The sequence below is a fragment of the Mirounga angustirostris genome, unplaced genomic scaffold (assembly GCF_029215605.1).
Source record: "Mirounga angustirostris isolate CCGP_5_RB_7025 unplaced genomic scaffold, mMirAng1.0.hap1 SCAF_6, whole genome shotgun sequence".
NCBI lineage: Eukaryota > Metazoa > Chordata > Mammalia > Carnivora > Phocidae > Mirounga > Mirounga angustirostris.
Genome location: NW_026991714.1, coordinates 7,212,544 through 7,284,632, shown reverse-complemented (window position 1 = coordinate 7,284,632; position 72,089 = coordinate 7,212,544). Strand labels below are relative to the sequence as shown.

General features: G+C 41.3%; 1 protein-coding gene and 2 long non-coding RNA genes across 4 annotated transcripts; 2 read left to right on the top strand and 1 right to left on the bottom strand.

The window, feature by feature from the left end:
- Positions 1–20,118: 20,118 nt before the first annotated feature.
- Positions 20,119–27,299, bottom strand: RGS4 (regulator of G protein signaling 4). Of its 2 annotated transcripts, XM_045876807.3 has the most exons (5): positions 27,126–27,294; positions 23,950–24,054; positions 23,578–23,639; positions 22,833–22,999; positions 20,119–22,409 (listed from the first exon to the last, which is right to left on the bottom strand). In XM_045876807.3, the coding sequence occupies exons 1-5, from the start codon at positions 27,167–27,169 to the stop codon at positions 22,170–22,172; spliced, it is 618 nt and encodes a 205-aa protein (XP_045732763.2). In that variant the 5' UTR covers positions 27,170–27,294; the 3' UTR covers positions 20,119–22,169. The 2 variants fall into 2 exon arrangements, with proteins under 2 accessions (XP_045732763.2, XP_045732764.2); XM_045876808.3 differs by lacking the exon at positions 22,833–22,999 and having other exon boundaries at positions 22,203–22,409; positions 27,126–27,299.
- Positions 27,300–38,450: 11,151 nt separating this feature from the next.
- On the top strand, positions 38,451–42,136 carry LOC135364634 (uncharacterized). Its single transcript, XR_010412074.1, has 3 exons — positions 38,451–38,693; positions 38,926–39,038; positions 42,013–42,136. It is a non-coding gene; the product is annotated as an uncharacterized LOC135364634 (long non-coding RNA).
- Positions 42,137–45,976: 3,840 nt separating this feature from the next.
- Positions 45,977–46,495, top strand: LOC135364633 (uncharacterized). The gene is made up of 2 exons (XR_010412073.1): positions 45,977–46,282; positions 46,376–46,495. It is a non-coding gene; the product is annotated as an uncharacterized LOC135364633 (long non-coding RNA).
- Positions 46,496–72,089: the final 25,594 nt, after the last annotated feature.

Sequence of the window (72,089 nt, the reverse complement as noted above, 5' to 3'; positions counted from 1 at the left end):
CACACACAAAAATAGACTCCAAATGGCTGAAAGACCTCAATGTGAGACAGGAGTCCATCAAAATCCTAAAGGAGAACACAGGCAACAACCGCTTTGACCTCAGCCGAAGCAACTTCTTCCTAGAAACATCACCAAAGGCAAGGGAAGCAAGGGCAAAAATGAACTATTGGGACTTCATCAAGATAAAAAGCTTTTGCAAAGCAAAGGAAACAGTTAAGAAAACCAAAAGACAACCGACAGAATGGGAGAAGATATTTGCAAATGACATATCAGATAAAGGGCTAGTATCCAAAATCTATAAAGAACTCATCAAACTCAACACCCAAAGAACAAAGAATCCAATTAAGAAATGGGCAGAAGACATGAACAGACATTTTTCCAAAGAAGACATCCAAATGGCCAACAGACACATGAAAAAGTGCTCAATATCGCTCGGCATCAGGGAAATCCAAATCAAAACCTCAATGAGGTATCACCTCACACCAGTCAGAATGGCTAAAATTAACAAGTCAGGAAACGACAGATGTTGGCGGGGATGCGGAGAAAGGGGAACCCTCCTACACTGTTGGTGGGAATGCAAACTGGTGCAGCCACTCTGGAAAACTGTATGGAGGTTCCTCAAAAAGTTGAAAATAGAGCTACCATATGATCCAGCAATTGCACTACTGGGTATTTACCCCAAAGATACAAAAGTAGGGATCCGAAGGGGTACGTGCACCCCGATGTTTATAGCAGCAATGTCCACAATAGCCAAACTGTGGAAAGAGCCAAGATGTCCATCGACAGATGAATGGATAAAGAAGATGTGGTATATATATACAATGGAATATTATGCAGCCATCAAAAGGAATGAGATATTGCCATTTGCAACAACGTGGATGGAACTGGAGGGTATTATTTTGAGTGAAATAAGTCAAACAGAGAAAGACATGTATCATATGATCTCACTGATATGAGGAATTCTTAATCGCAGGAAACAAACTGAGTGTTGTTGGAGTGGGGGGTGGGGTGGGAGGGATGGGGTGACTGGGTGATAGACACTCAGGAGGGTATGTGCTCTGGTAAGCGCTGTGAATTGTGCAAGACTGTTGAATCTCAGATCTGTACCTCTGAAACAAATAATGCAATATATGTTAAGAAAAAAAAAAGAAGAAGAAGAAGAAGAAGGTAGCAGGAGGGGAAGAATGAAGCGGGGGAAATCGGAGGGGTAGACGAACCATGAGAGACGATGGACTCTGAAAAACAAACAGGGTTCTAGAGGGGAGGGGGGTGGGAGGATGGGTTAGCCTGGTGGTGGGTATTTAGGAGGGCACATTCTGCATGGAGCACTGGGTGTTGTGCACAAACAATGAATCATGGAACACTTCATCTAAAACTAATGTTGTAATGTAAGGGGATTAACATAAGAATAAAAAAATTAAAAAAAATATATAAAAAAAAAAAAAAAAAAGAAATATTCTTGGTTGGAGAAATGACTATAATTTCTTATTTAAAAAAAAAACATAACACCAAATGTTTAGTAGGACCTAATAAATTAAGATAGCTACAAGTATGTGATGCTATTTTTCATTTATTTATTGAGATACATGCAAACGTTTTCTTATCACAAACAAAGCAATTCATCTGAAGGCAGGAAAAATGGTCTAATTTCAGAATAGATGAAATTCAAAAGTGATGAGTGACTGGTATGACTAATTAATGCATTATGCAGATTATCATTAAGACATTGTTTCATAGCTTAGAGTGGCTGTGCTTTTTCTTTCTCAATGGCACATAAATTATGGCGCACTTTCCAACTATGTCATCTTAGATTTGATGAAATAAGGTAACCAGTATTGATACCTGGAAGAGCAAGTTCCCATTCTCTGTTGTTTCCTTAGAACTGTATCGACTAAGAGTGTACAACACGGTATTGTGAACCATACGCACTATGCTGTACTCCAGATCTCTAGGACACATTTATCTTACGTAACTGAAACCTTGTACTCTTTGACGAATGCTTCCCATTTCCTCCTCTCTCCAGGCTATGGCAGCCACATTCTACTGTCTGATTCTATTAGTCTATTTTGGATTCCTCAAATCAGTAATGTCATGCAATATTTGTGTTTCTTTGTCTGGTTTATTTCACTTAGCCTAATGCCCTCAAGATCCATCCATGTTGTTGCAAATGGCAAGATTTCCTTCTTTTTCTGAGGCTGAATATTCCATGGTATGTGTATACCACATTTTCTTTATCCTTTTATCTGTCAGTGGACATTTAGGTTGCTTCAATGTCTTGGCTATTGTGGATAATGTTTCAATGAACATGAGAGTGCAGAGAATCTCTTTTTTGAGATACTGATTTCACTTCCTTTAGATATAGACCCATTAACTATGTTTTATAATTATATGTAGTCTTCATAAAAATAATTTATTGAAATTTGTTGGGATTCACTTTATAGCCTTGCACATAATAAATTTTTGCAGATTTTCCAAGATGGCTTAAAAAGAATGTATATTCCTCCGTTTTGGGCTTTGATATTCTAAGCTTATAAGTGTTCACATGTTTAAATTGTACTTTTTAAATCACCAAATCTTTACTTGTTATTTGTATAATCAATTAATTACTTGGAGAAGAGCCATTTATACATGACAGGGTAACTTGTATCATACTAACCCTTCCTCTGAAAACAACTATAAAATGTGGGAGAAATAAAAATATATGTGAAATCATCAAAGAGAACCCAGAACAATCAGAAATTGAAAGACACAATTCTAGAGTGAAGAAAAATGTATTGAGGTGAAGCCCACCTTCATCCGTTGCTTCCTACCTCCTACCCCTTAGAATTTTCTGGTTCCTGGCATGGCACTTACATTCTCAGAAGAGAGTGGTAGCCTAGAGATTTTAGCAGTGTCACTGGGCTGGAGGATAAAAATTAGAGGCAGCCAGTACATGAGGGTCCAGTATCACTGAGGGGAGAAAAGAACTTCAGAAAGATGAGCCTAAAGTTCAGAATGCAATTTCCCCTGTATCAGTGGTGGATTCCTATATTGCACATGCATGGAATGGAGGCTAAGAAGCCAAGCTAAATGCACCTGCCAAAGCAGAGATTTTTGGCAGTGTTGGGAATTTTTTAAAAAGTGTGTCACATTTAGAAAGACTTTCTAACTTAAAATTATGATCTAATTGTCCAGTGATTTCTTCTCATATTTTTATAGTCCCATTCTTTACCATTAAAACTTGGATTCATTTGGATTTTATCCCAGCATAAGGTTCAAGATAGACTTTATTTTTTGCCATATGGCTCTCCATTTGTTCCCAAAACAATTATTTAATAATCAACTTTCTGCTACCGATTGGAGATGTTGCTTTTCCCTATTGATGTCTTAAAACAAAACCAAAACCAGAGTTAGACATATTTTCTCAAACTCGCCTCTCCTCTCATGTTCCCATTTTGATGAATAACACTACTTACTCGTTGACTTACACCAAAACCTTAGACTCATCTTTTACTCCTTGTTTGTCTACATCTTGCATCCATTTCTTTTACAATCCCACTATGTCGCCTTCAAAAATGTATACAGAATCTGGCTGCCTTTCATCACCTCCATCTTTACCCTCTTGGGTCCAGGCCATCGGAGTCTTCTTGTGAGCTCCTAAAATAGCCTCTTAGTGGCTCCTCTGCTCCCCTTCTCCCCCTGCTTTCTTCACTCATTTTATTCTATTCTCCACACTGCACCTGAAGTGATCCTGTAAAACATAAATCATCTCAGAGCCTTCTGGAGGCTTCCCATCATACCTGGGATGACATCCAAAGTCATTATCATGACCTTACATGACCTAATGTCCACTTTCCAAACTCTCTCTCACCTCTCTTATTCGTTCTTCACTAACCATCCCACTCTTCCTCAAACTGCTCACAATTTTTCTCAAGGCTTTTGTGCTTGCTATTCTTTGCTTTGTTTTTTTTGTGTACTTGATTTTTCCTGCCAGATACTCACTTGGCTCACATCCTCGGACCAATTCAAGTTTTCCATCAGCTATCCCTTTCTCAGATACCCGATCTAAAAGATTCCCCTTGTCACTTTCTGTTCACTTACTCTGCTTCACTTTTCTTCACTACTATAGGAAATTACATGATTATCAGTCAAAGTATTTCATCTTTCTGAGCCTCAGTTTCAACTTCTACAAAGCAGAGATAATACCAACTTCATTAACACCAGTAATTAAATGATATCATACTTGCCAAAGCACTTAGCACTTCTGTAGGTACATAGTAAATGTTTCAAGTCATTCCAGCTTATCTTATTATTTAAGAATTTTAATGAATTTAATCACCAACTAGTTATTTCTCTCTTAGCTTCAGGGTAGCATTTTCCTCTGCTGTGAGATTGCTTTCAAGGCAAAGTGAGAAATTACTAATCCTTCTGCTTCTCTTTGAATGGCACCCCTCTGCCAATTTCTCCTCTGCCTTTACAACCCCTGGCTCAAATCACAGGTCGGTTCTCTCCAAAAATCTCATCATTTATTAATTACAGTAGTGGGAATTATAAGTATCCTGAAGGGAGAAATTTTATCCTCTCCTTTTCACAATTTGTGGAGAATGAGGCTATGGAAAGTGGTTGGATGACATTCATACGAGGCATCAAGTGAGAGCAAGCCAGAGGCAAGAGAAAATAGAACCTTTCATTTTGTAGAAACATCTTATTGATATCTAGATATTACACAGGGTTGAAGCTGTGTCATTATTCTGGATTTGCATTACAAATGCAACTGTATGGAATATTTTAAAATTTAGTTAGTCATTCTTTCCTAAAAAACTATCATGTGTCTTATTATTAAACTTCCACATTTTGGTGTTCAGCTTTTTCTTAGAACTTCCCTTCTCTTTTGGGTCATTTTCATTTTCAAAAATCTGGGCCCTTTGACCATGCCTACCTTTTCCTTCAGTCTTACACAACCTATTCTCTTAAAATCTGACTATGACCAGAGTTCCCCTTTTGGCAGCTTACACCCTGTATAATATTTAGGAATAAATAAAATCTGTTGCTAAAAATTATACAGGTTTGAAAATGAAGGATGTATTACTACAAAACTAATACTTCAAATCAGTGAAAAATGTAGATGCAAAGTAAAGCTCCACAAAGGCCTAAGTGCACTGTTAATAAATATATCCTAAATAAATGGAAAACCTGTTATATTGATATTATTACTGAGTAAATTGAATTTCAGAGAAGTGAAATATTTTGTCTGATGTTCCATGACTCATAGGGCATCTGGATTAGAATACACAATGTCTCCCAACGTGATGATTTTTCCATTAGGCCAAACTTTATTCCCTAAAAAATTGCTTTCTGTGAGACTTATCTTCAGATATAACTAACATATTAATGTGTACTACATTCACCACGGTTCTGAAATGCAGAAACCAAATCCACTGTAGGTGGTTTAGGCAAAAAAAAAAAAAAAAAAATGGGTTTATTCGTGGTTCCAAAGAGTGTACAGACTCATGGGCAGAGCTAAAGAAACAGACTTGAACTGAGCTTCCAGAAATGACTACTGACATGACACCAAAGAGCTGGCCTGCCGAGGAGGTACTGCTCCCTCTCCCACTTTCAAGGAACTGCAGAATCAGAAAAGTAGTTGTCATGGCTTCTAGCTTCAGGGCAAGACCATGTCTGCCATGAACAGGAAGCTGCTGAACCAGGAAAGTCACCACTGTGTTCTAGATCCAGAACCACCATTTGCCACCATCATGCCAGCAACATGACTGCCCTATATCCTGGTTCTCTCTCTGTGTAACTCCTTTCTGTATCAAAGACTCAGACAAGACCATCTATTAGTGGAGCTCAGATCACACTCAGAAATTTTGCTGCAAAGGGAATTAAAGAAGTATAGTTCTTTAGCTTTCCAAGCTAGCACGACTGGAGGGTGAGTTATAAGGGGATCAGAACTGTTGTTGACCGAGCTAGTCCACTGTCCTATTTTGGGCACTGTTAGAGCATGACCTTCTTCAATCTTCACAGCAACTCTGTGAAGTCCACTGAATTGATAAGGAGATGAAAGCTCAGAAAGGGATTTGCCTAGAGTCACTGATGAGGTCATCTATTGAGAGATTCTTGTGCCTTCTTTCTGGAGTTTATCAGTATCCCCTTTTCAGTTGCACAGGAAGCAGCAGCCATTGTTCTGTTCAGAGTTGACACTTTAGGGTTAGGGAGTCCAATGATGCTATTCTCCAGATGAAAAATCAGAGAAGGTACAAAAATGTAAATCTATGAAATTACTCCATAAACATCTTGCTGACTACTACTAGTGTTTTAAAGGATGGGAGGGATAGTTTGGGGCTTTCCTCATGTAAAGGTAGCATCTTGGTATACTTCCATAATAGTGGTCTAGTTCCCAGATCTGCAGATATAAAATTTTAATTTTTATAAATTCTCTTAGGGTGACTAGACTCTCATTCATATTTTACTTGGGGCATATCTGGTAACATTGAACCAAATTAATAAGAGATGGACTTAAAACCAGATGAAAAAAGAATGGACGGCTAAGTAATATTTATGGAGCATCATTGTGTGACATGCGCTGGTAGATATTTACCTATGAATTTTTATTACTTCCCCCTAAAATCTGGCAACCAGGGTTCCATCATTGAAAAGGAGAGCTAGAAAGCTTAACAACATGGTGCCACATCAGTTTGATGTGCCTAAAGTACCATTAATTAAGCCTAGAAATGGGGCATATCTAAAAAGAAGTTGTGAATGTGCTTTTGGCATCATGGAATTGACCAGAATCAAATACATAAAAAACCCATAAAGTTTTGATAGAGTTGTATTGATAAAAGTGCTGCCCACCTAGATGAAAAAGTGGTTCATATTGTTTAATACATAAAACAGTCTCCATGTTCCCAACTATCTACAGGCAGAAAGCAAGTGAGAAAGCTGCTCAGGGCAAGGAGGGCAGATTAACTGATGCCATCTGAAGAAATAGCCAAGGACTATGATGGAAAAGAAGAACCAACTTCCCAGAGGCTGGACTCAAGAGCTGTGGAAAACAGTGGACTAGCATCTAATAAGAGAACTATTCTACCCTCAGTGGAGAGACTTGGCAACATTTGTTCAGCATGTTTTCAGTTTCTCCAGACCAGTGACTATTATGGGTATTCTTTCTTTTTCCAAATAGGAATATTCATTGCAATTGTATGCCCATATCCCTTGCATATTGAGTGCATGAAGGGCAGATTGTCTTGTAAGTTTATAGATCTATGAAATAAGATAAACTTCATCTGAACATGAAGGACATCCAGGGATTCTGAACTTGGAGCTTGAGGCTGGGATTGAATAAGACGTTTGAGGGATCTTAGAATGCAGTGAGTATATTTGGAAGGGATATTAAAATGTGAATGAGAGGTGGAATGTGATAATTTAGATTACTTTTTAGCCAATATTCACTGCTTCCTGTCTACTAAAGGCAAAGTATACTTCCAGAATGGCTTCCCAGCATGGCTTTGGCTATGTGATTTTTTAGCCAATGTGATGTTAGTGGATGAGATGTGAGGAAAGACTTAAAATATATTTGCACAATAGGTCTTGCCATCTTCCACTTCTGCCATCTCCTTGAGAAAAACAGGTTGTGGATTGCCTACTGGCCAATAAAGATATGAGGTAGGTATGTGGAAAAGACCTAGACACAGCCTGCAACCTGAGGATAAGCCCTACTGTGCCTGGTTTAGGTCAGAGGACCCTCCGTCATTCCATAGGTACCTAGAAGAGAAAAAGAAATTCTTGTCTTAAGTAATTGAGTTTCAAGTTTTGGAGTGGTTTGTTATGCAGTAAAAGCTAACTGATATAGAAATAAATAGAAATTTTTAATGTCTTGGGGAGCTATCTCCATGGGTGAAGAAAGAAAAATGAGTAATCAGAAAGGTTGCTTGAAGTACATACATGAAATCTAAATAAAGAGAGTTTGGGAATTTTATATAATATTTCCACCTGCCAGAACACATTTCTGCCAGTGACAGTGTTATCAACAGTGACCTCTGGCTTTAAACAATGGAAATCAACTTTGGTAATTTGAGAAGTCTCAAAAACAATGTATCAAAAGTACTATACAGTTTGCAGAACTGACAGAAGAGCCAAATAATCAAGCTTTGGGAAGTTCAGGACCAGGGAAGATCTCAACAGCAGGAATTCCGGGACATTTTTGTTCTTCAGATTCACATGACCAGAGTCTGATTAGCCTTGCTCATTTCACATGTCCAGTTGCATGGAGGGGAGGAGGGGCCGTGCTCTCGTGACTGGTAGTCCCACCAGAAACACATAGAATGAGGAAGGACAGTTGATCGTTAATAGTCCTCTCACACCCAAATGGCCTAGATAAATTCTTATTCTCTTATTCTCAATATTTTCCACCAGTTAAATACCCCCCAGGATCTCAATATTAAAATATTACATCATGTTCCTGCTTGCATCAAAGTTGCATCCAATCAGGGGATGTCTGATCTTCTTTTAGAAACTATTTCTTAATCATAATGACTGATGACCTATGACTACACAAAGTCATTGTGCACTGAAGGTTGTTAGTGTCTACTCTAGAAATAACACTTTGAGTTTTGTACTTAGACTTCAGAGTGTTTTTTAACTGAGGTAACCCAGCGCTGTATTCATTCCTTATAGGTCTATCAATAGCACCCTACCCCAGGGTATCACCCAGGGCTTTTCACAGGTTTCAGAGCCAATAAGTACTTTCTGGGGCACCCCATTAAGTTCCAGCTCGCCTTCTGTGATGCCAGTAGAGATGGTTACTTTTGAAAAATTCCTTAAAATACTTTTCCTGCCCACCTCTAAATATTTCTCTCAAAAAATTGTGACCAGTCTCTGGAAAATAGGGATGATGTTATCTATTATTTGTTCTTGTTTTCTCAGGCTGCTCGTAAGGGTTTTTTTTTTTATATTTGGGGCAGCGTTGGGGGGGGGATATAAATATCTATGTTGGCCCTCTATAACATTGTCTTCACTTTAATTATTATTTTGTGGATATGAGCTTCAAGAACTCTCTGTCCCTATTTAAAAAACTGAAGGTGAAATTGAGAAATGTTGCTAACAAGAAAGAATGATAATTTGCTCATGGCTAAATGACCGGGTAGCAAGCATTTTTCATAAGCATGACTCATTGGAAATTCAACAAGTTCTGCTTATCTTCATTCCATCACTGGCCCCATCCCTTTCCAAATTAAAACTGATGAACTATAAGCCATAAAAGGGATTTATTAGAGCATAGTTCCAATTTTAGCTTGTAAAGGTAGTAAACTCCCTTTCCCTCCTCACTCTATTTTTCTGGCTCTCATTTCCTCTTGAATGCTGATGGATGGAAAGGAAAGTTTCATTTTAATGCCTCAAGGTCTTAAAGAGAACAGTCTTGGATGATAGATACACCTAGGTCTTCGTGGTAACAATATTGGCTTCATCATTGTCATCTGCTGTTGGGAGGATGAAACCCCATGAGAATGAATTCAGCGGTATTTTGCCGATAAGGACAATGTTCCTGAGTGGGTTTCTCCCCACCCTGGAGTCAGCAGGTTCATATTTCTCCTCATGGAGAAAAAGAACTGATTAAGGGACAACCTGTCACCTGAAAGAATCAATGTAACTGCCCAGTGTTGCCTAAAATTTATCTCGAGCACTCCAGTTCCTGGCAGAAGCTAATCCAAGTAAAGAATGGCTAAATGCAAGAGAGACCAAGGTACATCTGCTTTATTGGAACCACTGGAACAGCTTTCCTCCCAGTGATCTGTGAAAGAGAAATTCAGCTGACCAATTCACCTTTTCCAGTAAAGCTGGCTATTGGACAACACCTCTTAATTGAACTGTGTCTAATGTTCACTTAACTGACTGGGCAATCAGTGTGTTCATTTGAGCACCAAGTGGTTGCCAAGCACATTATGTTTCTGACTTAAATATACCCACCTCATATATTCTTATTTTCTTGTTTTGCTTCCTTATTCCCTGGTTTGCCAGTCTTTTCTCTGAAATTCTATTTTCACAAACCTATAAGGGATAAAATCAATGGACTTTCCTGCCTCCCCTCCCTCCCTCCTTCCTTCCTTTTGTTATTCCCTCTTTTCTTACTTCCTTCTTCCCCTTCTTCCTTCCTTCCCTCCTTCCTTCCTTTTCTCCTCTATTGCTTTTTTTCTTTTTCTCTCATCCTCTCTTTTGTTATTTCTTTTCTTTTCTTTTCTTTTTTTTTTTTTTTGCATTCGGTTCCCTTTATTCAGCAAGCAAACATCACTGAACATCTACTCTGACCCACAGAGCTCCAAGGGTCCTGTAGTAAGACAGATAAGTCCCAGATGAGTTCTAGTATTTGCGTGAGAAACACCTTAATTAAACACTACATTTTCTACTTATATATTTGTGAATAAATGACATATATAAAACATTTGCAGATCACTAGTCTCAATGCCTATGATTCTTCTGGGGTTATGGGATATATTGAAGAAACCTTCCATGTGACATCTGCCTTCTTTAGAGAAAACAAACAAGAATTTAGAAAAATATTGAAGAGTGGCATAAGGTAGTATAGAACTGACTTTTATCGAAGTTGTGCCTATTGGGAATAAAGAAGGGAATCATTGAAAACAGTTGGGGTCATTCCTTTTTTCTAGAAGGGCAAGACTTCATTTGGACTAGAAAATGCAGCTAAGAATTTGAAACAGGAAGGTGACAGAAGCTGTAACCAGGTTAAGAACAGGGAACAGAATGTCCAAGATAACAAGAGAATGAGGTGACTTCCAGTTATCTCCTCCTACCTCTGGGTCTTTCTGGATTTAAAACTTTAGAGTATTCACTAATCTTTATTCAGACCAGAGACTCCTTTATATATTCCTGACGTATATTCACAGCTTTCCTCATTGATATGCTGAGCATATTCAACTGGTGTTAACCTACTCACACTCTACGGCCATCTTTAGCTTACTTTTTGTCCTAATAGTAGGACAAAGACATTAAATGTTCTTTATTAAATGTAATTACATAAACATTTAATAAAGAAAAACCTCAACCCAACATTTCTCACTGCACTAATCTCTTTGCTGCAAACATGGTCTGTTTTACGTCAGTTTCTTGAACTATTTTTGCCTCACCCCCTCCTAAGCCCAGGGCCCCTGTAAAAAAAAAATGTGTGTATTTTCCAATGGTAGACCAGATACCCTGAACAAATCTGCCATAGGAACAATACCAAGTGCTGGATAACATATGAAATAACCCTTAACAATTATGTTAATTGGCATGAAAGTAAGGAACTCCCAAGAGTTCCTTAGTAGAAGTGTGAATTCAGAGAAATATCAGCAAGTATTGAAACTGACTTTCTTTTTGAGAACATTTCCAAACTCTAGAGACCTTGAGTTTCCCTTTGGACTATAAAGTGGATTGCAGAATGAGTAGCCTGCTGTAGCTTCACTATATATTAAAATAATTTTTCTTTTCCCTGTAGAAATGAGATAAAAGCACTATAAATGTTTTTTTCTATAAATGAACTATATATTGGGGGATAATTCAATATTTTATATTATGTTCTTTTGCTCTATCTTTTCACATTTAAAGTTAGATTAATTTTTATTGATATGAATGCAGTCACATCATATCTGGTATTTGGTAGGACAAATCTGTCCTCACTGTTTTTATTTTTCATACTTTTTCTTGGCTACTTTTTTGACATTACTCCTTCCATATGACAGTCGAGAACATTTTATGCAATTCCAAAAACATCTTATTGGGATTGTAATTGGGATTGCATTACATGTATAGATTAATTTAGGGAAAATTTATTTTCAAAATGGCATTGAGTCTCAGCTTCTTGTTTTATATGCTTATTAAGATGTTTATGGTTTTATTCATATATGTGTATTTTCTTATCAAATGTATTCTTATTAAATGTATTCTTAAATATAGTAAATGGGATATTTTTTGATTTCCATTATAGGAACTCATTGGTAGAGGAAAGAAAAGGCTATCAATATTTGAAATACAAAGCAAGTTACTTGACCAAATTTTATTAATTTTAATAATATGTTATTGCATCTTTGGGTTCTGGGTATTCAGTTTTTTCATAGATAAAAGATAAAAAACATTTTTTTCTTATTTTTAATACACTATATACAAAAATAAATTTTGTATGTTAAATGTAAATGCAAAAATATTAAAATAATAAAATTTTAAAGTAAAAATGACCAAACTGGCTTAAACAGATCATTGTACAATTCTGGAAGCAGAAATAATTAGTAAAGTGGAAGACAGATCTTAAGAAATTATTCAGAATGCCAGAGGGAGAGAGGCATAGGACATAAGATGTAAAGATCAACATGTCTAAGGAATTCCTGAAGAATATAAGAGGGATAATGGGGCAATCATCAATAATCAAACACATTGTGTTTGAGCGTTTTCCAAAATTAATTAAAGATTTTTATCCATAGTTGAGCATGTCCAAGTAATTTCTTATAGAATGAATAGACCTATAACTAGGAAAAACTGAAGACAAAGAGAAATCTAAAGGCAGAAAAACAGGTATCTACAAAGGAAAAATTCTTACACTTATAGCTGACTTTCCAACCACAGCACTGGACTCAAAGGCCATGGAATATTACCTTTCATCGGTTGGGGAAAATAAACATCCAATTAAAATTATGTTCACAGTAAAATTTTCTTTGAAGAATGAGAGTAAAATCATTTTTTATTGAAAATTGTCAAAATCAAAATTTTAGACCAAAAGAATTTTTTTTGTTAGAGTATAGCTTTCACAGATTTTCCCTAAAGGAAATCCGAGGGCTTTATAACTAAGCAGAAGGAAAATAATCCTCAAAAAAATGGCGGATAAAAATCCTGGTATGCAATAAATATTGATTGTATAGGAAAGCAATAATATTCAATTTTGGATATTTGAAAAAAAAATAAAGATAAAATAATGGACAGCAAAGCCATGTAAGTTAAGATAGAGATCATCAAAGTCAAAATAATCCAAGGTCTTTGAAATATCTTTTAGTTAAGGGGTAAAATATTGATTAATGTTTGGCTTCATTATGTATGCATGCTAAAGTATACAGAGTAGGGCACCTGGGTGACTCAGTTGGCTAAACTTCTGCCTTCAGCTCAGGTCATGATCCCAGGGTCCTGGGATCGAGTCCCACATTGGGCTCCCTGCTCAGCAGGGAGTCTGTTTCTCCCTCTAACTCTCCCCCCCTGCTCTCTCTCTCTCTCTCTTTCTCTCATGTTATCTATCTCAAATAAATAAAATCTTAAAAAAAAATAAAGTATACAGAGTAACCTCTAAAATAATTCAGACAGAAAATTTAACTTATAAAATAATAAATGAGAAATAATTAAAATGAGAAAAAATAAGCAGGGGGAAAATAGACAGAAAACTCCAAAAAAGTGGTAAATATGAATCCAAACACATCAGCAATAAGAATATGCATATTTTACTAAAATATTTAAAAGAAAAATATTATCAAACTAGGTTTAAAAGTTCTATTTAAATTATATTTTAAACTATAGTATATAGATAAGAAAAAAGTAAGTTAAGAGAACATACAAAAATATAATTTTAATATTTTTGCATTATGCTTAACATACAAAATTAACTTTTGTATATAGTGAAAGAAAAATCAAAACATATTTTTTTAATTTTTATTTTTATAATGATATGTACTTCACAGGTAGTTATGAATATCCAACGAGCTAGTGTGGTTTATGTTTAATATGTTACGCTCGATTGCCGTTATCAATGTAAAATCCTGAGCAGAGGGCCCTTTGCCCTCATCTCTCAAGGACTCCATGCAGGCCACTCTGTCTGCATAGCTTCCATGTCCAGGTCATTCAGTGGGGTTAAGTTCATCTTGCCAATGGGGAATCTAAGATACAGAGAGTGGTAGGAACTGACCTGTTTGATACACAACCTCAGATTTCTGGTTCTGAGCTGGGTCCCCTAGATCAATGGTTTCCAAGCTGATTATGTATCAAGATCATTAAAAGTAGTTTTTTTTTTTTAAGGTATACATCCCCCAAACACCAGATCTTTAGAGTTGGAGCCTAGAATCTGTCATTTATATGAAGCTTCCCCAATTTCTACTTCAGACAAGAGTTTCCTTTTGTCTAGATCAGGTTATCTATAACTGAGTAAAAGTTCACATAAAATCACCCCCAAATGCTGGTATCCCTTTATGAGAGCCATTTTGAGGTGATTATTGAAAGCAGTACAGTTTGGGGGAACAGTCATTATGAGTCATTACGACCCAAAGAGCTCTGGATTCAAACTGACCTTACCTTAGTCCTGAGTTTGTTCTTTATTGGTGGTGAGATCTCAAGCGAATGAGTTGAGTGTACTCAACTCTGAATAGATTTATTAACTGGCAAAGTAGAAATATTGGAAGAGTTGAATGGGGTAACACATGCAAAGCACAAATCCCAGTACCAGGTTAAACATCAGCCCTCAGTAAGTGAAAACTATTAATAGTTTGTCTTCTTCTACAAGAAATAGAAGGGACAAGCAGAAATAGGAGCATACCAAGAAATAAGTGAAATTAGCAGAAGAAACTTTCAGAGAAACATTTTTTTTTGAGGGAAGAGTGGTCAATTAATCCACTTTTTCTGAGTTCTAGTGGACAGTAGACCAAGTAGACAGAGTTCTAGGCTTGTGTGAGAGAGAGTGTAGCAAAGAGCATGGGTTCTGGGGTCACACTGCCCTGGGACCAACTCTTGGCTCCTCAGCTTATGAGCTGTGTGATCTTGGGCAAGATACTTATCTTTCTGTGCCTCAGTTTATCACCTCTAAAAGGAGAGTGATAAATTTTAGTGCCTCTTCACCATAGGGTTGTTACATGCAATAAATAAGTTCATACACATAAAGAGTTATATTAGCAGAGAGTAAACAATAAATGTTAGCTATTTTCTGCTAACATTTATTGCTATTTTCTGCTATGGATATAAACGAGAAGGTTGTTTATGTCAAGGGGCATACTAATTTTAATTGTATGTAAACTCATACAAAATATATGTAAGTTTTCACTGTATGTATAGAATAGAGAAACACACTGTTCGTACTCTACCAACTTCTTTTTTAAATCTTCTATTCTCTGTAAGGTGGTTCTAAACAGCTCTTCCTTACTCTGGTTATTTCATCCCCAACCCCTAGCACAAGGCTGGGAGAAATATCCCTGCATTTTCTAAGAGGAAAGTGGTGAGATTACAGTAAAGCCTGAGAGGCTCATGTGAACACTCAGTGTATGGTAAGTGTTCAGGACATGGGAAGGGCCTGATGGATCACTTACCTATTTGCATCCAGGGGTATGTAAAACCGAAGGTGGTCACTCAGTCAACAAATAGTCACCTTCCATGGATTAAGCTCATTACTTGGTGCAGGGATTATAAAATCAAATGAGACATGGTTGGTAACCTTGAGGAATTGGCCGTGTAGTTTGGGAGACACACTCATAAATCGATGGTTACATTGTGCTAGTAGCAATGAAAACATGACAGAATACCAAGGGAAGCCTTGACATCAGAGAAACAATGAAGTTCTGTCAAAGAAGGGGAGAAGTCTTCTCACTGTGGATTGGTCTTGAGCTGAGTTTAAAATAAACAGTAGGAGGTAGCTGGTTGAAGGAGAAGGATGGAAAGACTGGCTTAAACAATCATAAGAGGCAATTAACAGAATGCCCCATCAGGAAGCACAAATCATTATAGCTGGATCAGAGGAGGAGTCATCAGAAATGAGGCCAGAAAGCTAGAAAGAGTTCAAAATCATAAAGTTCAAAATCTCAAAGCTCACCTAGAGAGTTGAGAGCATTGCAGATTTTCAGCAGGAGAGGGAGAGGTCAAATGTGCCTCTCAGAGCTGACTGGTGGTTACATGGAATGAATCAGAGGGTATCAGACTGGAGGTGGAGAGACCAGAAGGCAATCAGCCTGGCCACATATGACGGTGGCCCAGAGAAAGGGCCTGCCATGGTCACACCAGGAGAGAGGCAGAAATAGGCTTTGAATGATTTTACCCAGAGGAATTCTGCAGAGCAGGGTAATTACTGGGTGTGAGGGAGGGAGGGAGAAAGAACCAGGGGTGATTCTATAGTTTCCACTTCAAAGTGTCCCAGGTAAGGGAAGGTATCTCCAAGATAGCAATTGGAAGAGAATTGATCTAGAACTTGCAAACTGCTCTAGCAGCTGTCCTTTCTAACACCGCAAAGTATGGAATTATTAGCAACATGGCAAGGGTAGCAGAAAGTACCAAGTCCTACAGAGGAGAGATGGGAAGAGAAGTGGCGAGGCAGAGCATACAGGCATGGTGGTCAGAGAAGGAATGAGCAGGCCTTGTCTTTGACATGACATAGCTGGGATTCATTTTCCATCACATATGGTTGCTGTTGAGGGAACATCTCAGGGCTACATGGCCCTGACAGAAGACAGCAACTCAAAAGCCAGATGGATTGGTGGAATAATCTGGGAATTATACAAATAATACTTCTAAAAAATCAACAAAACTCTTGCTTTACTTTCTTCAAAAGCAACACCCACCCCCCACCCCCAGTCAACCCTGGAGAGTGAATCTCAAGAGGTCACCCCCCCCCCAATTCTCATGGTCTAACTCACTGCTGATTGGCACATGCTGTTGTCTTGATCAGACTTGTGGGGGGGGCAATTCCCTTTAACCTAGACCCTGCGGTCCTCACTGGCTTCCCTCCCAGGGGGAGCAGGAGCAATGTGACCAGGACCATGTGCCAAATGTCTGCTTCCCTCTGGGGTCCTGTTGGTGGCTGAATGACTTGCAGTTCCTGTGCAATGTCACCCCAAACCGGTGATGTACTGGAACCAAGGGAAAGTTGGCCTGTTCTATCTTTTTTCATTCTTCGTTTAGGTTGGGTTTTTTTTGTTTTTGGTTTTTTTTTTGGTGTTTTTTTTTTGCAGGGGAAGGGGGTTGGTTAAAGACTTGCTCTGGATCTGAGAAATTTAGAGAGAGAAAGAGGAAACAGAAAAGTGATCCTTAGAGAGAAAGCTGACCTGGTATTTATCCCTTGCTTCCCAAACTCCCTTTTCCATAGTCCCAGAGAGACCTTCTACCTGCCCCAGCTCAGACAGGGCACAGAGACCTCGGGGCAGCAGCAGGATGCTCTGCGGTGGGAGCCACCCAGATGCCAGCATGGGTGACTGTTTGGCAGTCTGTCCTTCCTCACAACATGCATCTTATTTCTGTTTCTTCTGCTTGATATGTCATGGTCCTTCCTTTCATATTTTCTATCCCTTCTGGTGTTCCATTTCTTTCTCGTTTCATCTTTTTACCTCTTCTCTCCCTTCTACTTCCAGTTCTTCCTGTTAGGCTCCCCTCACTTGCTGTGAGTCCTTCTTCCTTCTCCTCCCTTTTCCCCTTCTACTCGACTAGAGTAATTAAACGTGTTTACTCAGGAGGCAGATTTCTGGGTTTGACCCTTGCCCTGCCACTTCTTTGATATATGATTTTGGGTAAATTTCTGAGCTTGCCTGTGTCACATTTTCTCCACTCATAATGGAAAGCCACTAATCACATCTCCCTCAGAGTTTAGGTCTAAGGGTTAGATGAGATCATGGAAAGCATTCAGCATAGACTTGATGATTAAAAAGCCTGCCATAGATGTAAGATCCTACTATTAACTTTTAGTTTTCCTTTGGAAACCCAGTTCTCTCTCCAGGCATTGCTGACCTCCACTGATGTGCTTCAGAAATTCAGTAGACCCTGGCCTGAGCTCGGTCATTATCACTTGGTATGCAAAGTCTTAAACATTGGATGCTATCTCTAGGTAAACCCTTCCTCAGTCACCTCACTCAACTTTGCCTCTATTCTATACCTCAAAAAGGTCAAAACCCAGTATTTTCCTTTCTCATGTCATTTCTCTGTGACATCTAGAAAGCAATGCATATTAACACCACCGTTTTTAATGATGAACAATTTAGTGGCCATCATGCAGTCTAATGGCCTAAGCAAACTCATGTCTTGAATTCAGTCTCTGAATTCAGTGAATGGAGCCTTTTTTTTTTTCTTTTTTTTTTTTACTATGCTTTTGAGTCTTGGCAGCCACATGAGCCAATTTATCTGGCTGGCTTGCTCAATTTTTTTTGTCTGTCCACAGTGGGCCTAGGCTGATGGATAGTGAGTTTTCCCTGGAAATTGCTCTTTTTAACTTTTCTTTCTTCTTTCCTCCTTCTATCATCTCATTTCTAACTCTAAACACTTAAGCACTATTAACATGGAGTGCCGGGACACAGCCTGGCACACCACGGGTCGTGCAGTTTCTACAAAGTCAAGTTTTGTTTGCAAATTGGTATAATGTAAAGGAGTCCCCTTATCCATACCCTTGTGCCTGCCCCCACACAATAAAATGACAACCACATAGTTGAATGTTGAAGAGCATAGCCTCTGCATTTCTCAGGATAAGCAATGCTCTGCTGCAGTAACAAACAGCCTTGTAAATAGATGACTCAAATCAGCAATGATTTATTCCTTATTCACTTGATATTCTGAAGTGAGTCAAAGCATCCTTCATCCTGCTGCTACACAATCTGAAACATATAATCTCCATGGTTGTCATGGAAGGAGAAGAGAGAGAAGGAAATGCATTTGGCTCTATTCCTGACCATATAGGTTTGAAAGTGACACTCTGCTCCTCATCCATTGGTGTGTGGGTATTTGGTGAATGCTCAAGTCTCTGCCATCCTCTGGGGCAAAGATGATTCAGTTCAAATCCCAGCTTTGCTCCTTGATGGACGCTTGACCTTGACAAGTTTCTTAACTTCTCAGTTTCCTCATCCATAAAAATCAGCAGATGTTTTTCAGAGGCCATGCCCATGACTGGCATCTCTATCTCAAGGTTGGTGTGAGAATTAAATTTATTACATATATACAGAGCTTAGGACAATATCTAGCACATAACAAGCAATAATAAGTGTTTTTCAAAACATGGTCGTTGATCGCAGTCAGAAAGAGTTTGCACATATGTGTTATTTATTTCATGGCTGACCATCAAGAAGAAAGGATGGGCAAGGTGGAGATTGGAGACAAGCATACTGCTCAGAGTTGCTTGAATTCCTCTGTGATACTTGGAAGATGGTACTACATACGAGCAACAGCAGCCATGCACTCGTGGGGAGTCTGACACCCCCATGTGGGACAGGGGAAGGGCAGCCCTGTGTGTTTTGAAGGGGAGGTTGTAAAACTTCCCTCTAAATATTTCTGATGAATTTGGATTCCTTTGTGTATTTTTCTCAGGAGATGGTCCATAATTTTTGTCAGATCCCTAAAAGGATCACTTCCTCAAAATAGCTTGAAATCTATGGTCCTTAACACCCTGTAAGCTGACTCTCACAATGAGAAAGGTAGAATTCAGGAAATGGAGGTCTCATGGCATAACAGACCTTGTACCCATGACTGTGAATGGAAACATTCTATACCTCCTTTCTAGGGGACAGAATCTTTAAGGGGGTGGGAGGAGAAGGATTTTAAGCAGTTTGGACAGGAATCTGTCCCTCAGGTATCTACAGCTCCCATTCACCTTCTGAGTCTCCTCTGTTCCCACCTTCTCTCATCAGACAGATACTTGGAGACAGAGGGCAGCTCTGAAAGGCAAACTCTCTCTCTTGACCAGTTACTGAGGACCTTCAAGTAAACCACCAAGTCTGTTGAGCGAAGTCTCTGGAGCCACGACTGCCTCAGCTCTGTGATGAGAGGGAGTCAGAGCAGTGGCAGGAACAGAAAAATATACGACATTCATTTTCTGTTTCCTTCTCCAGAGTTAGCATGGGACAGATTGGATACTGGACATGAGCCATGTTCTGTATTGCCCTACACCCTGCTGTTTCTCATCACACATCTTTGTGGATCATTAATGTGTTTACAAGCAGATAGTTTCGTATGAAGCATTTATTTACCCTTATTATTAAGATGTGTGTGTTTCACTGGAAGCATCAGCTTTGAGGCTTTTCAAGCACATGATAAAATCAGGCATGCAAAGGGAAGGAGTATTCTGCCCACAGATCATGAGCAGATAAGCTCAGCATGTCAGATGGTGGTAAAATAAGAGGAAAATACAATTGAAAAACACACTTGAAAATTGTATTACATAAAATAATTTACTTCTCATTCAGAATGACCTTCTGGACCTCTTTGTAAGACAGTAGCCCATGAGCACAGGTACAATCTGAAAGTCGTGACAGTTGTAATAGGGCAAGATCAATAGAGTTACACGTTTGGATCCTGGAGTCAACTAGACACAAAACTGTGGACCTAGGTATAATAAAAGTGACATTGAGGAAGAACTCTGGGAACATGGAAAGTAAGACTGCCAGAGAGACAAGAAGGGCACAATGGAGAAAACCTACATCTTTAATACAGTGAGATTTGTATAGACATACTCCGGTGTTTTCATTCGGCAACCCAGTCTGTTGGCTTAAAAGCCACAAGGTGCTCACGCATGTAATTTATGCTGGAGGAATTGGTGCAATGTGCATGCATGAGTGTATGTGTGTGTGCACTTCAAAGGCTGTAGTTTTAGAAGAATGAGAAGAAAATTACTTCCTGGCCATTCATTAATAATTCAGGTGATATCCTGCACCTCCATTTATAAAACAATACAATAATAAAAACATTGTAGAAAACAACATCATAAATAACATAAATGAGAAATTTTCAAGTATTTCATGTGCCTTGAAAAGTTCCAAACAGTAGTTCTAACAATTGGTATCCTTTTTTTTTTCTTTTCTCTTTTTTTTTTTTTTTTTTTTTCCTTTCTTCTCTCATTTAGTCTCAGAGCCTGGAAAGAGATACCGACAGGCTCTGTTACCCTGATGTTTGGGGTGGAATGAACAAGGTCCTACTTTCAAAAGAGAAACTTATGAGGGCTTCTCAGTTTGCAAAAACATGTTTCTCCCTTATAAAGTGCACTCCTTCCTTCACTGCTGGTTTGTAAGGGGAGGCATATAGCCTGGAGCCATTACAGGGAAACAACCAACCAACCACACAGTGAAGTAAGGAGCCTCATCTGATGGCTGAAGTCCTCAGGAAAAAATAAAATGAGAAAAGCACCTTGATCAGGAGAGGAAAAAAGAGTAGAGGACAAGACTATTAACCTTGAAGTCCCATGCCCTCACTCAGCCAGTATTTTATAGCAGGTAGAGCTGGCGAGACCCTGCCTGCATGTCTTCATTTGGTTCAAGCATCTTCTCTCCTAACTCCCTTACCAACCCAGCTGCTGATAACCATGTACCAAGCACCTGGGCAGAGAAGGGGAGGCCAACAGCTTTGGGACTGAAAAGTGCCATCAGTAATAACCAGCCCAAGACAGAAATGTGTCAGCCAGGCATAAGATTCTTTATGGTATTTGCTCCTTAGAATACCATTCAACGTGGAGGCTGTCAGTGGTTGAACTATGCATAAAGTCCCTTGGATGCGTCTCCAACACCAACCTGTGGAGTTCTACAGAATCAACTTTCCACAGATTAGCATTCCTCTCTTGGCCTGCATGGCAACTGGTTCTGTTTGCCTGTTTGATTGCAGGATGAAAGACCAGGGATCAGAACATGCATGCAGGTATGTACACACACTCTAGGGATGAGCACCTAGGGTCTTTCCTGTCTATTCTTGCAGAAATATATATGTATATATACATATAGACACATATACATAGAATGTGTACTTATGTGTGTGTGTAAATATATGTGTGTATATACATATATTTATACACACACACATATATACGCATAATAGATCAACCTCATCTTAACATCTAGTGTTTAGAGAAAGTGCCAACAGAATACATGTGTTTGTGGATGTCACATGAAATGTACCAACCAACCAACCTGAGGTCAAGCCGTTGGGAGGAGAGAACTGCAACAGTCTTTGGGAAGTCACCCTTATAAAACCATTCTTTGGATACTTGCTCATGTGGACCCTAAGGAATTCTGGGAAAGCTGGACTGGAATGAGGTCCTGCCCTAATGAACACCTGAACACCAAAACTAGATCTACTTCTTACACGGGAGTGACTCACACATGGCAGGCAGCATGAACACTAAGCTACAATGTGGATAAAGCCCTGGTGCTTAATACAGATCAATATTTGGCCTCAGGGGTTCCAGGCATAGAGTCTTGGCATCTCGGCCCCCCAGCACCCTGTGGGAATCAGGCACACTGGGGGACCAGGGAGGGACAGTCTGCAGAACTCTTGGCTCCTTTCTGCTTCTCTGACCCAGCGCTGGAAGAGTTGGCCAAGTCAAGATAGAATCGAGACTTGAGGAAGCGGCGGTATGAATCCTTTTCCATCAGGTTGAAAATCCTCTTCTGGGCCTCATCAAAGCAGGTTATCGTGGGCTCTAGCATGTTCCGGCTTGTCTCCTCTCTGGTGCAGGAATCCAGGTTTACCTGCAGGTTAAAGGCCAAGATGTATTAGACACATTGCCCTGTTGAGGATGCGAGGCCGCATGCTTTGTGGTGAGTAATCCGTGTGCACCCTCCATACCTCAGAAATGAAAAGAACATTTAGCTCCACCCCAGCACATGTGAGAGAGTATACAAGGCTCATCTGCTTCTGGGTGGGCAGGGCAATATCTTTGTTCTTTCTCATGAATCGGGAAGATTTATCAAAAAACTCATTAAGGGAGATCATCTAAGTCATCTGGATGAAAGAGCTTTCTTAACTGATTGATTTGGGGTTGAGGAGATTATAATGACCTCCTCCACTGTTAGATCTTTTTCCTTAACTCAGATGATCTAAAGATTCACACCGAATACCACTTGCAGGAAATTTCACTAAGATCCAGAGAGTTCTCTGCCATGAAGACCTACCTCTTTGGTTGCCTGGACTGAGATGAATTCATTATAGATCTTTTTGGCCTTGGGACTTAGTTTAGAGGGGGATTTGATTTTCTTGTACTCTTCGCAGCTAATCCAGAAGTCGATGTTCTCCTCACTGTATTCAGACTTCAAGAAAGCTTTGAAAGCTGCCAGACCACCTGTGATGAAGGAAAAAGAGCCACCCTCGTCATCACACTGGCAGGCCTCTTGGGACAGTGTATTTCAGAGAAAGCCAAGGTTCTTGAGAGAATAAAGCATGTGTTAAAACATCCTCCTCTCTCCCCCACTTTCTGGGGGTCACTTGGGGTCAGGTGACTGTAATCTCTTTGACATCTATTGGATCCCAGTTATACGTAGTGTTTCTCGCTCAAGGTTTGAAGTCTCAGTGTTTCTAAAATACGCATGCAGCCACCAATTACCAAAGTAAGTTTGAGAAAGAAAAACTAAGGCTGATTCTGCAAAAAGTCTTCATATTTGGAACTTTTTCCCTCTACCTTTTTCCCATGTGGTGAGAGAGATGGTTTTCCACATGGTTTCCATAAGAACTTCTCATTGTCTATCACAAAGCTCAAAGGCATGGTAAAATTTTAAACAGACTGGTTCTCCTGAGTCTGGAAGTCAGAAGAAACCCAATTCTGTCTGCATTTCCTATTAGATCAAATATACTGTGAGATAACTTGTCTATCTAGAGAGCTTTTGTCCTCATCCTAGTGGGGAAGAAAGCCGTCAGACTTACATTCATGGCTAATCAGGTTTTCCAGTGATTCAGCCCATTTTTTGACTTCCTCTTGGCTCACCCTAGAGACATTATAGAGAGAAAGAATAACTTGAATGCCATGATACAAACTTAGGGCAAGAAATTTAAGATCCTGAAAAACATGCAGATATTTTCTTTCCCATTCTTATGATGAGACCTATTATTGATTAAGGCAGTCTTTCCATTTATGCATGGACATTTCAAATGCAAGTACAGTCTTCATGAAAATGGACTCCATTTTGATCCAAATCTAGCTTAACTAGGAACACAACTTCCTTTTCTCCTCATAGAACATCCCTGACATTAAACAGTTACTACTCAATGGGTCTTCACTGAGGCCTTTTCTCTTACCTCTGACAAACCACCACTTTGTCCCTCTTGCTGTGGGAAGAATTATGTTCACAGGAATCAGACTTCTGCAGCAGGAAACCTAGCCGATGCTTCATATCTTTTGCACTGCACAGAAGAAGAACAAGAATAATGCTAATTAGGTCTTTTTTTTTTTTTTAAGATTTTATTTATTTATTTGACACAGAGAGACACAGCGAGAGAGGGAATACAAGCAGGGGGAATGGGAGAGGGAGAAGCAGGCTTCCCGCGGAGCAGGAAGCCCGATGCGGGGCTCGATCCCAGGACCCTGGGACCATGACCGGAGCCGAAGGCAGACGCTTAACGACTGAGCCACCCAGGCACCCCTAATTAGGTCTTTTAAAAGATACCGTAGTGGCAGAGCTCAAAGAGTCCATTACTAGTAAGGGGCAGGGGGAGTTTATTTAGGAAATGGGAGTTGAAGTTGGCGTGAACTCTCAGGAACAGGAGATTCCACTTCTGGGTCTGCCTGTGACTTGCTAGGAACCCCGGGGCCAGAGTCACAGCCCGGCCTCCTCTGTCTGCAACAGAATTCGGACCCTCAGTCGGCTTTAGGAGCCTCTTCTGAAAGCCTGTCATTTTGACCGATGGAACGCTTTGGTGTTTTTAAAAGAAACACAGTGAAAATGTGACTGCTCTTTGGGTCATTTGTGGGAATGGAAGAGCAAGCCCTAACTGCGGAACGTGGCGCCTTTCTGTTGCACGCCACCTTCTGGATGGCCGTTGCTGTTTCCACCTGCCTCCTTGCAGGCAGAGGGCCCTACAGAAGCACCGTGGTGCAGGAGAGGGCTGTGCGGTCCCAGCCTCGCATGAGGTGGTGCCAAGCGATGCACGTTATGGGATATTCACAGAGGTGGGTATGCAGCTCCAGCAGAGGGAAGTAGAGGGGGTGGCAAAGGCAAATGCTCTGGCCAACACCTGAGCAACTTCAGGCTTGCTTCTAGAGAAATCTCTTGCAGCTGCTGCTACTGCTTTCCTGTTTAAGATCTACACTACAAGAGCATTTACACTATAAAGGGCACCCGAGAAGATAGAGAAGCAGGCAAGAGTCATCACTGGAGCTAGCGACTGTTTAATTAGAGCAGAGCTTCCAGGTTACTGGCACTGTTTAACAGGTAGCTAGGGGACAGCTGGGTGCGTGACTTACTCAGAAAGAAGGACATTTTAATAAGTTTTTAAGCTCAACTTTCTCTTTGTTAATTACTCTTTTGTTTGTATCTCTTTTATTATAAAAGCCAAGAAATGGTTTTAAAAGATAAATGTCACTTTAGAAGAAATGAATGACTAGATATTCCTCCTGAGAGGGAGAAAAATAAAGTCACAAGGATAAAAAGACACTTTAGGACGGCTCCTGATATATCAGTGGCTTATCTACACGCCTTTCTCCAGAAAGCTTGAATTCCATTATGTTCTTGGACTGCCCCTAAAATGGTATTTTCTCTTCCTCACAAGACTGACTTCCCCTCTCTGGGCTTCTCCAACTGGTCAGGGGATGCAAAACCCTCCTTAATGATAGCAAGATATGATCATGAAGGCTCAAGTGATTCTAAGATACAAATATATAATGATTCTGTCAAAAGAGAACTCACTTCACATTTCCATGTGCCCGGTGAGGCTGAGATCTAAGTTACTGACCAATGCAAGTCATTTCGTAAAGAGTTGGAAGTATGCTAAGCAAGTATGTTACATTTGTCCTTAAAATGCAATGCAACCTTAAAAATAAAAACCAGCATGACTTCAGAGGTCACTGGAGTCTGGAAGCTGGATTTGATCTTCACTCGGTCACTCACTGCCTATGTGACCTTGAGCAGTTCATGCCCTTCTGCAGCCTCAGGCATTGATGCTAGGGTGAAGTGTCAAAATAGCTGATTTGCAGTTGACCAGTGAGGAGAGGGAAGAGCTGTTGACCTTGCTGATATACAGGTTACTTCCCCAGTTTAGCTTCTTAGCTCCTTGGGCAGACTAGTACAACCTTTCATCTGTCTCCCCAAATACTTACCAGAGCATAACTCTTTCCTGACACTCCTGTATTTTGTGTGGTTAATTTTATATATGAGTTAACCGAAGCTTGGAGTAATTTGCTCCCTTCAGCTCAGGATAGTAATGGTGGAGGTCAGGGGAACTTACTCCATAGGTATTCCCTGCCAGACAGACCCTCCTGCTTCATTTTAAAGCAGCCAAGAAAGCACATTTAATAAAGAATATTCTTTCACACTCCTGAATGACAGAATATTGTAAAGGTAAACTTCTAAGAAGTGCACAGAAGACTGTGCTTTCTGGGATATTTCTAAATTGAAATTTAAGATGATTTTTATTTGCAGGGAAGCAAGGGGGTGGTACACCCACAGACTGACTTTCTACCTTTAACTGTAAGATTAAATAATATAATATGCACTAGTTTTGTATTTTTCTTCAGCTGGCTAATATATAAGCAGTCTCTGAAAGCATTTATTTATACCTTTTTTTTTTTTAGGCCAAAAGCATATGAGGAGCTATGAAGTAGCTTCACCTTTTTTTTTTTTTTTTTTAATCAAGAGACAGTACATCAACAAAACAATGTCTGCAGGATGAGATCTTCTACAGAACCCTTAACTGAATTGCTAGGATCAATACTTCTCAACCACCACTCATAAGGGGGTGGGGTCTAGTATTGGAACTCACACTGTATTGTCACACTTGCTTATAAGAACATAGACAGTAGAAGATACTGCACCACCACACAGAAAGCACAGTGCCTGTGATGTAGTCAAACCTCATTCTGGGGTGTCTTCCCCTAAACCACCCATCGGAAAGCTCAGAGCCATGATTCCACAGACCCCAGTGATGCTCAAATAACAACAGCAATCACAGACCACTGTATTTGGTCCGAAAACTCCTATCACTTCTTAATTCGAACTAGCTCGGTGAGAAGATCGGAACAGTCTTCAAAACCGAGATCATATAAAACAACACATAGGTGCCAAAACTGGGGGGGGCGGGGGGGGCACACTTCTTCAGTGACAATTTCTAGCTGGTCTTAGAGGAGAGCTAGCAAGTTGAGGCCCTCCTGACCACACCGTTTCTAATTCCAAAGAACTAGGTTAGCAAATAGTATACGTAAGTAACTAAGAAAGTCCGTCTGAAAGTGTAACGCGGTGAGTGGCTGAAAATAATCTTACCTCCTCAAGCAAGAAGCCGGCAGACCTGCAAGTCCTTTGCACATCTTGTTCGGTGTGGGATTCGCAAGCTGGGGAGGAAATGCGGCAGCAGGAGCTGTGGCTTCTGTTTTGAGCGCACTTGGCCTTTTCTCCGGGAGGATGCTGTCAGACTCCTCGGAGCTGCTACGGAGCTGCAGGGGTCTCTTTTATAGCTCAGCGGCGGCCGCCCGGCCAATCAGACGGCAGCTATGAAACCGCCGCCCCTCAGCCGCCCGGCCAATCAGACGGCAATTCTGAAACCGCCGCCCCGCAGCCGCCCGGCCAATCAGACGGCAACTCTGAAACCGCCGCCCCGCAGCCGCCCGGCCAATCAGACGGCAGCTATGAAACCGCCGCCCCGCAGCAGCCCGCCCCCCTGGCGGCGGGAGTTACGCGGGGAGGTACTGACGCATCACCGTGCAAAGTGAACAGCCTGAGAAACCTCTTGCGAAGTAGGTGAACACAAAAGAAAGATAAGCTCCCTGTCTCTACCGATGTCGGTCTAGGGTTTCGAATTTCTAGAAAAGGGGTGGGGGAGGGGAGAGAGAGTTTCAAATGTTAAGAAATATAGCTTTATTCGTTCTTCTGTAAAAACAATGTCAAGACAAGTTGCCTCTTGGAAGGAAAGGAGCCCCCAGGAGTTTGTGGGCTCATTTTGGGACTGAGTCTCAATGCGCTTCCTTTGTTGCATTAGAAACAGCGTATCCCACCTGGTCCAAGATCTCATCCTCACTATTTCCAGAGGGGATTTGGCAGGATCGCAGTTTCCAGGTCGCGATTTGCCGAAGTCGCCTTTTGGGTTGTCACATTCGCGCACGGGTGTGGGGTGTGGAGAGGAATGGCTGGATAGCAGACGCTTACATGCCTGGCGGCACAGAAAATTAGCCTAGGGAAAGTGGATTAGCCACATCTGTAATCAGCCTGACTGTGAAATACTTTTCTGGAAATCTTACAAGAACAGAATTCAGCCTAGCACAGTCTCGCTCATATATGCATGCCTCCTGCCAAAAGCCACAAAACAGTAGTTGAGGACCAGAGGAAGGAGTAAATGAACAAATATAGAGACCCTTTCTTATTCGTAAATGGACTTATATCTTATTGTGTCTTATGGAATTCAGGTCTTCAAACTGGTACATCACAATATTGGAGAGAGAGAGAGAGAGAGAGAGGAAGAAGGAGGAGAAGAAGAAGAAAATAGGTAATTTGTGTGTGTATTACCAGGCTTCAGAGTGAACATAAGAATATTTGATCCTACAGGTGCTTCTGAACACCTGGACAGTTAGTATCTTTTGTACACATATGAGAGACTGAATGCCTCAAAGAACCATGCAGGTGTTTTCATCTTGTAGTCGTGGCTCCAGTAACCACACCAGAGTTACAGAGGGGTCTTATCCATGCAGGAAAGCTGTGCGTGGAAAGAGGGAATGAATTGCTATGTCAGACCCAAACAGCTTTCATTTTTTAAGTAGATAGTTTCCTGATCATAGGATATAGTGAACTGTACTTTACATATAAGAAGCAGGGGCATCAAATGGTTTAGATGGAGAAGACAAAAAATAGATGGGTTCCAGTGAGATGCAAAGGTACCCGAGAATATAGAAAGGGAAGTGATAAAGAGCAATGTGCCTACCACACACACGACATTAGACGTCCCACACTGCCCACCCTGCTACCTGGGTCCATGGCCAGCAGAGCAAGGAGATGGCAGAGAAATAGAAAAGGATGGCAGGACCATAATCTCTAGAAGATGTGTTTAAATTATAGGAAAAATTCTCTGGCTTTCTCCAAGGCAGATAGGAAAAAATTAGATTAGCTACTGGACAACTTTTCCTTGAGCTTGAACATGGAACAAATACATTTCTTTGTGAAGCTGACAGCTGTCCTTGGTTGTGTTGGGTAAGGGGACATGGTGCAAGGCAAATTGGCAGGGCCATCAGACCCAAGGAAGGTAGGGAGATGGACCCATCAGAATTGGCATCAAAAAGGAGAGAATAATTAAAAGGGATAGACCAGGGCCTTCTTTGTTTACCTAGGCACCCAAGAGAGTGATCAGTCAAATAATTTGATTTTAGGAACATGAATGGAGACCCAATAAGAACTTTATACCTTGGGCCTGGGTCAAAGAGAAGCATGATTCGTCATAAGTTAAATACAAATAGTGCCGATGGATAAGCTGAATGGGATTCAAGATAATCTAGGCTAACACCTTCATTTTACCAAGAAGGAAAAAGAGAGGAAAAGTGACTTGCCAAGGTCACGGCTTCTTACTGATAGAGCTGGTTTCTTGAAACTAGGTGATGTGGATTTTCTACATGCTGTCATCGTATTATTAAACTGTCGTATCAAATGAGATAAACTATGTAAACAGAGATATTTCTAAAATGTAAAGTGCTAGGCAAATATTGTTTATTGTTAAACTATATACTGTAGATAACAAAATGCAATATTAATTTTAGGCATTTCATTCAAGGAGACTCTGCCTGATTTTCTCTTGCTCCGTGACAGCAAGGAACCACATCGCTCTGGCTCTCTATTAAAACCAGGTCTTTTTAACTTTGTGATTACCTATTCATCTGTCAAGGCATTTCATATTCATTCACTTCTTTAATCACAATTTCTTAATTTCTTAAGAGTTTTAATACTTCAGAGAATGTTTGGGAAAGCTTTATGTAAGTTAACTTATTTTACACTACGGGACTGGGTTGTGTTTGAGGAGGCGAAGACGGGTACATCATGATACCTTGACAATTTTCCACCCTCTTTCTCTGACATACACAAAGGCTTTTGTTCTGTTATTCTGTGATTTGTCATTCCTGGATGATTCTTGTGAGGTGGAATAGCTTCATTCTCAAAAGACCTACTTTTTATTTATTCGTTGATTTAAGACCTGTCTTTTGAGCACCTACTCTGTGACAGGTTCTGTCTGAAGAACAGCAGTGAGTGTGCATAAGTAGGCAAGTCCCCACCCAAGTGGAGTTTCCACCCAGGTAGAAGGAGTCAGAAAATAAACATGTAATTCCAGATTGTAACCCATTCCATGAAGAAAATAAGCAAGTGATGTGACAGAAAGAAACTGGATGGCAAAGGGCTCATTTAGCCAACATGGTCAGAAAGGCCTCTTTGAAGAGGTGGGATCTGCAGTGAGATGTGATTGGTGAGAGGAAATGAGCAATGAGCTATGCCTAGAAAACAGTTGCCCAAACAGAGGTTAAGAGCAAGCAAGAATGTTCTTTATCTAAATTGGGAGTGAGAAAAAGGGGACTAGCATGGCCAGAAAACTGAGAACAAGGGGACAGTAGCGTGATACAGAGGTAGAAGGGTAAAGGCCAGATCTTGCAAGGACTTGGTCTAGACACTGGACCTTCTTGGCATGCAATAAAAATCCACTCAAGGGATCAAAGGAGATGACAGGCATGAGCTGGTCACTCTGGCTTTTGTGGAAGTATGGATTGAGGGAAGAACATGGGAACAGGTAGACCAATGAGAAGAATGAGCACTTTAAACCCTAACTCGTGAGTTCAAAATGGATATTTACTTTACGAATATTTATTAAATATTATGTGCTAGACATTTCATTAAGCTCTAGTAACCTAAATATGAATCAGGAATGGACTGTGCTTTTCAGAAGCTCATACTTTCATGGGGAAGACCCAGATTGAGTGCCATTATTATAAACTTGTTTATACAAAACTCCAGGAAAGCACAGAGGATACAGATAAATGCAACCTTGAAAATTTGGAGTCATTTAACAAAGGACATTAAAGGAAGAATAGAGACTTAATAGGTATATATATAAAAAAGAGAAGAGCATTACAATAGAGGACACAAGAAAAACAGCTAATTTTATTGGACACTAATTGTGCAGGATGCTGTTTTAAGCTCTGTATATCAGTAACTCATGTATTTCTCACAATTCATCATGAAAGAAGGCCCTACAGTGGTCCCATTTTACAGATGAGACATAGAGGGTTTGAGTAACTTATCTGAGGTTATGTATCTACTAGGTGGTGGTGACAGGAGGTCAGCTCAGACAGTCCAGGGTCTCTGTTATTAATCTCTATGCTACCAGGGCCATGAAGGATGAAAGAAAGTGTACCATTTAGAGACCACAGAGATGTATATGTGACCATGGCTCTGGGGCAGAGGGAGAGAGAAATGAAGCTAGATGGACACTCTGAGACCCGAAGGGTGTTTCTTTTCACACTGAAGACCAGATTTCACTCTGTAGTTGTTGGGGGGCTGGGCAGGGTATTGAAGCAAATCATAGTAGTGTTCTAGAAGTAGAACTTGGGAAGCATTGTTGGGGAATAGTAAGAGGGTGGCAGAAAGTTTGGAGGATATCCCAGTAGTCCTGAGGATATCCCAATAGTCCATGTGAAAGACGATGATGATAAAAAACACTACTGTCCAAGGTTGATATAAGCATCAAAGGAGATAGTATGTGGAAAAGTGCTCCTTAAACTATAAATGCTTAGCATCTGGAAGGCATTGTTGGCCCAAACACTATAAACATTGTTTCCACCGAGGGACATTAAAACCACACAGGATGTGAGCTGTGTGTGGTCCCCAGGTAAGTTTCTAATTTCCCCACCCTTAGCTCAGGGAGAACAAGAGAAAACATTGCTCAAGCTCTTCTGGGATCTGAAACAAAGAAATAAGCTATTGTGGCAGGCACCGGATTCTTCTCCCCAGTATTAAAAAGGGGCCCCTCTCCCAACGAGGGCAGGATGCAGGCCGAGGCTCAGCCTTAGTCAACATTCACACCATCTCAGATCACAATTTCCTCTCAGCAGTTAGAACCACAGCCCCCCACCCCCAAATTAATAGTTCATTACAATGTCCAGGACGTCAGTGAGAGTTCAAGTTATCGATTTAAGGCCAAAAAGCAAACAACCAGCTGGAGAGTGCTGTACACCAGGGAGATGAACAGGGACTTCCCCGATGTCTCCCTTTTGGGAAGTGTGTCTTAACTCTGCATTAAGCTTGGTGGTCACATGCAGGAAATGAGAGCCCTTCACCCTGACACTGGACTAAAACCAGGTGACGTATGGCTCAATTTCCCTTGGATGGTGTCACACTTAATGAGCTGGGGAAAAATCTTTCTTTCCTAAGAAGTAAGGGAAAAACCAAAATATCCTTATCCCAAAGATTTCATCTTTCTTATGCAGAGCTTAGCCCAAGATAGAAACAGGAGTTTCATAAGACTTCATTTACAATGTGCTAATGGAAAGAGATGGCATGGTGTCCTGGAACGTGCTTGAACTTCACAGTCAGGCAGACTTGGATTCTAATTCTAGCTCCTCCACGTACTGACTGGGTGGTCCTGCAAGCTAGGGTAAACGTTCTGAATTCCAGCTTCTTCTTGTGTAAAATGGGATAATAATAAATTATCTGGTAGAGGTGCTCAGTAGTATTTGTTGAATGAGTGTTGTTAGGATTATATGATACAATGTATGCCAAAGTTATCAGGAATATTTGGGAATCTCAAAACATAACCATTATTATCAGAAATATATTACAAATTTTATATGAATTAGCATTGTGATCATTATTCATCTCCTTAAAAAAACAAGCATGGGCTCCCACTTGCCCTCAAATGAAAATGTAAACTTCTTGGCATGACCCTCCAGGACTTGGATGGTTGGACCACAGCACACTTTCATTCCCTCTTCCACTCTATTCATCACATTCATCCCAGACTGCTGAGGAATCCCCACACATCTGTGTATTGTCCCTACTCCGTGCCTCGGCTGACACTGTGCCATCCACCTGGAATATCTGCACAATTCCCTGCCTGTCAGGCTCTCTTCCCCTGCCCTCAGTCCTAACCAATTGCTATCTCTTTTGTCCTTGGCCAGCCCTGTGCTTGAACCTAACCTCTATCTAACTCCCCTTTAAATCTGACTGTGATGCCTTTGCTTGTAATGTTTATGCAAATCCTTATGTTCCAACATTTTCTGTGGGTCTGAGAAGGTGCTCACTCTGGAGACATTAATCTAACAAATACAGGGGTGCCTAGGTGGCGCTGTCAGTTACGTGTCTGACTCTTGGTTTTGGCTCAGGTCATGATCTCATGGGTCATGAGATCGAGCCCCATGTGGGGCTCTGCACTCAGCATGGAGTCTGCTTGAGATTCTCTCTCTCCCTCTACCCCACCCCTGTTCTCTTCTCTCTCTCTCTAAAACAACTAAATAAATCTTTAAAAAGAACTCTAACAAATACATACAGACACCATCTGTGTGCTCAGTACCATGCTAGGCAGTAGGGACAGGACCAGACTCTGCACTCTTCAATCCTACATTCTGGTAGGGAGGTGGACAGCAAAAATCAAGTATATAGGCAAATAAATAAAATAATTGTGAATTGGGATAAACGCTTTTAAGGAAAAAAAAAGACCCAGACCGAAGGATGCCTTAAGAAATAATAGGGTGATGAGTCCTACTTCATATTGGATGAAGAAGCAAGGCTTCTCTAAGAAGGTAATATTTAAACTAAGACCTAAAATATGGGAAAGTGCTAGTTATGCAAATATTCAGGCATCCCAGGCAGAAGAAAGCAGGTGTACAGGCCCTGAGGCCAGAAAAATTCTGATGTATGGAAAACCACAGGGGCTAGGATGTCATGAGTAGAAGCAAGAACAGCATAGATAAGGTTAGGATAGGATTTTAGATAGGAGCCCACATAAGAGGCTTGAACTTTATTTCCCCTACAATGTGAGGGGGTGGTTGTGCATTTTATGACTCACATTTCCTGGATCTTTGGCTGTTTTGTGGAAAATAGAATACAGGACATCAAGAGGTTGTATAGGAAACTGTAGAAATTGTCTAGAGAAGGAATGGTAGTGGCCTGCACCAGGCAGGAGGAGAAGACTCCATCCCCAACACTGAAGAGCTTGCATTCCAGTGGCAGAGAAAGTCATTAAACAATTAATTTCAGGAAAATGCTAGACATTCACAAACAGCCAAAATCACAGGTGCTAGAAGAGCAGGAGGGAAGAGCATGAGGTGGTCATGGATGTGAACTGAGTTACCTCACTACCTCAAAGGATAGGTATCATTATTTGTCCATTTCACACATGAGGGACCTGAGCACAAAGAAGCTAAGTAATGTGTTTCATGGTGACACAGCTAGGAAATCATTGAGCAAAATTGAAGCTCAAGCCACTTGGTTCCAGAGGCCATGCTCTTAACCCCCATGCAATACTGCCTCTCATATTGGTTGTGCGTCTCTGCCTGAGCTACTGGAAGCTACTAGAAGCTTCTTGTTTCATGTGCTTGCTTGTTCCAATGATACTTCATTCACATATATGCACTGTTTCTTTTCTTCCAGAGAACTGGGATGATGGGGTCAGCCTCTATCACTCCTGTGAATTAAACTTCCCATGTCTGCTTTAAATTTAATGACTTCATTTATTTAAAATTTTTTAATTAAGGTACAGCTGACATATAATATTATATTAGTTGCAGGTGTGTAATAACATAGTGATTTGACAATTACATACATTGCGAAATGCTCACTATGATAAGTGTAGTCCCCATCTGTCACCAGACAATGTTATTACCATGGTATTGACTATATTCTCCACGATGTAATTTACATCTCCACGGCTTACTTATTTCATAATTTATTTCATAACAAACAGGAAGTTTGTACCTCTTGATCCCCTTTGTCTATTTTGCCCATTCTCCACCCACCCCTCCTCTCTGGCAACCACCTGTCCGTTATCTGTGTTTATGAGTCTGTTTCTGTTTTTTTGTTTGTTTGCTCATTGGTTTTGTTTTTCAGATTCCACATATAAGTGAAATCATATGGTATTTGCCTTTCTCTGCCTGATTTACTGAATGTAATGACTTCAATCTTCACTCTTCAATCACACAGGTCTAAGTGTGAAGGCAAGGTAAGAAAGAAGGAACAATTCTGGAAGTCTTATAAATTCATGTGGTAGTTCCCACCAGGATAAATTCCTCTAAGAATATGCCTTATTTTAAAAGTTTTTTTTTAATTTATAATCTTTTTTATATTTATAATAAATCATTTGACTTGACAATTAAGGTGTAAAAACTCATTGTATCTGTTTCTAGAAAGGTCACTGCACCAAAATCCTAAAATGAGAACCCACTCGAGGAACCCCTATCAAGTTCCATCCCTTGTTTCTGAGCTCAGTATCACCCCAGTTGAAGGTCATCAGGGAAGCAGCTCTGCAATCTTGTAGGATTTCTGACTGGGGCTTTACTTGTTCACTATGTGAACACGTAAACATCCTTACTCATGTCAATCTATGGGAACAGCTGCCCCTTGTCTCACAGGAAATAACTGATTGAAATAGTATCATCATGCCAAGGTGTTGACCCAGAAATATGGAAGGGCTGTCCCACAATATAGAGTTCAGGTGCCTTGATTGTTTTGGAGGAGCGTTGATGGGTTTTTGTTGAGTCATAAAATGGCCTCAGCCATTTCCTCTTAAAATAACCCATTTCTCTAACACTTCACAGTTTGCAAAGCACTTTTTCTACAATATCTCATTTGCCTTTCACATCAAACTCAATATGTCCAAAATTGAAATCATTTTGCCCTCTGAAAGCCACTCTGCCTCCAGTGTTCTTTATTCCCGTCAATCCGTTCCTGTGATGTTTTTGCTCTGCTCTTCCTCTCCAGCCCTTATTGGCCTAGTTCAGACGCCCCCCCCACCCCCACCTTGCATCCTTGCATGTACGCTCGAACAGATATCTTCGTTGTTTGTTTTGTTTTGTTTTATTTTTGAGACAGAGAGAGAACAAACGGGGAGGAGGGTCACAGAGAGAGGGAGAAGTGGACTCTCTGCTGAGCAGGGAGCCCAATGTGGGGCTCGATCCCAGGACCCTAAGATCACAACCTGAGCTGAAGGCAGATGCTTAACCTACTGAGCCACCCACGTGCCCCACCTTTATTGCTTTTATCAGAGTGCTCCTGCTTCAAATGAACTCTTTAGGCAGAACATCAGTAATAGAGCAGTTACACGAAGCAGCTGGAAGGACAGAAGAGCTTTCCGCCCCCTCAGATCATCTTCTGAAATCCCTGAAGTTTTATTGGAACATAGCCTTGCCCATCCGTTTGTTTGTTTGTTTGTTTGTTTGTTTGTTTTTGTCTATGTCTGCTTTCATGCTCTGGTGGCAGTGTTGGGCAATTGCAGTACAGACTATCGGGCTCACAAAGGCTAAAATATTTACTCTCTGGCCTTTCATAGAAAACAGAACAAAACAAAACAAAACACCGTGTGGGCTGCTGGTCCATAATATAACAATAGTCTACTAAATGGGCTTCCATATGAACTCTTCTTTCTCTGATTCATCCATCTAGCACACTGCTGTCAGATCCTGCCTGAACAAGTTTATCCCACTAACTTTCTACAAAAGAAAGTTCCAATTTCTTCACCCAGACTACCCAACACTTGACTTCCAAGTACCTTTTCAACCTTAATTTCCAGTCCTTTCCCAAACACTCTGAAGTATTGGCTTTTCTCTCTCAGTGGTCCATGCTTTCTTATACCCAAGTCATTTTTATCTAGGAAAAGCCTTCTTGCTTTTAGCTACCCAATCTCCAAACCTGATATCCCTTCAGAAGAGTTAATTGAGCCCACAGTGAAAAAAGACCTCCTTCCTTCAATTTGCCAAAGTACTTTTATCACTACCTATCATGACATTGAGCAATTTCTATCATAAATGCTAATTACACACACACACACACACACACTAGTGTTCTTTCTTTTATTGTCTTAGAAACTGATTGATGATAAGAGGCTGACCATATTCCATCCTTGCAGAACCTACTGGTATCCGGTATTCATCTTGCATTTAACAAGCTTAAGCTAAAGAGTTGCTGAATGAATAAACCTGTGATCCTGCAGAGTAAGAATTATTATACCATCCATTTTACCAATGAGTAAACTAAGAAATAGGCTGTGTGTCAGTCAGGATAAATTAGATTCTACTACAGTAATATACAACCTCCCAAATCCAAATGCACTTAAGAGAACAAAGACTTCTTTCTTGTTCATTCCATGTGTCCTTTTAGGCTGTGTTGCTGTTGTCTGAACTCTGAGACAAGAGCTCTGTCTGGAATATTGCCGGTATTCAATGAAAGCTTTTTCTTAAGAGTGATATACATTAGTTCTGTTTATATGTCATTGGTCAAAGCCAATCACATAACCAAGCTTGATGTCCAAGGGGCAGACAAGCATAATCTGTCCCCTAGAAGGGGCAGCAGATATTTCTGACAAGGTCTACCACGAGGAAGTTAAATGACTCATCCAAAATCACACAACGAGCGGGTGACAGAAGAGGCAGTTGAAAGGAAGTCATTTGACATGTAAGTCCAGTTTCTCTTTCACGCCATCAGAAAGAAACTACCAGAGGGAATAAAGCGGCTCCTATAGGAGCAGCTCTGCTCTAGCCACTCGAAACGACCCACCAGCCGGGAATACTCAAAGGGGAGAAAACAAATGGGATCAGTGATTTCTTTAGGTCAGTTCCTTTAGGGTATAACAAGTGGAGAATCCACAACTGTGGCCACAGATGGAAATACAGGAAGTGACAGCTTCCATTATTGTTGATTGCCTTAAGAGGCTGCTGGAAGCAGTGAGAATGCAGTAAATGGAATAAATCTTCAGCTGCATTACCCAGGCTCTAAATACCATTACCAGCGCTCGGGAACAGAAAGGCCTACGGAGCCTGGATTGCACAAGGATTATGGGCACATAGATCAGGCCGAGGGTGACTTTGCTCATATATGTCTCTTTAAATGTACTCATCTTCCTATTAATGGCAAAATCATTTGGATTTGGTTCATATAAGCAGAGCAGATTTCTGGTCATTTTTATGGAGAATTCGGCAAATAGTTAATTAGCTTCTACTATGTTCTGGGCGCTATGCTGGACCCGGGGAATGAGGCAGATATAATTGCTGATCTCACAGAAATTATAATCCAGTACAAAATGCAGACATGAAGTATCACATCATTATGAGGGTACTGAGGAAAAAAAGAAAAGAACAGGGTTGTAGCAGACCCTCTTGGTGGTCTGACAAGATTCTCCTGAATCCCTTTTACTGTTTCTGTGAGCTTCTCCCCCCAGCTTCTGATGCCTTCACTTCTATTCGCCCACACCTGACTCTCCCTTTGGAGGACCATCTTCAAGATACTGGAGCAACTTCGGCAGCAAGCTCAAAAAGGGGGAGTTGCCTAGGAGTTTAAGTGCCTTCTCCCAGTGATTGGCAGTAGACTGTGAAAGCCATGCTCACTTGCTTTTCCAGGGAAACAAAGCCAGAGCCATAATTCATACTACAGAGTTCCCCTGAGGCTGGGCCTTTGATGCAGTTGTACCTTTGCTAGGTGTTCCGGCCAGTGGAATGCCCCCCACAGACATCCAACTACAAGGAGCATAATTGACAGATGGCCCCAGCGACTGCCTCTGAAATTCATTATTGGGTTTGTACTGAGCCCCCCCCCCCCGACGCTGCTCCTAGCCAATGAGTATGAAGGAACTCAAGAGTGGGAGACACAGGACTCCTCAGACAGGTGACTTTGGCTCAAGGTCTATTTGACAGTCTCAGCGAATTTTCCTTACACTGAGTCTAGGGCTGTCTCCCTCCAACTCCCCTTCCTTTTCTTCCTCACTTAGGGTCAGACCTGCCTCCCAGCCCTATGACCCTCCCATCCCATCCTGACTCCCCTTACCCATTTCCTCTTATAGGCATTTCCCTAATAAAACTCTCAAATGCTTAATCCCATCTTGGTATCTGCTCCTCAGAGGATCGGGACAAACACACTGGGCCTCCCCCTGACTCCCAACGTCTTCATAGTTCTTCCTGTGAGCACTTGCACATGAATCCTCATCCAGCATCTGCTCCTGGGGGATTCCAGGTAAGACAAGGACTCAGTGGGACATATAATAAAGAGAACCTAACTAATGATATGACAGTTTTGTTGAGGTTTGAAAGAATAGTCAAGGTAAACAGGCAAAGGGATAGGAGGGGAAGGATGTTCCAAGTAGAAGAAATATCACCTTCCAAGGCTGGAAGCAAGAGTGAGAATGTCAGAGTCAAGGAAGGGAGCAAGTAATGTGGTGAGAGATGGAGGAAGAAGCCAGCTAAGGACAGTCTGGTTGGCCATGCCAAGGGATTTCAATATTCCCCGAGAAAAGCAAAGACGCCATTGTAAGACTTTAAGCAGGGAGGGGGAAAGAGTCAGATGTGCATCCTTTAAAACATTATTCTGGAGCATGAATGGCAGAGTACACTAGAAGTGAGGAGTTAGGGTGGCTCTGGCGAGGGCAGGGGGTCTATGAGCCACAGCCAACAGCTGGTTTCTGCAGGACCCAAGAACAGAGAATTTTTTTTCATTTTTTAAAAGATTTTATTCATTTATTTGAGAGAGAGAGAGAGAAGAGGAGCAGGGTGAGGGGCAGAGGGAGAAGCAGACTCCCCGCTGAGCAGGGAGCCCAATGCAGGACTCGATCTCGGGACTCCAGGATCATGACCTGAGCCGAAGGCAGACGCTTAACTGACTGAGCCACCCAGGCGCCCCTGTTTTTTTCATTTTTTAAAGGGTTGTAAAAACAACAACCAAAAGGAAGAGGAACATGCAATAGAGCCTGTGTATGCTTCTGGAAGCCTAAAATACTTACTGCCTGGCTCTTTACAGAAAAAGTTGACTGACCCCGGGCAAGAGTGAGAAGGAGAAGATGGGGGAAGTAATTGCATCAAAGGAATATTTTGGAGGTCAAATGAATTAAAATTTTTGATCTATTGGATTTAGGAGATGAGAGGAGAAACTTGGGCAGTTGGATGGATGGAGGTATTTACTGAAAATGGAAGGCGAGACTGGCTTGGGAGACTCCACAGGACATTCATAACATTGGGATTTACCTTTGTTCATTTTAACCACATTCAATTCGATGGTTTCATAGCACAGACTATACAGATGAGAAAATTGCAATCTGTTCTCAGGCACATTACAGTCTTCTAACAGGAAGAAATTAAAAGTGAAGTTAACAGAATACAAAATCATGTCAGATGAGTGTCACTAAAGAGTTACAAAATGCCAAGGAGTTTCAGAGGAGAAGAGAGAGATTGGGATCGTACCAACTTAGAAAAAAAAACAGGAAGGGTTTTATAGAAGATGTGTCATCCAGTAAGCCTTGAAATTATGACTAGGATTTCAAGAAATAGAAGACAACTTGAGCTAATCCCAGGATCCCTCGTGGTGCCACATACAAACATCTGCAGAACATCAAGCAAAAATTATTGAAAATTGGGGGCAGCTGAGTGCTTCATTCAGCTAAGCATCCAACTTTTGATTTTGGCTCAGGTCATGATCTCAGGGTCGTGAGATCAAGCCCTATGTCAGGTTCTGTCCTGGGTGTGGACCCTGCTTAAGATTCTCTCTCCCTCTGCCCCTCCCCATGCTTGAGCTCCCTTTCTCTCTCACTAAAAAAAATAAAAAATAAAAATAATCGAAAATTGATTCCAATCTTACACATTGCCAATTCATAGCCAGTGCTGCACTTATAAATTCCCCCTTCCTCTTCTGTCCTATTGTCTGTCATCTTCAGCAGCTTCAGACCCTTCCTCTATCCCATTTACAAGAAGTACTTGGCATCTGGTTTTGTCTCCCGGAAGCCTGAGCACAACAGTGGCCACGACTCTTTTCAAAGGGTTGGATTTGGGGGAGGGGAAGGAGGGCTGACTCACCTGTTAAAAAGTGTTGCCCTTGTCCCAGGAAAATAGAGTGAGCAGCACAGAGACCTGTGTTCTAGGACAATGATTGGAAGCTGCGTAAGTATAGGATGAACAGAGAAAACTGACACTATGTCTCAGGGTCTACTATGTGGACCTGTCCTACAAGCTCTCAATAGGTTTGACAGTGTGAGGTGTGAGGCTTGCATTAATTGGATACAAGAGAAATGACCGTACTTGTTGAATTAGAGGGGAAAGGGGGCAAATAAAACTTAGATTTGATGAACTCTACACACCTTAATTTTCTGTTGTACTGTTGAAACAGTATTCAATTTTTAGGAAGAAAAGTCAAGTTATGGGTGGGGGGTGGGAGGAATATTTACATTAAAATTCTATTTTTCAAAGCTTCCAGACTGGGATCTGAAAGGGGCACACAGTTGGCCCAACCTCGGTCTCTAGGCCTTAACCCCCATCTCCTGAGAACCCCACTGATAAATGGGAATTAATGTTCATGCTCCTATGAGCCACTGAGTCACCAGAGATCCAATTATGCTCATCACACTTTTCCCCCTTAAGGCAGAGAGTGGACTAATGCACTTTAGAAAGATTTTTGGTAATAAGTCTTGAAGCGAAGATGTTTTTCATTTTACATTTCAGGTAATTGGAAAATGAGGCCATGATTGTTATTAGCTACATTTTTGGCCTAACTCTAAGTCAAAAGTACAGGGCTAAGTGTTGTGGCTGATGAAAAGACAAAGAAGAAGGGTCCTAGCTTTAAAAATAGACACACACAAATAATGATATGGGGGCAGGGGAGGGGGTACGGCCCATTCAGGGTGTGCTCTGATAACCTCAAATGTTGCATCTCGAACGGTGGTGCTATGGTGAGTTTTGATTTTAAATCCTATCATGATTTCAGCTGCCAAATTAGTATCTTACCCAAAACTAGAGGTGGAGGTTATTCATTTCAGTTTTATGTTTATTATTTTTGCTCCTTGTCTTTCTGATCTGTCATGCTGGTTAAAAGGTGGGAAGGAAGGAAAACGTGCTGACAGGGGAGGAGTTTTCTCTTGTTCTCTCTTTTTAGCAGGCTCTGCTTGTGTTCGGGCACTGCATTCCTCTTGGATAACTGACACCTGTCTCACTACCTCTGCCCCCAGCCACTGCCATCCATTTACAGAATGGGCGTTTATTGGGCAGCCACTATATTCTGGCCCCTTTAAACCTATGGAGACAAAACCTGCCTGCACAGTGTCCTCGTACATATTCACAACGTTTTCTCAGTTTCCAAGGTGATTTCACATTTTTTAAAGATTTTATTTACTTATTTGTTTGAGAGAAAAAACACAAGCGGGGAGGAGGGGCAGAGGGAGAGGGAGAAGCAGACTCCCCGCTGAGCAAGGAGCCTGACTCGGGGCTTGATCCCAGGACCCTGAGATCATGACCTGAGCTGAAGGCAGACACTTAGCCGACTGAGCCACCCAGGCACCCCTGATTCCACATTTCAATCAAGGAAATGTGTCTTATTTCTCCCCCCTTGGAGAAAATGGAGATGAGTTTGCTGTTGGAAGTCTTTGAAAAGGAAGTTCATTTCTATTTGATTATCCATCCAAGAAAGCACCCTGGGGATTATTCTCATTCTCTATGAAATTTTACTCTCTAGATCAGAAGTCTCTCTGGTTAAAAATCAGGAAAGGAAGGAATGGTTTTTATAAAGCTTACACCAACACAATGTGAGAGATATTTAGAGATCTGCAAGAAATCAGGAAACATGCATGGGTCATGTCTTGGAGGTTCTGAAAACTGGCTCAAATCCCAGAAAATCCATGTCCTTCCTCCTGACCCAGCATGTGCTGTCATATGCACCTTCTTTTGTAGCCTTCAGAGCAAGCTCTGGTCTGGGGGTGGCATGAGGGGAAGAAAAACAATTTTAAGTCTTTTTGCAGATGAGGAAAAAAATACAGTCCAGAGAGCCCAAGTTAGGGAATTATTGAAGATTAATAATTAGTTAAGTAATTGCTAATAAGTAATTACCAGTCAGGTTGGAGTCCAGATCTTCTGACTCCAATCCCCGTGCTTCCCTTGATAGCTCACAGCTGTTCTCTGAAGTGAGGTCTCTTTGAAGTCTCGTTAGAGACCCACATAGAAATGGCTGGGCCTTTTTGCCAGTGGGTATCCAGTTTCCATTCTACTTTATAAAAATCAAGTGGGAAAATGCACCAGGCTATTAGAAATGATGCCACTAGAGCACTGCTGATGGGAACTGTGGGCGATTTAATCTGCTTGGAGATGCCGAACACCATCCAAAAGGAGGTTGCTATGGCAATGGTACTCTTATCTCAGTGGCTTTAAACAAAAATATCTCAAGAGCAGAGTAATTAGGTAAGTAGAGCAGTGTGTCTGCATTGTTTCATGCATTCATTTTCCAATGATTACTGTTTTATTGTTGTGCCTTGGGCTCACAGGTCCCACCTAATATAGCAATTCTGCCCAGGGGAGGGAGACTGTGTGTGTGCATGCATGCACATGCGTGTGTATGTAGTGTGTGGGTGTGATGGGGGCAGTACCTTGGATTAGCACCTGCCCCCAAAACTCCTTTCGCAAGTGGCACCATATGGCATGCTCCCACTCAAGTGCAAATGGAACAAAAGAAGCTATATGTGGGACCACAGGTTACACACACAACCTCAGATTGGACTTGTCAGAGGGTCACGAGTGCATGTCATGGGAGCAATGTTCATCTGTGCCTTGCTTTTCTCCCTGTAAATTAAATTTAAGTGCCTCTCCATGTTGCTGCTTCTAATTCCCTGTGACTCAGATTGTCATTTCTCAAGGCTCCCCAAACAGCTTTTGCTTCTGTTTCTAATGCCTGGCATCCCTACCTGCCCAACCAAGCATCACCACTACCATCCTCAACCTACCCCCTTCTCTGCCGTGCAAATAGAGAACTCTCGCCTTGAGTTGCTTATTCATCGCAGGTGAATGTTGCCAGGGACAGAGCATCAAGTTCTCTGGGATTCCTCTTGTATCCATGCCCAATGTAATGGGCAAGATGAAAGGAAATGACTTTTATTGAGAACCCACTATGTGCAGGGCCTTAGTCAGGCACTTCAGATATTTTCTCAGTTGGTCCATCCTGTCAATAACCCAGATGAGAAATCAGGACGCATAGAGGCAAACAACACATCCCAGAATCACACAGCTATTAAGCAGCCGAGCTGGGCTAGAAACTCAGGGCTGGATGAGCCCACATGGCCTTACTTAAGGATGGTTTCCGTATTAAAATGTGGAAGGGTCAATAGCTCATCCTCTGCCCTGCTTTCAGTCTACTGTCTGGCTTTTTAACCACTGTCTCTATCATTCATATCAGCGACTCTCAATCAGAGTGATTTTGCCCTCCAGGGGATGTGTGGTAATGTCTGGGGCCATTTTCAGTGGGGGAATACTACTGGCATCTAGTGGGTGGAGACCAGAGGAGCAATGCACATAAATAACCCCTACAACAAAGAACTATCCTGTCCGGTATCAGTCGTGCCCTGGTTGAGGGTCCTGAGTTAGAGAAGCTGTATGGATTCTCAGGAGCTGGGTAATATTGTATCTTTTACCTGTAGAAATCAGTTCACTGACTTCTACCCAACCTTCACTCAGGTGGGAAAGTCTAGAGCACAAGCCCACTTCTGGGAAGACTCTGATCATCTGCCTTTCACGAGAGTCCTTTGAAGGTGTTAACACAAAAGTTAATTGTTAACTAGAACAATAAGAAATGTTACAACTGCTATGATAATTTGTCAGGGGGACACATGGGCAGTATCTGTGTAGGAAGTCAGGGGAAACTGCCTTCGCAGAGGTGGTGATCAGCTTGAGCTGGACATACAGAGTAGGTGAAATCACTTAAAAGCATAAAGTTGAACAAAAATCAAAATGTCTGCACTAATGCTTCAGGGAAGCTTGATTTCGAAGGTAACCTTTTCCCTCTCTTTGGCAAACCTCCCCTCCTCCCTTCTTAGCCTTTTGTTTCAGGAACCCAGTACCACCCTGAAGACAAGACAAAGGTTGGAAGCAAGTAGATGATTCCTGTCAAAACCAGCTAGATCCTGTATTTCCCTTTGAAAACCCCTAGCACCTTCCTCCAGGCAGACTTGCTGTTTTTTGTAAGCCATAGCCTACTGCAGCTTCCTTTGCCTAATAAAGCAATAAAGCTATTGTTCCTCTGTCTCCCAAACTCCCTCAGTTATATTTTGGCTCCGAAGCATGCAGGTCGGTTTTCGACAACATAGGGAGGCCCTCACCAGGGAGACAAGTGGAGAAGTGGGCATTCTGAGAAGAGCGGACAGTGTGAGTTGTCTTGGGGTTTGAAAGAGTGTGGCTTTTTGGGGAACATGGGTTGGTCAGTGTGCCTAGAGCATAAGGGAGTGGCAAAATAAAGCTGGACAGGTAGCTAGGAGCCAGATCTTAAAGGACCTCATGGAACTTCAATTTTGTCTTCTAGGTGACAGGGAGCTTGCTCTACTGGTTCCATATTTCCACTTAGTAGAAGCATGATATCCCAGCCTAAGGACCAGCTGCCATTTCCCATCCAACAAAACCTCTTAAGAATATACCGATTTATTAGTTTCACGTGGCCACCATAACAAAATACAAACTCGGGGGCTTACAATGACAGAAATATACTCTCTCACAGTTCTGGGCATGAGAGTCTGAATCAAAGTGTCAGCTGGACCATACTCTCCCTTGGAAGCCTCTAGGGAGAATCCTTCCTTGTCTCTTCTAGCTTCTGATGTTTGCTGGCAATTTTTGGTGCTCCTTGGCCTTTAGACCCATCTCTCCAGATTCTGTGTCCATCATCCCATGACATTCCCCCTGTGTGTCTGTGTCCAAATTGCCCTCTTCTTATAAGGACACCAGTCACATTAGATTAGGGACCACCCTAATCCAGGATGGCCTCATTTTAACTTGATTACATCTATGAAGACCCCATTTCCAAATAAGGCCACATTTACAGGTTCTGGGTTAAGGACACAATTCAACCCACAACATCTCATTGGGTCCTATGTCCCTCCTTACAGAGGTCAAGCCCCTCTGAGCTGTGACTAACACTGTATGCTGGGACCTCAGCTCAGAGGACACTCTATCTCCATGTCCATACTCATGTCACTATCTGAAATGGGATGAATACAATCTACCATGTAAAGTTCTTTGGAAGAATTGAAAGAAATTATGTCTGAGACAGCTGGACTGAGGCAACACCTTACAAAGCTGAGCCTGCCAAGGTAAACTGTGGCTCTGTCTTTGCAGGACTCTCTGCCTGGCTTTTTAGCCACATAAAATGCACCATGGAGCATTTTTTCCTGAAGAAGAGCCCACGGGGGAACTGAGGTGCAGAACTCATTGTCCTTATCATCTGAGACGATGTAGCTACATTGTCAGGAGGTGGGTGCCTTTAGATTTTACCTGTTGTCTTGTTCTGTTGGTTTTCTGTTTTGGTTCCCAAGGCTATTATCTACACACAAATATCTCCCTCAGGAACATCCTACAAGTTGGTTTCGCACCTCCCAGGCTCTGGCATGTGGGAGAACACAGCGCCGGGACTGAGGAAACAGTAAGGCACACTTAAAGGGACTGAAGTAAAAACTTGAGCTGTCTTCTTACAGCTGCCATGAATTGGTTGTGTGACCTTAAACAAGTCAACTTCTTCTTCGAAGCCTCAATTTCCCTCTCTAAAAACTGTGATAATAAGACTTCCCTGTGCCTAACACTTAAGATCATCATGCAGAACTGATTCATTAATGCTCTAACCTGGTAAGTGGTAGTTAGCAACATTTGTGTTTCTCTCTCATTACTGGCCTAAATACACTCCCACCTCATTTATTCCATAAAATTAAAGATTAATTCTTCCTTAAATCACCTCTTCACTTTGTTAAGGGAAAGCTGACACCTTACTTCACAAAAACAGTTTGGACCATCAGGCATATTCCCCCCGTCCATCTCAGTGTACACCTGCCCCCCCATTGACCCTCTCAGATTCTCTTCAATCCACAGAAGTTGACCCCATCCCTAGCCCAGTGCCTCAATGGCAAGTCTTCTCTAAGCAAAGTGACTCAGCTTTAAAAAGCAAAGTAATAGCAAATTCGTCATTTATGTGGATTGTTGACATATACCACAAGCTCAAGGCCATTCTCCTCATAACTTACACAACTCCAGGCTACACAGTGGAATCTCCAATTGCCCACGTAAAGGGAAAGGTACACACATAGGGAAATCTGGCAAAATTAAGAAGTCATTCAAGTTTGTCGTCCATATTCTTCTCCATGTCTTTCAGATATACTGACTTCTTCTCTTTAGCCTGTAGTGCCACAAAAGTCAGAAAAGTACTTGACGCTATTTATTTAAAAACATTTTGCAGAGTACTTACCATGTGCTAATACTGGGATTACAGAAAAACAACCAAATATCCTACACCCACCAATTCTCCAACTCTCCAGACAGCAACTGGCTGTCCTACAATTCAATGCAGTTCTGACACTAACTCCTCAGGGTTAGCACAGACCCCACAGGCTAAAGGCTCAGGCCCATAAAACTGCCCCCACTTCAGATGCCAGCCTCGAGTCCCAGCTTGCCACCTGCACTTCTAACTGAATGACTCTGAGCCAGCGTCCCCACAATACCCTCCTCAGGTTCGATAGTTTGCTAGAACATCTCACAGAACTCAGGAAAGTGCTTTACTTACTATTATCAATTTATTACTGAGGATACAAATGAACAGCCAGATGAAGAGACATAGAGAGCAAGGTCCAAGCATCCTGAGCACAGGAGCTTCTGTGCCCCTGGAGCTGGGATGCAACACCCTTCTGGTTTGTGGATGCATTCACCAACCCAGGAACTCCCTGAACTCCATCATTTAGAGGATTTTTTTTGGAGGTTTCAGCCCACAGGCATTATTGGTTATTAACTATCTCCATCCCCTCACCCCCTCCCTGGAGGTTGGGGGGTGGGGCTGAAAATTCTATGCTTCTAATCATGGCGTGGTCTTTCTGGTGACCTGAAGCTATCCAGGGACCTGCAAAAGTCCCCTCATTAGAACTAAAGATGCTCCTATCACTTAGGAAATTCCAAGGGATTTAGGAGTTCCGTGTCAGGAAACAGGGGCAAAGACCAAATAAATATTTCTTATTATGTCACAATATTCACAGCCTACAAGGATGTGACTCTTGCACCGAGTTCTGAAAAAGATGTTTTCATATGTGTCACATGAGTAGAAAAGTATTTCAGACAGGGAACATCCTACGGGAAGGCAGAGGGCGTTGAACTGCCTGTGCATTCAGAAAACAGCAAACACACAGTTAAGACCACGAGGTAAGGTGGGATAGAGCAGCAAGTTCTTCTCTAGGCCCAAGCAGTTATCAGATACACCAGCTGCGGAACGTGGGCTTTTTCCTGCAGGTGCTGCAAGGCTGCTGTGGAATTTGAACCTGGGGAGTGACATGATCAGCTCTGTGTAAAAAGAGTCAGAGGCAAACCCAGGAAACAAGGAAGGAGAGATGATGTATGTCTGAACAAAGGTTTTAGCAGGAAGGAGGGATTTGAGAGAAGGTAGAGGCAAGGGGAATCGACACTGATCACAAAGTGCGGGTGCAGGGGAGGATCATGGGGAGGAACACAGGGCAGCAGGTTGGTCTGGGGAGAGCTCTGTACCTCGGTTGGGGCATTTGCCTGGACAAGGGGTTGCTTGGAGCACTGGGCTTTTTTCTGTTCTGAATACTACCAAATTTGATTTAAAAATGTCTGCCACTCCAATATCCTAAGGGGCCTGGGAAGGATGAAAGAGTATGGCCTCCTCTGAAGTGTGATTATTACGGGCACGGCTCTCCCCCGTCGCTTCACGCCCCTCCATTCCCCTTCCAGGAACTCTCTGGGAGCCCAGTCTCCCAGACAGTGACTTCACTTTGGACCAAACTGAGACTGAGACATCTGAGCATCATCTGATAAAGATGCTCACAGGGTGTTGCAATGTGTATATATACATACAAACCAAATACTAATACACAGAATATATGGTAAGAATACATATACTTAATTATATTGTGTATGTTCTTCTTCTTTTTTTTTTTTTTTGGTAAATAACCATTGGCAACAGAACCGATACAACCCCTAACATTTATTTTCATGACTTAAGGCAAAAAAACCCAAACGGCAGTCATTTTTTTCAGGTAAAAATCATGTTTCCTGAAAAAAGGTTGGGGTTCATCTTCCATCTCACACAAGTGCTGTTCCTCGAGGCAACCCCAGCAGAGGGCCTTCCATTACTCATAGGGTATTTAAAAGACATCAATGGAAGGGTTAAGATTCAAGAAAATTCATAATTTTACAGTCCACTGTTTTTATCAAGAACACTTTTAAGAGAAACTGGCTTTGGGGGCGCCTGGGTGGCTCAGTTGGTTAAGCATCTGCATTCAGCTCAGGTCATGATCCCAGGGTCCTGGGATCCAGCCCCGCGTTGGGCTCTTTGATCAGTGGGGAGTCTGCTTCTCCCTCTGCCCCTCCCCCTGCTTGTGCTCTCTCTCCCTCTCAAATAAATAAAATCTTTAAAAAGAGAGAGAGAGAGTGAGAAACTGGCTTTTTATTTTCTGTGGGTGAAGAATGTAATGACCACGAGGCCAGTTTGGTACTTGGATTCCCGCTGAGGTGTGGGAAGATTTGCCCAGCATTTTCTCACAGCCTCAGTTCTGACATCGACATTATTTTACTTAAAGAAATGACTGACACCCAAACTACGGCAATGCAGACATAGGCATTTGATAGACATTTTCTCAAAAATGAATGAAATGAGTCCATCCCTTCATGGAAAACAACTGACAGTATTTGTTACCAAAGGTAAAATTGGGGCTTTCCACTGAAAATTAAAATTTTCAAAAACTTGTGTCTTCCATGGGTTTAACAACTTTCCAATACGTCATGACTTTTTTGATGAGATGACTGGTGATAGTCATAGATTTTTTAAATATTGTATAAGGACATATGTCAATTTTCGGAAGAACCACACAACCATTGAAGTATTATTTTCCAAAAGAGCAAAATCATCCATGGGTAAAAAACCATTCAAAATGCAAGAAAGATTGGTGGATTTTAATGTAACAAAATACTATAATTTCCTTGATATAGCTTCAGATTTACACTGCACAAACTCTTTGGGAAGTTACCACTTAACCAAGTTTGGGTGTAAAAACAAAGAAAAATATCAACAATTATATGAAAAGGTTATTAAAATATTCCTTCTTTTATCCAACTATGTATTTATGTGAGGCCATAGTGTTTTCAGATACTTTCATCAAGACACTGAATACTGAAACAGGAGAATCCAGCTGCCTTCTTTTAAATCAAGCAATCAAGAGATTTGTAAAACTGTAAAATAATACTACCCGCTCCCTTTTTTTGGAAAATATGGCATTTTTCATTAAAAAATTTTACATTAACAGGGATGAGTTTCTAATTGTTATTTTAAATAAGTAAATATTTTAATATTGAATATTGCATTTAAATAAAATGTTCAGTTTTAATTTCTAAAGTGATAAATAGATATTATCCACATTAAAAAAAAAAAGCTCTTTGGGGGTCTTCACTAATTTTTAAGAGTGTAAAGGGGTCCTGAGGCCAACAACTTTGAGAACTGCTGGTCTAAATATTTACTATAAATCAAGCTAACAAACTGTAAAATAAAATGTAATCTGTCCTCCTACGCTGACAATTCAGGAACGAATCTGGAACTTTTCTCCTTTGGAATATAAGAGTGTGGGGGAGGGACAGTTCCTAGCCCTCACTCTGAAGCCCAGCTCCCTTTTTCTCTCCAAGCACCACAAGGGGCCTCAAGATGGGTAGGTGAGGGCGCCTGGGTGGCTCAGTTGGTTAAGCAACTGCCTTCGGCTCAGTTCATGATCCTGGAGTCCCTGGATCGAGTCCCGCGTGGGGCTCCCTGCTCTGCAGGGAGTCTGCTTCTCCCTCTGACTCTCCCCCCTCTCATGTGCTCTCTCTCATTCTCTCTCTCTCAAATAAATAAATAAAATCTTTAAAAAAAAAAAAAAAAGATGGGTAGGTGAACACCTAGGTCACACATCCAAGCAGATACCTTCCTGCTGCAAACAGCTCCCCCTTTAGGCCTAGTAGCTCCTGCATCAACAGCAAGGGCCACTGTCAGAAGGATGGACCCTTCAGGACCCTGCAGGCCCTGGAGCCAGGCTTTGGGCCATTTGGGAGGAAGTGCAGGACTCCAGGGACTCGTGGTTTAGCTTAGACACAAGGCGATGGGGACACGTTCCAAGTGAGCATTTCCCCTCTGCCCTGCGTACTCCTCTGCCTGGTCTCCAGGAGGTGTGGGCCAGAGAACAGTCACAAGGAGCCCTCTGAAACACAGGCTGTCTTCCTACCTTTCCCTAGGTCTAAACGCAGGACTCTGGCTAATCACTTTTCTCTCCAAACCCCAGTTTTGTCTCTGTAACCAAGAGAGTGAGACTGGGTTCTATGCGGTACAAACTCCCTAGGACTCTGTTTCCTTCCTAACCCACAGGACACCACGCAAAGGAAGGTGGCAATAATTTTTTCCTGAGTAATCAAAACTAATTTGAAAAGCATAAAACACTAAAAATTTCAGGGCACATTACATGAGATTGACAGAACCCTTTTCCCTCCCACCAGTAAACTGAAGCAAAGAGACTCTAATACAATTCTGCCTAATCTTCCCTTTTACTGATCTTAAATTCCAAAGACTGACGAAAAAGGCTTTTTCCTTTCTCTATTTTTCCCCCGTTAATCCTGTCCATGAAGTCTTGATAAAAAAAAAGTAAAGGGGTACAAATGTGTCATCCAAAGGGTAATAAAGTGTGATTACCCTCGCTCAGCCTTCATTCATGTCACTCTGCAAGTCTGTCCTACTTCCGCTACCAGTCTCGAGTGAGAAAGACCATAGAATTCCATCGACCTCCACCACTGGAGGCCATCGTCGCCCGATCCTTCCCCTCACTCACTAGTCTCTTTCTTCTGTGCTTCTATATAGCACCTTATACTTCTACTAATAGCATATATAAAATGTGTTTTCTTTGTTAATTTTTATATCTCTCTCATCATTGGATTATGCACTGCTCTAAGACAGTAAACATGTTTTCATGAGTTCTGCTCTTTCCAGTGATTGGAATGCAATACATGTTTATCAGATTGAATCGGCCACAAAATCTCCACTGATTGTAACTGTGAAATTTCTCTGATGATGATGTCTTTACACATTAAATGATCTCAAGTAAATACTAGAGCTTTGTCCACTTGGCAAATACCTCCTCATCCTTCATGACAGCTCATGGGTCCTTTCTTCCTCCAGTATGTAAATCACACTGTCCTTGGCACAAGTAGCTTTGGATCATCAAAAACATTACCCCTCTCTTATGAAAGTTTTCGAAGGAATATCTGAGTTCCTGTAATTTTAAGCAAAATCTTGCTAGGAGGATACTTTATAATAGCATTTTGTAGCCTGTATTCTATATAACAGAGTCCTTTGAAGTATTCCATGAAAAAGGCATCTATAACCAATTAAGATTTGGAGAGGCTGCATATCATACCCCTCTCTAACAGATTTTCCACATAGAATAGTACTGTGAGCAGTCTTTTTAAAGAGAAATAAGGAAACTATCTAAATTTATTTTTGGCTAGGTTTTTTTATTTTAATTTTTTTAAATTTTATTATGTTAATCACCATAATTACATCATTAGTTTTTGATGTAGTGTTCCATAATTCATTATTTGCGTATAACACACAGTGCTCCATTCAATACATGCCCTCTTTAATACCCATCACCAGGCTAACCCATCCCCCACCACCCTCCCCTCTAGAACCCACTCAGTTTGTTTCTCAGAGTCCATAGTCTCTCATGGTTCCTCTCTCCCTCTGATTCCCCCCCCCTTAATTTTTCCCTTCCTACTCTTCTTCTTCTTTTTTAACATGTAATGTATTATTTTTTCAGAGGTACAGATCTGTGATTCAACAGTCTTACACAATTCACAGCGCTCACCATAGCACATACCCTCCCCAATGTCTATCACCCAGCCACCCCATCCCTCCCACCCACCCCACCACTCCGGCAACCCTCAGTTTGTTTCCTGAGATTAAGAATTACTCACATCAGTGAAGTCATATGATACATGTCTTTCTCTGATTGACTTATTTCGCTCAGCATAATACCCTCCAGTTCCATCCACGTCATTGCAAATGGCAAGATTTCATTCCTTTTGATGGCTGACTATTATTCCATTGTATATTTGGGCCACATCTTCTTTACCCATTCATCTGTTGAGGGGCATCTAGGCTCTTTCCCCAGTTTGGCTATTGTGGACATTGCTGCTATAAACATTGGGTGCATGTACCCCCTCAGATCCCTACATTTGTATCTTTGGGGTAAATATCCAGTAGTGCAATTGCTGGATCGTATGGTAGCTCTACTTTCACCTTTTTGAGGAACCTCCACACTGTTTTCCAGAGTGGCTGCACCAGCTTGCATTCCCACCAACAGTGTAGGAAGGTTCCCCTTTCTCCACATCCCCGCCAACATCTGTCGTTTCCTGACTTGTTAATTTTAGCCATTCTGACTGGTGTGAGGTGGTATCTCATTGAGGTTTTGATTTGGATTTCCCTGATGCCAAGCGCTGTTGAGCACTTTTTCATGTGTCTGTTGGCCATTTGGAAGTCTTCTTTGGAAAAATGTCTGTTCATGTCTTCTGCCCATTTCTTGATTGGATTCTTTGTTCTTTGGGTGTTGAGTTTGATAAGTTCTTTATACATTTTGAATACTAGCCCTTTATCTGATATGTCATTTGCAAATATTTTCTCCCATTCTGTCGGGTGTCTTTTGGTTTTGTTGACTGTTTCCTTTGCTGTGCAAAGGCTTTTTATCTTGATGAAGTCCCAATAGTTCATTTTTGCCCTTGCTTCCCTTGCCTTTGGCGATGTTTCTAGGAAGAAGTTGCTGCAGCTGAGGTCGAAGAGGTTGCTGCCTGTGTTCTCCTTTAGGATTTTGATGGACTCCTGTCTCACATTGAGGTCTTTCAACCATTTGGAGTCTATTTTTGTGTGTGGTGTAAGGAAATGGTCCAGTTTCATTCTTCTGCATGTGGCTGTCCAATTTTGCCAACACCATTTGTTGAAGAGACTGTCTTTGTTACATTGGACGTTCTTTCCTGCTTTGTCAAAGATTAGTTGACCATAGAGTTGAGGGTCCATTTCTGGTCTCTCTATTCTGTTCCATTGATCTAAGTGTTTTGTGCCATCTGTCTTGATGACAGCTTTGTAATAGAGCTGGAAGTCCGGAATTGTGATGCCACCAGATTTGCTTTGCTTTTTCAACATTCCTCTGGCTATTCGGGGTCTTTTCTGGTTCCATACAAGTTTTAGGATTATTTGTTCCATTTCTTTGAAAGAAGTGGATGGTATTTTGATGGGGATTGCATTGAATGTGTAGATTGCTCTAGGTAGCATTGACATCTTCACAATATTTGTTCTTCCAATCCATGAGCATGGAACGTTTTTCCATTTCTTTGTGTCTTCCTCAATTTCTTTCATTGAGTATTTTATAGTTTTCTGAGTACAGATCCTTTGCCTCTTTGGTTAGATTTATTCCTAGGTATCTTATGGTTTTGGGTGCAATTGTAAATGGGATCGACTCCTTAATTTCTCTTTCTTCTGTCTTGTTGTTGGTGTATAGAAATGCCACTGATTTCTGTGCATTGATTTTATATTCTGCCACTTGACTGAATTCCTGTATGAGTTCTAGCAGTTTTGGGGTGGAGTCTTTGGGGTTTTCCACATAAAGTATCATATCATCTGCAAAGAGTGAGAGTTTGACTTCTTCTTTGCCAATTTGGATGCCTTTGATTTCTTTTCGTTGTCTGATTGCTGTGGCTAGGACTTCCAATACTATGTTGAATAGCAGTGGTGATAGTGGACATCCCTGCTGTGTTCCTGACCTTAGGGGGAAAACTCTCAGTTTTTCTCCATTGAGAATGATACTTGCTGTGGGTTTTTCATAGATGGCTTTTATGATATTGAGGTATATACCCTCTATTCCTATACTCTGAAGAGTTTTGATCAAGAAAGGATGCTGTACTTTGTCAAATGCTTTTTCTGCATCTATTGAGAGGATCATATGGTTCTTGTTCTTCCTTTTGTTAATGTATTGTATCACATTGATTGATTTGTGGATGTTGAACCAACCTTGCAGCCCAAGGATAAAGCCCACTTGGTCATGGTGAATAATCCTTTTAATGTACTCTTGGATCCTATTGGCTAGTATTTTGGTGAGAATTTTTGCATCCATGTTCATCAGAGATATTGGTCTGTAATTCTCCTTTTTGATGGGGTCTTTGTCTGGTTTAAGGATCAAGATAATGGTGGCCTCATAAAATGAGTTTGGAAGTTTTCCTTCCTTTCTATTTTTTGGAACAGTTTCAGAAGAATAGGTATTAATTCTTCTTTAAATGTTTGGTAGGATTCCCCTGGAAAGCCATCTGGCCCTGGGCTCTTGTTTGTTGGGAGATTTTTGATGACTGCTTCAATTTCCTTAGTGGTTATAGGTTTGTTCAGGTTTTCTATTTCTTCCTGGTTCAGTTTTGGTAGTTGATACATCTCTAGGAATGCATCCATTTCTTCCAGGTTATCTAATTTGAGGGCATAGAGTTGCTCATAATATGTTCTTATAATTGTTTGTATTTCTTTGGTGTTGGTTGTGATCTCTCTTCTTTCATTCATGATTTTATTTGTTTGGGTCAGTTCTCTTTTCTTTGTGATAAGTCTGGCCAGGGGTTTATCAATCTTGTTAATTCTTTCAAAGAACCAGCTCCTAGTTTCGTTGATCTGTTCTACTGTTCTTTTGGTTTCTATTTCATTGATTTCTGCTCTGATCTTTATTATTTCTCTTCTCCTGCTGGGTTTAGGCTTTATTTGCTGTTCTTTCTCCAGCTCCTTTAGGTGTAGGGTTAGGTTGTGTATTTGAGACCTTTCTTGTTTCTTGAGAAAGGCTTGTATTGCTATACACTTTCCTCATAGGACTGCCTTTGCTTCATTCCAAAGATTTTGAACAGTTGTGTTTTCATTTTCATTTGTTTCCATGAATTTTTTTAATTCTTCTTTAATTTCCTGGTTGACCCATTCATTCTTTAGTAGGATGCTCTTTAGCCTCCATGTATTTGAGTTCTTTCCGACTTTCCTCTTGTGATTGAGTTCTAGTTTCAAAGCATTGTGGTCTGAAAATAGGCAGGGAATGATCCCAATCTTTTGGTACCAGTTGAAACTTGATTTGTGACCTAAGATGTGATCTATTCTGGAGAATGTTCCATAGGCACTAGAGAAGAATGTGTATTCTGTTGCTTTGAGATGGAATGTTCTGAATATGTCTGTGAAGTCCATTTGGTCTAGTGTGTCATTTAAAGTCTTTATTTCCTTGTTGATCTTTTGCTTAGATGATCTGTCCATTTCGGTGAGGGGGGGTGTTAAAGTCCCCTAGTATTATTGTATTGTTGTCAATGTGTTTCTTTGCTTTTGTTATTAATTGGCTTATATAATTGGCTGCTCCCATGTTAGGGGCATAGATATTTACAATTGTTAGATCTTCTTGTTGGATAGACACTTTAAGTAGGATATAGTGTCCTTCCTCATCTCTTATTATAGCCTTTGGTTTAAAATCTAATTTGTCTAAGGATTGCCACCCCAGCTTTCTTTTGGTGTCCATTAGCATGGTAAATGGTTTTCCACCTCCTCACTCTCAATCTGGAGGTGTCTTTGGGTCTAAAATGAGTCTCTTGCAGACAGCATATGGATGGGTCTTGTTTTTTAATCCAATCTGATAGCCTGTGTCTTTTGATTGGGGCATTTAGCCCATAGTTACATTCAGGGTAACTATTGAAAGATATGAATTTAGTGCCATTGTATTGCCTGTAAGGTGACTGTTACCGTATATTGTCTGTGTTCCTTTCTGGTCTATGTTGCTTTTAGGCTCTCTCTTTGCTTAGAGGACCCCTTTCAATATTTCTTGTAGGGCTGGTTTTGTGTTTGCAAATTCCTTTAATTTTTGTTTGTCCTGGAAGCTTTTTATCTCTCCTTCTATTTTCAGTGACAGCCTAGTTGGATATAGTATTCTTGGCTGCATATTTTTCTCGTTTAGTGCTCTGAATATATCATGCCAGTCCCTTCTGGCCTGCCAGGTCTCTGTGGATAGGTCTGTTGCCAATCTAATGTTTCTACCATTGTAGGTTACAGATCTCTTCTCCCGAGCTGCTTTCAGGATTTTCTCTTTGTCTCTGAGACACATAAGTTTTACTATTAGATGTCGGGGTGTTGACCTATTTTTATTGATTTTGAGGGGGGTTCTCTGTGCCTCCTGGATTTTGATGCCTGTTTCCTTCCCCAAATTAGGGAAGTTCTCCGCTATAATTTGCTCCAATATACCTTCTGCTTCTCTCTCTCTTTCTTCTTCTGGGATCCCAATTATTCTAATACTGTTTTGTCTTATGGTATCACTTATCTCTCAAATTCTCCCCTTGTGATCCAGCAGTTGTTTATCTCTCTTTTCTCAGCTTCTTTATTCTCCATAATTTGGTCTTCTGTATCACTAATTTTCTCTTCTGCCTCATTTATCCTAGCAGTTAGAGCCTCCATTTTTGATTGCACCTCATTAATAGCCTTTTTGATTTCAACTTGGTTAGATTTTAGTTCTTTTATTTCTCCAGAAAGGGTTTCTCTAATATCTTCCATGCTTTTTTTCTAGCCCAGCTAGTATCTTTATAATCGTCATTCTGAACTCTAGTTCTGACATCTTACTAATGTCCATATTGATTAGATCCCTGGCAGTTGGTACTGCCTCTCGTTCTTTTTTTTTTGAGGTGATTTTTTCCATCTTGTCATTTTGTCCAGAGGAGTATAGATGAATAACAAAATGCTAATAGGGTAACAATGACCCCAGAAAAATATACACTAAACAAACCCAAAGAGACCTGAAACCAGGGGAAAAGAAAGGAAAAGAAAAAAAAAAGATAAAAAAAATATGATCAAATATGATCAGGCTGGTGCATAGATCAGTGCCACACACTAGATTTTGGGTGTATTTTGGTCTGTTAGAAGAAAGTGCCTCCCAAAATTTTAAAGGAAGAAAAACTTATATATGTACAAAAGTAAAGGTAAATACAATGAAGGGATGGAATATGACTGTAAAGATGAAAATTATCAAAGATTTTATAAAAGGAACTGATAAGAAGTTGGTTGAAAAAAGAAAGAAGAGGATTTAAAAAAAAAAGGGAGAGAATGTGATCAGGCAGGAGACTAGAACAAAGCCATACACTAGAGATTAGGGTATATTTTGTTCTGTTAGAAGAAACTGTATCCCAAAATTTTAAATAGAGTACTTATATATATATACCAAAAATAAGGTTAACTACTATGAAGCAATAGAATATGACTCTAAAAATGAAAAATAAAAAAGATTTTTAAAAAAGGGATTGATAAGATGTTGGTTGAAAAAGGCAAAAAGAAAAATTCAAAAAAAAAAAGAAAAGAAAATTTTAAAAATTAACTTTGAAAGACTAAAGAATCAGGGGGAAAAAGCCATGAATTCTATGTTCAGTATTCTCCTAGCACTGGAGTTCTGCCGTTCTCATTGATCGGTAAACTTGGTCTTGGCTGGCTGTTCTCGCTGATCTTCTGGGGGAGGGGCCTGTTGCCATGGTTCCCAAATGTCTTTGCCGGAAGCAGAATTGCCCCACCCTTGCCAGTCCAGGCTAAGTAATCTGCTCCGGTTTGCTCTCGGGAGCTTTTGTTCCCTGCAAGCTTTCCCTACAGCTTTGGAGGACGAGAGTGAGAATGGCGGCCTCCCAATCTCCGCCCCAGAGGAGCCGAGAACTCGGGGCCCCACTCCTCAGTGCGCCCCAAGAGAAAAGCAGTCAGTCACTCCCGGCTCCCTGGTCTCCGGCCGCACTCCGCGCTCACCAGACCTGTGACCTAGCATTTCTATCTCTGGCACCCGACCCCGGGTGGAGTCTCCAAACCCAGCAGATCCCTGTGGTGTGCTCCCATGTGGCTCCTCCCAGGGGAGGAAGGGGAGTCTCCCCGGATCTGCCGCTTGTTGGGTACCTGCTGGAGGAGCAGTGGCCCGACTGTGCCACGGATCACGGTTTATGGCAACCCCGAGCTGAGAGCCCGCTCCTTGGCTCCGTCTCTGCAGCCAGCTTCCCTGCTCCAATACCTGGGAGCTCTGCCTCACTCAGGCACCCCCGGTCTTTCTGTGACCCCGAGGGTCCTGAGACCACACTGTCCCACGAGGGTTCCACCCCCCACTTAGCCACTGGAGCGACGTCCCTCAGCGGAGCAGACTTTTAAAAGTTCCGAGTTTGTGCCCCGCGGCTCTATCACTTGCCAGAAGTGGCCGATGGAGGCCTCTCCCCTGCTGTCTGTCCTCCTGAATATCGCCTCGGATTCACCTCTCCGCACGTCCTACCTTCCAGAAAGTGGTTGCTTTTCTGTTCAGAGAGTTGTTGCTATTCTTTTCTTCAATCTCCTGTTGAGTTCGTAGGTGTTCAGGGTTTGATCCCTATCCAGCTGAATTCCTGAGACCAGAGGAAATTTAGGTCTCCTACTCCTCCACCATCTTGCTCCTCCTCCACTAGGTTTTTTTTTTTTTTTTTTAAACTCTTTGGGCCAAAGGTTCCTGGTTTTTGTTTTTCTCCTTTTATTTTGTGCCTATAAACATACCTGGGAATTCCAGTTCTATGGAAAACACTCTGGGAAACTGATAGGAGAAAAATCAACATTTTTTATTAATCATTTCATGGCACCTCTTCTTCATGCATCATAGCCCAATAGTAATGAGAAGGCCAAATGTGATTTCTTTTCAGAGAATTTGGCATCTGACTAATGAAGTAAGACTCTGGTCTAGTTTCTTTCTGCAGGATTCGTTTTTTTGTTTTTTGGTTTCTGTTTTTTTTTTTTTTTCCACAATCTCATTAAGCCTTGACTCATTTCTGTTCCCAAGAATTTGTGAGATCAGTAGTAAAGTATGATCTTTGCTTTATAGAAAGGAAAAAGGTTCACTAGGGTTAAATGAATTCCCCATCCCCCAGCTGGCAGGTGGTAACACCAGGGTTCTGGCATTGGCCTTCTAACTCCTGAGGGGCTGCCTCTCATATGGAACATGTCAGTTTGGGGGATGTGACTTTTTACCTCTTTTTCTTTTACCACCATATTTCATGTCTATTGAGTCACAAGGAAGATTCTAGCATTGGCTCTAGAGTCAGACAAATCTGAGTTGGAATCCCAGCTCTTCAGCTGGTTTGGTGTGTGACCTCTCCAAACCTTGTCGATCGTCAGAGGTGGCTTCCTCATCTGGAAATGGAGCAGATCGTTTACCTGCAGGGACTGTTGTGAAGTTTCAGATCATCTTCAGAAACACTGTGCTCATTGCTGGCCACAGTTCCTGCTCAGGAGCTATCTGTCACTGAGCAGTCCTTGACACATTGGGGCTGGAAAGCCTCTTTGATGGCATGCAATTATTTGATACGAAAGCAGCTTCAAACCAAGAAGCCTACTTCTAAACTTTCACCCTCTGAAACACTTTGAGAGGTGTAGAATCCCAATGGCTGCAATATCCTCACTGGTATATAAAACAAGTTGACCGTTTATGAGGCAGGGATCGGAGGGGCTTCACACGACATGAATCCCCCACAGCCTGATGGTAATGGAGTCACCCAGCCTGTCTCCAACTAAGATGGAAAAGAATTGGATTTCCTGAGACTCTCATAGCTGTCATTTACTGAGCACTGGTTATGCTCAGGCACCCTCCCAGGACATTTAAGTGCACTGTCTCTAACTTTCACAAAAACAGGCTTTGTAAGCATTATTATTGGTATTATTATTCCCCTCTTACAGATGGGACAATAGCAATTTACATTTCTTAGATAACTTTCCCAATCATAAACTGCAACATGCATCATTGTATATACATTTCTGTTCACCTGAGCAAGAGCACCTGAGAGTGGAATCGGGGGTCAAAAACTATGGCCATTTAAAATTTTGAGAGATTCTGCCAAGTTGCCCTCCAAAAAGAGTTGCACAAAATTAATTCTCCTCAACAATGAATGTCAGCTTTCCCCACAGTTTGGCAATACCATTAATTGTATACTTTAATTTTTTTTTTTTCCAATTCGATGGGTAAAAAGGACATCCCATCAAGGGTGCTTTAATTTATAGAGGTTTAGTAACTTGTAAAAATGTGTATTGGACACATAGTGTCCTTTTTCTTTTGACTACATGTTATATCCTTTTCTCTGGGGTTGTCTTTTTCTTTGGTTGTTTGTCAAAGACAACGTGACTTTGTCAAGTATGAGGCAAATATCTTTGTTAATTTAAAACAAACTGAATGGCACCTGGTGGCTCAGTTGGTTGAGCATCTGACTCTTGGTTTCAGCTCAGGTCATGGTCTCAGGGTCTTGAGATGGAGTCCTGCATCAGGCTCCAAGGTGGGTGTGAAACTTTTTAAGATTCTCTCTCTCCCTCTCCCTCTGCCCCTCCTCCCACCAGCTTGCACACTCTCTCTCTCTCTCTCTAAAGAAAAAATAAAATAAAATAAAATAAAATAAAATAAAAAATTTTTAAATATAAAAACTGAAAAATCAGTTTCCATCATTGGGAAATAAGTTCATAATTTATGGTAGATCCAAACAATGGGATACCATGAAGTTACTAAAAGGGAAAGGCAAATTATCTGCACTGATTTGGAAGGATGCCCAGAATGTATTGTTAAATGGGCCAGAAAAAAGAATTATATGTATAATAGACCCCCTGCTGAGGCACTCATGTACACATTTATATATCTGTGAATTCATGAATAATAAAAAGATCTGAAAGTGTATGTTTCTAGCAAGTATAAATAGCCTTGAGGGAAAGAGTAGCTTTTACTTGTCACATTTTTGTGCAATGAGCATATGTATTACTCCCATGGCCTTCACGTTCAGGGCTGCCTTGAGTCGCCTCATGCTGGTGGCTTCAGCTACAGCTGCCATATCTAAATTCCAGGCAGAATGAATGAAGGTGGAGGGAAAGGGGAAAGGGAAGGTCCAAAGAATATCCTCCCTTGAAGAATATTCCTGAAGTTCCCCCAAAAGATGACATACTTTCAAAGAAACTGAGGATGTAATGTTTTAGTTGCTTATAGGGCTGCCCCAGATAAAAATGCAATTCTGTGAATAAGGACAAAGGAAAGATCTGCTATCAGGTGGGCAATCATCAGTCTCTGCCACCAATAACTCCAATGATGTACCAATAGCTAACACGGAATTAACAACACCAACAGCCCGCAGGTGATGCATGCTCATAGCAGCTACAATTAAAGTAAGCATTTAGGCTGGTGGTGTAGCTACTTTGTCTTTTTTAAATTTAATTTAATTTAGTATTTAATTTAATTTTATTTATTTAATTTAATTTTACTTTTGAGAGAGACAGAAAGCACATGTGAGGGGGGCGGGGAAGGGCAGAGGGAGTGAGAGAGAGAATCCCAAGCAGGCTCCACACCCAGGGCAGAGCCTGATGTGTGGGGCTTGATCCCATGAGCCTGAGATCATGATCTGAGCCAAAATCAAGAGTCCGACTGACTCAACTGCCTGAGCCACCCAGGTGCCCCATCCTTCATTTTAGATATGAAATAACACAGACTTAAGAAAGTTAATACATAGCAAGACCAGGATTTGAACCAAGCAGGGTCAGAACCAGCTTGCCTAAGTGAACTGCCTTCCAGGGCCAGGGTTGAAGACTCTCACATACCATTTTAATGGATTTTCAAAATACCAATAGGAAGCCTTGAACTTTAAAAATGAAGTTGTCAGTTATTCAATAGAATTGCTGATGGTATCAGTTGTGTGTTTGGAGACAGATGTTTTACTAAAGGGACTGGATCCATTAAGCGTCTGCCTTTGGCTCAGGTCATGATCCCAGGGTCCTGGGATGGAGCCCTGCATCGGGCTCCCTGCTCAGCAGGAAGCCTGCTTCTCCCTCTCCCATTCCCCCTGCTTGTGTTCCCTCTCTCGCTGTGTCTCTCTCTGTCAAATAAATAAAGGGACTGGATCGTTAGCGCCATTTTATTCACTAAAGCCTCACCAAATATAGCCTCAAGGCTTTATCTCATTGATATTTTGCTCTTAACAGAGAAACTTCCTTCTGGTGTAAAGGTGTTTATGTATATTAATTCACTTGTGCGTTCATTCATTTTACGTTAAAATTTTGGTTTGCTCCTTGTGTACTAAAACTAGATTCCAGTCAAGGATCTGGGAATACAAAGATAAATAAAGCAGAGTCCCTACCCTCAAAACCCACAGGTAGAGGGGTGGGTTTTAAGCAGTTGAACCACAACCCAAAGTAAGAAATACCTTTTACATCACAACCCTGTACACCACACAAATGAGAATACACATGCAACACACTCAAGTTTCATCAGACAACACTTAAACTATGGTAAATATTCAATGCACTCCGTTTTTTTCTATCTGTTCTTCTCCACACAACTGTACTCTATTTCTGTTCTAGTCTATTCTATCTCAATTGTTTGTTTGCTTGTTTTTTACACATTATATGCCCCAACTAACATTATTTCAAGACACTAATGGGTTGTGACCTGTAATTTGAAAAACACTGGTCTATGGCAAGACGAAGGCAACTAAATTGATAAATTCAATGTAATATGGAAATACTCTAAGAGCTATAGATAACGAGTTCTTGGACCTTAAAGAAAGAGGCTAATTCTTCCTGGGAGATGTTAGGGCAGGTAACATGAGGCTGAACTCTGAATTGAGCCTTGAGGGATGAAAAGGAAATTTCTAGGTGGAAAATGGGAGGAAGGACACTCCAAGTGAAGGAAGCAGCATGTGTGGGTGTGAGGGTATGGTAGAAAGCCAAGCAACTGGGGCTTGAATATCACAGGCAATCAGGGGAGAACGCTAGCTCGGACTCATCAGGCCAAGGACAAGCATGCCATGAAGGAGCTTACGTCAGTTGGAGACCCCTGATGGCTCAGATGCAGTTGATTTCACTCATCAGCCTGGTCTCTACCTCTGGCAGCCATGTGCACTGAACATCTGCCCAGCATCAGAGACCTGTCACTGGTTTTAGTGCTCAAGTCACAGAGGAGAGCAAGACTCAACCCTAATCATGACAGAGCAGTTTATAGAAGATGCCAGACACATACACAAGACATTCTTATGCCCTGTGATTAGTTCTCGAATAGTGGGATGGCCCTCGTGCAGTGGGTGTGCGAGGCTAAAAGATATGGGTCCTGTTTGTGACAGGAAGGACAGCTCCATGGGGCCGAGTGTAGAAACACAAGCACTAGGAGCATCAGCTGCTTGAAAGGTCCTTGGCTGTGTGACAGTCATTTCCACACCCTGCTGGTGAGAGTCTAAATTCACATTACATTTCTGGAAAGAACCTGGCAAAATGTTTCCATACACTTAAAAAGGTGCATGGCCTTTGGCCAAACAGCTTCACTCACACGAGGTCATCTGACACGTAATTCCGAGAGACTGAGGCCTCGTGTGGCCACTTCATCTCCCCGTGGTGTTGTGTTCAGAAAATACAACTTGGCAAACAAATGGATTTGAAATCGGTCCCAATCTGAATTCCATCTCTGGAAGAGCACTGAAAAGGATCCAGCATAGCTCTCCTAGATCTGCTATCACACACCGGAAAAGTGTGAAGGGCTTTGTCCTGTCTATGCTCCGTGCCAGAGTAAGCTTGGGGGGGGGGGGGGGGGCAGGCATGCAGAGGAAGAGGGGGACAAAACTATCCAGAAATTAAACTAGCTTGGTATCAGGAAGAGCAGAGAGCCAAAGCTGGCCTGCTATGAGGATGCGATCTCCCTGGAAATTTGTCTGACACTAGGGCTTTTCACTTCCACAAGGTGTAAAATTAGGGAGAGAAAGTTAAGAAAATCTTACTTAAATTCCCTCAGTTAACATCTGGATTTCATTTATAAAGATGAAAAATTGCTCCAAATGTGCAAAGTAATGATTAATTAAATGATGATCTATTCTTATGATACAGTATTTTCATCCATTGACTGTCATACTGTAGAAAAAATTTTTAAGAAAATGGGGAAAGCAGGATATAAGAATATAAAAAGAATAGTTAAGAAAAAAAGAATAGTAAAAAGCATGCCACAATATTAACATGAAGTATTTTTATCATATTCTTTTTTACTTTTACTTTTTTCTGTATTTCCTTTTTTTAAAAGTTTTCTTTATTTAAGTAATCTCTACACCCCTCATGGGGCTCAAGCTCACCATCCTGAGATCAAGAATCACAAGCTCTTCTGACTGAGCCAGCCAGGTGCCTCTACTTTTCTGTATTCCTACATTGCCTATAATGACCATGTATTCCTTTCTGTATGCAAAAATTTATTTGTTAAAGCCATTGGCTAGACAAGGGAAATGACTAAAATTTAGAATTAGGAAGTAATTATAAGGACTGGTTTTAACCTTCTAGAAGCCTCATAGGCTTTGTAACTGCATTTCACTGTTGTAGAAAGTGGGGCCCAGGAAGCTGGCAAGATAATAATTATATTACATAAAATTTGAGCACTAGACTTTGGTAGTGCCAAGTATTAAATGGTGTTATTTTAAAAGGGTCCTCTAGGGGCACCTGGGTGGCTCAGTCAGTTAAGCATCTGCCTTCTCTCAGGTCATGATCCCAGGATCCTAGGATCCAGCCCCATGTTGGGGTCCCTGCTCAGAGGGGAGTCTGCTTCTCCCTCTCCCTCTGCCTGCCACTCCTCCTGCTCGTGCTCTCTCTCTCTCAAATAAATAAATAAAATCTTTAAGTAAGTAAGTAAGTAAGTAAATAAATAAATAAATAAATAAATAAATAAATAAATAGGTTCTCTAATCAAGTGCTTATTTGCATCGGGTACTTAAAAGCAGGACTGTATAGAGCCTTTATCACTAATTGTCACAATATCAGCAAGGAAACCCTTTATTTTTTTAGTCTTCACAGCAATCTTATGAGTTGACTATTGTCCACATGTATCAGATAAGGAAAGTTAGTCTTGTGGTAATTAAGACATTTACACAGATCCACAGATAATGGACAGAGCCAGGATGCAAATCTACTTGTCCCTTCAGCTAAGCTAAGTAGCTGCACTACAGGACATGTCAGGTCATTTGCAATAAGAGAAAAGCAAAAGGCTTAGGGATAAGCAGATACAACATGGGCCAAAACTTCACAGAAAAGCTATCCTTTACTTCTTTCTTTTCTATAGAGCAGTGGGGAGTATGAAGCAGGAAGTTTTGTCTAAATTTTAACACAATCCTTGAGATTTTCCTAGTTTATTTTGGTTTTGCTTTATTTTTTAACAGAAAACTTTCTATTATTACCACAGTAGTTGCAGGCAGTTCCCAGAAGACAATTTAAAACTGATAGGTTGAAATTTAAGCCTATAATTCACCTTGGAAAGAGCCAGAGTTGATCACTACTACCAGTCCCTCCTCCCTCTGGTTTCCAGCTCTGCTCACTGAGGCCCATCCCATGATGCTCTGTCCCACTTGGGCATTTGAGCGTATGTTGGCCACCATGTTGGCCATGACAAATGTGAGTCATGAGTGTGACCACTAAATCAGCCACTCCTTCCAAATGGTATGGGTTCAGCCTGGTGTGTGAGGCTCTGACTTGCTTTTCCTTTCCAAACTCTGAATTTCTAGAATTTTCTTTTTCTAGAATTTCCCTCCACTCCAACTTGTCTGAGGCTTGACTTTGTCTCTAATCTCTTCTCTGCTGCCATAATCGGCAAAGATTGTCCTCTGTCACTGTTTGCCTGCAAAGCTTCACTGTGTGGCTGGGACTCCTTTTAGGAAGCTCACACAGTACCAGAACCCCTCAAGATATCCCTCTCAACCTTACCATGCCATGTTGCTCCATCAACACCCACCTTTTCCTTTCCCTGCCTTTGAGACCACCTGCCAAAACCACCCACTGCTCTGATAGCCCCACCTAATGAAGAGCCTTCTTCATGCCCCTCCCCAGAAATTGGCTCAGTCAGTTCCAAGTATTCCCAAGAGGAACAATGCTAATCTCTGTTTGTTATTCCTTCTCCTTCTTGTGCTTTTTTAATGTGGGTGTCGTGCAATGGAGTAAATTGGAATTAAGGAATAGCCTTAAATTTCAATAAATATCTTTCAACTTTCTACTGTGATCTAGATATTGTGCTAAGTCCTGTGGGTTGTGGAAATGCTCAAAGGATACTCTCACCCTTATTGTGGGGAGTTTACTGATTTTTGAGTAAAGAAAAAATGGGTAAAAGCAATTCTAAGACATGTTGAAATGAGAGCAATGTGGTTTGGAAGTGGAGAACAAGGAATAATCAATTTGTCTGTGGCCATCAAGAAAGCTTTTTGGAAAAGGAAGGATTTGAGCTAAGTTTTGATGAAGAGGTAAACTAGATACAGGTGGAGAAAAATATTCTAGGCTCTGGTAAGGAAAAAGTGAACATACAAGATGGTGTTTGGTAGGTTTCAGCCTTGAGAATTTTCTGTATGGTTGGGAGTGAAGGCTCTTGGAGGGGAACTACAAGACAATCTGAAAAGTCAGCTTTGTGCTTGATCCTGTAGAAACCTAAACATCATGGTAAGGACTCTGGGCTTTGTGATCTAGTAGAGTTACCATAGGATTTTGAGCACAGGGCATGTGTGATGCTTGCCTCATCATTCTCTAAGGCTTTTCCACTCCGGAAGGGGGTCTACTGGTGTAGGCAGGTAGGACTTGGGATAATAGAGAGGATGGATGGGAGAGAGGGGGACGAGAGACAGGGAACTCCTGTAAACAAAGAGGGAGGCTGTGAGTCCCAACGGTACAGAGGCAGTGAGAAGCTAACAGCTATGACCATGCTGGGCAGAGAATCTCTATAACCTGCAGCCTGATTTAGAGGATCAGGTTGCAGGTTGCTGTAGTTAAGGTTGCAAAACATTTTCCATTAAGGTCCTCACTTTGGACAATCATACTTACTTATCCTGGTCCCAAAGCAGCTTTTAGAAAATATTCTTTTTTCAATTTCATTTGCATGATGTCCAAAAGAATCAAAACCACATTTTATTGGAAGAAAAAAAAAATAAGAGAAAAAAATATTATTCTTTTTTAAATATCCAGTATCTGTAAGGCCTATTTTAATATGTCACACTAGCAACTGCCTTAAGCTGGGTACAAAATAAGAAGTAAGATTTGGTGGATTTCATCCCAGCCAATAGTTGAAAACAAATAGCAATTTGATCCTTGGGGAGTTTTTTGTTTTGTTTTTGCCTGTTTGTTTGTTGGTTTTAAGACCATTGAAACCTGTCCGTGAATGAACTTTTGAAATGACGATCTGGTGTAAATAGGACTCTTTCCCTCCCAGAGGAGGCTGGAGCCAATTTGGAGGCTCAGGGCCCCAGACAAGGAATACCATCCATTAGGTTGAAAGTCACAAGTATTAAATCCAGAAGTTTGCTTGGAGAGACAGATAGTGAAGCACAGTAGAAACAAGGACGCTTCAATCTGGAGGGAACGCTAAACATCTTTGGCTCCAACCTTCTCACTCTAGAGAGAAGGAATCTGAGTTCCAAGAGATGAAACCACTTGCTCCAAGCCCAATGTTAGTTTCTTACAGAACCAGAACCACAATGTGGGGTCTCTTTATTTTCAGATAATATCAGTATTCTGTTCAAAACTTCATCACTCAACACCCTGCCTGAAGTTTCTCAGAGCCCAAAGCAGCAGGAGGCTGGGGAAAGCACTCACCCAGTGGCTAGCAGGTGGCAGGAGGCTGGGAGCAGAGATGCGGAGACTCAAGATGACGTGAGGAATGCTGAGACGCCTGTAAATATGCAATCCATAGCATTCATTCCACAGAGTCTCCTTCCCCACTGGCATGTCCCCTCCCCCAAGCTACTTCTCCATGCCTTCCAGCACCTTTCAGAGTTGCTCTCAATGCTCACTTCCATTTTAAGGTGATTTCACCTTCCTCTCTCTAATCTTTCTTCCATTCTTTTCATGCCCAAATCTTGCCCAAACCAGGCCAATGTCTGTATTCTTCCAATTCAAGAGTGACCACTTTACTGGAAAGTTCTAGAGCTCTTCCTACCCTGATGAAAAGCCAAGGTTGTAAGCACTGGGAACATTTCTAGGCATCAGCTTTTTGAATAGTTTGGGGACTGGTTTCTTAGACCATGGGAGCAGCAACAAGAATGATGAATAGGCTTAAATTAATCTCTTCTTGCAGCTGCATCATGAATTCCTCAGCCACAAATTGTTAAACACAGAAGCACCTTAGAGAATATAAATGAGAAAATATAATATCGCATTTGTTCCTCCTTGTTGAGGTGGGAAAATAATGTATCTATCGATATCATTGCTGTAAGTGGACAAGACAAGGAAATTCATTACTGCAATTTTCATTGTGTTCCTAAATATCAGAACCGAATGGTGAATAAGCAAAGAAACAATGACAGGTCTCAGGAATGTGAAGCCCCGCAGCATGCTGGGCTTTGTTGGGCACCTTCACATTGGGCTTTATCTCACCTACTATTCACATCAAACCTTCTTGGTAGGTTCTTAATTATTGCCTCCCACTTTTACAATTTTTAAGAAAAAAAAAATCAGGAAGGGTAAGCATGACTCCTAAACAAGTAAATGTCAAAGAGGAGATTCAACACCAAGTTTATTTGATGGAAAATTCCATGTTCTTTCTACTGTACTTTGCTGCCTCTGAGATCAAGTCCTTAAGCACAGATGATAAGAGAAGTTATTGAGACATTACAGTCTAGGCACTGTTCTAAATGCTTGGTACATTCAGTTATTTTCATCCTCATAATCCCCCTATGAAGGAAGTATTATTTTTCTCATTTTACAGATGAGAAAACTAAGGTACAGGGGAGTTAAATAATGTGCCGCTGATCACACAGCTATTACATGACTACTACACCATGATTCAAACCTAGCTACTCTGGCTCCAGAGCACAAACTCTTGGCCATCAGATTGTAATACCTCAATTTCCTTCCATTTTGCTCTTTTCCATTCCATTTTATTCCATCCATTCTTCTTCCTTTCTTCCGTCTTCCTCCGTGCTTTCCTTCCCCTCTCTCACTTTTTTCTTCCATTCACTTAACACCTACAATGTGTGCAGGGTTGTGCATAAGATGAATGACCTACAGTTAAGGAACTCAGAGGGAAAGAGACTCATCAACATATCGTTTTAATGGGTGTCATAAACATGAATGCAGAGATATGTATCCATTTTTTATCATATACACGCACACATGCATGCACACATGTGCACAATGGAGCTATCATGGGATTTCCTGCTTTTCTGTCCTCCATCCCAAGCTGTGGTCTACTGTCTGAATTACAGCAAGTGATTCTGTTAAAATGCTAAATCAGATCATGTCACTCCTCTCTACAAAATTGTCCAAAGCCTTCACGTAGAGTAGAAGCCAAAATTCTTCAGTGGCTCTCGAGTCCACCAAGATTTGGATCCCATGGCTGCCTTTCCTACAGCTCTCACTACTTGAGCCACACTAGTCACCTCTCTCTTCTCTGCATTTGTGAGACCTTGCTGTTCCCTGGAATCCCCTTCTCTTAAATGTATCTGTATGGTTTATTCCCTTGCCTCTTTGAGGTCTTTGCTCAAATGTCAACTTCTTGGTGAAGCCCTTTCTGACCACCCTATCCCAGTACTCTATTCCCCTTTGCTGCTCTCTTATCCAATAGAGCACTTGCCACTATACAATTCATTATTTTGCTCTTCTCAGCATCCACTCCACTCCATTCCCCATAGAACATAAGCTTCAATAGCAAAGGGTTTTGTATCTGTTTTGTGTACTTATGCATCCTTAACACCCAAAATAATGTTTGCCATATGAGTGCTCAGTAAATATTTATTGAATTCATGAAGAAAGTATTTAATAGTGGAGGGGAAGAAGCAGAGATAGGAAATTCTTCACAGAGATGGAGACATTTGAACTGATTGTTGGACGAGCAGGGTGAGGAGGAAGCATTTATATAAGACATGGAAATCAGAAGCTGCACAGCCAACAGGGTTCTGTGGGCAGTTTGGCAGGTCTGAATTTGAGCATGAGCAGTAGGAACCGGAGTGAGATAGAGAGATGAGGAACAGATGAGGGAAGGCCTCCCACATGAAGGACAGGAGCATCATCACTCTAGCAATGGGGTTTAAGCATGGGAGTGACATGATATGATTTACATATTCTGTCACAAGGTGGGGTCTGTGTTTTTTCTAAATACAGTTTTCTAAAATATTGTAGCAAATGAAGAAATAATAATATAGCTTAGATATTAAAATAAAAAAACATCGCACTCCCAATGTGAACTAGGGCAATGACAGTGGAAACCAGTAGAAAAGGATGCATTTGATTGCCACTGAACAGAAAGAACACTCATGAAATTGTGACAATCAGCAGGAGATTCTAGAAGAAAAAGAAAAATCAAAGGTGATCCTCAGAGTTTAGGCTTGATAACGAGGTGGACAAAGAGGAGGAGGAAGTGGGTTAAAGTTGGGCATCATTGCTTCTGCTTGAGGCAGGTAACATTGAAAGTTCTTGGGTTATATTCAGAAGAACATGGGGTAGGATACGAGGAGGTAAGTCCAACTTTCTGATTAATCAGGAGTGGCCCAAGACCCTATACAAATAATGTAGGTCCACTGATTTACCTTCTGCTAACACGGGAATTGGCTAGTTAGCCCATTCTGGAAGCCATTCAGTTGGGCTGTATCTAAATGACTCACGTCAGCACCACCTGTGGTGCTTGTTAAACAAGCAGATTCGGCAGGTCTGGGTTTGTATTTGTATCTGTGTCTATTTTTTTTTTTAAGATTTTATTTATTTATTTGAGATCAAGGGCATGCACTCTCAAGCCGGGGGAGGGGCAGAGTGGGAGGGAGAAGGACACGTTGACTCTGTGCCCAGTGCAGAGCCCAATTTGGGTCTTGATCTCACGACTCTGAGAGCATGGCCCGAGCTGAAACCAAGAGCCACAACTGAGCCACCCAGGCACCCCATCTGTGTCTATTTTTTAATGCATTTTTTTTTTTAGATTTTACTTATTTATTTGACAGAGAGAGAGCACAAGCAGGGGAAGCAGCAGGCAGAGGGAGAGGGAGAAGCACGCTCCCTGCACAGAGCTCGATGTGGGGC

Bases quoted from the DNA above. Each gene is read 5' to 3' on its own strand.
- RGS4 (XM_045876807.3), bottom strand. From the start codon at position 27,169: ATGTGCAAAGGACTTGCAGGTCTGCCGGCTTCTTGCTTGAGGAG. The intron at 24,055-27,125 runs GTAAGATTATTT...TCTTCTGTGCAG, and splicing joins CCGGCTTCTTGCTTGAGGAG to TGCAAAAGATATGAAGCATC. The intron at 22,410-22,832 runs GTAGGTCTTCAT...TTTAACCTGCAG, and splicing joins CAGTCCAGGCAACCAAAGAG to GTAAACCTGGATTCCTGCAC.